The sequence below is a fragment of the Trichogramma pretiosum genome, unplaced genomic scaffold (genome assembly GCF_000599845.2).
Source record: "Trichogramma pretiosum strain Unisexual culture from Peru unplaced genomic scaffold, Tpre_2.0 scaffold49, whole genome shotgun sequence".
In the NCBI taxonomy this organism is placed as follows: Eukaryota; Metazoa; Arthropoda; class Insecta; order Hymenoptera; family Trichogrammatidae; genus Trichogramma; species Trichogramma pretiosum.
Genome location: NW_019640811.1, coordinates 422,893 through 493,879, shown reverse-complemented (window position 1 = coordinate 493,879; position 70,987 = coordinate 422,893). Strand labels below are relative to the sequence as shown.

Sequence of the window (70,987 nt, the reverse complement as noted above, 5' to 3'; positions counted from 1 at the left end):
GATACCGGGGTAAGCTCTACATAAGGAATGCATTAACGGTATTATTACCGGCTCCGAAAGGGAGGGTCGCACCGACGCACTGTGTGTGTGTGTGGGAAGCATATCTCGGGCGCTGGACTAAGTATTACTACTTGCTGATACACGTTTCGTGTGGCACGAGCATTTCTTAGTTTTCTTTATTTTGGGACATTTTTTCAATTGCATCGATTGTATTGGGGCAAGAAATCATAGTAAAAAAAGAATTCTATCATAAAACTCAAATAGAGCATACTCATATAGAATTATTTTTAATACGTCACTTGTAGATTTACATGTAATGGTAATCGCCATCTAGGGGGAAAAAAATTTACAGCGTTTAAGTACGGTATTAAACATCAAGCCAATCTTCAATCAAAATGTTTAAATTTGAGTTAAGGATCAAATTAAAGAAGAAATATTTTTAAACTAAATCTTTGCAAAAAGATCAATAAAAACAGATATACTTGCACCAATGTATACAATTTCTTCTACTTTGCCACTTTGCAGATTTACAGAGTAAGACACTCGCCATCTGGCGGTGAAGGATTAAAGTGGTATCGTATTTACATTGATTAAGAACTGGTATATAATAATTATTATGTCATTTTCTGGTTATTTAAGAGTTGTTTAACATTTGTGACATAACCGAAATAAAAAATTGTAGAAAACAATCCAATTAATATTCATGTATTTTAAAATTTTTTAATTGTTTGGTCATTAAAAAGTCTGTAAGGTTTATTTGCAATGACTGTCGAATTTAATTGACTGAAGTTTGTTCCTGATGTTAGTAGCTACAACACGGAATGCTTTAAATCCTGCTCTGTAAAATTTTTACTGAATATTTTACTTTACTCGTAATTTTTTGTGGCGGGTTACAGAACATCAACATCAATTTTAAAAAAATATTGAGTAAAAATTTCTAAAAACCGAATGAAAATTTTGATTTTTGAATGGATTTTGCTGTCCTCTTATAAATTGCTGATATTGTTTGCGCTGTTTATTCTAACCTGGATCTTTATATACTTTATATACATGCAACGTTAAGGAAATACTGTCGAGAAATCAACCCAGCGGAAAATTAAACGCTCGCATACCAGTTCGTAGATAATATGTATACACGCGATATACAAGCGCAACGGCCACCAGCTCGCAGTATTTATACACGAAAACGGTGTCAAGCTACTACGTCGTCGTCGTCATCGTTGCAAAACTGATCCGCTACGTATCTTTTTTTTTGCATCGCAACTGCGTAATAATCATCAATGGCCACAACGAACTCGAACTGTCGGTATGTATAGGCAGCGCTGGTATTGCAAGTGGCGTCTGCGCAGCGAGATCGGCCCGATTGACTATAATATATACCGCGACAGTTTTGCGCGGCAAGGTATCGTTCCGACACATTGTAATTGTGCATTTTCTTTTGAATAATAATACATGTAATAAAAAAATAATTTACTTAAAATTATAGTTTGATTTTGTGCGCTTACAAATTAAAGTACACAAGTACGCGCAGAGACGATCGATGATTCAATGATGGATATTAGAATTTACTTTAATACGGTGTATAAATATTTATACTTTACCTGTTTGGTGACTGAATCAATGAGTCTAACAAATATGTCCTGTTCCTGTCTGACACCTGTAAAAGAACAAATAATTATTCAATTTAACGATCGTTCAACCATTATTCAATAAAATAAGTTAAATATCAACGTATGAAATAAAACTCCTAGCGAACGTTATACATGTAACACCTGAAGTGCAAAGTTTATATAATATAATACGTGCAGAGCAGCAACAGGCGCCGCGTAAGAGAAAGAGAGCGCCGAGCGATCCGTACAATGCGGGGCAAGTGCGTCTTTTTCTCTCTTTCGCTCGGTTTTTTTTTTGGGTTGCAATTGGCACGTGCGCGGCACTTAATAACGAACAACGCAGCTCCTCCTGCTGCTGCTGGAGCTTAAATATATAAACGCGCCGCGTTAATTTATCGCCTCTCCTAATTGTCCGTATCCACACGGCACAAACTGCGAGCGCCGCGCGAGATACCGAACGTTCTCTCCTCTTCTGTCGCCGAGTATATATAGCTCTCGAGGTGCTTCGCTTTTGTTTTTTGTCTCTCGCGGCGTACTTGTCACCAGCGCGCGCGTTTCATAAGTATACGCAAGACGATAAACGCATCGCGGCAGCTTGATTAATAGCTTCGGCGCGGGGGTTTTTCACGCGCGGGATCGGAATTATTTTTTAATTTTTTTTTCTTTTTGGGTTCGTTCACATAATAATTCGTGAAATTAGCGCGCGATTCTTGGTACTTGATGAATTTCATAACGATGGTGCGATATTTCATACCTATATAACGGCTAATAATTACATCTCCATAGTAAATCAAAGAACTCGCGCGCGCGGCCATGATGCAGGTGAATTTCAATTGTCTCGCAGCCTCGAGCTTTCTATGCGTACGCGTCCATATACAATATATGTATATATGTAACATGACTTTGGGAAATAATCCCGCAAGGCAAAGGGGTGAGCGTTATTATATACGCGGTCCATAGCAGCGCTGTCCGAGGCGAAAGTCGACTTCAAGACTTTCTCGCTCCCCCTCGGACCGAACTAATAATATCCCATGGTCGAAGAAAACCACCACTGGTAGCTTTCAACTTCGTGTACATGTGTACGGGCATTTGCTGCTGCCCGTCGTAAGCTAGCCACTCTCTAGCTAGAAATTCTCAAGTTCAACTATTCCAAACGTTGCCGAGTGGAGTTGCGCATCTCCACCTCGGTGCGGTATATATATACAGAGCTTAAGGGTGCGGGATTATGATACGCTCGGTCGCGCAAATTACCCGTCCGAGCTACTACCGCTGCTGCTGCCGGACTTTGGCTATTTCGGAAGTTGCAGGCTGGCTTTCACCGGTATGCTGGTGTATACGTGTAAGGGGCGCGTCGGGCGCACGACCGCGAACTTATATTATTAAATTGAATTTTATATCGTATCGTCTGCGGCGCGTGTATGGTGATGGTAACGGTGTAAAATTTCGCGCCAATATTTTTCCTATACATGTCGATGTACGTGCCTATGTCTGCACTTGTATAATAATAAATATATATAGACGAGAGAGATAGCTAAATCTAGACGAAAAAAAAATTGCACCCAGTGCATTAACCTCTTTCTTTCTCTTCTCTCTCATTTTTATCGGGAGACGGACTTCCTTGATGCGCCTGCAGCATGCGTACATATACTGTATATATATAAATGCGTTATTCGCGCTCCGCGACTATCTCAAAGGCCTCGCCGACGACGGAGCCTACATACAAGAGGAGCTGCGCCTGCTGCTTGTAGGTATATGACAAAAAGCGCACACGCCGATGCGCGCAACGCAAGGACAGAAAATGTTTTTGTATGCGTGCTCGGTGAAGAAAGAGATGAAAAGAGAGGCGCAGACACACATTTATCGAGAGATATTCCCCCGAATATGGCATCGAACTTTGATGTACATTACGAGCTGGCTGCAAGCGCGCGGTATTATACACAGACGCGCGCGCACGTGCCCTGCTTCGCTTATTATATTCGGGGAGGGCTTATTTATTATTGCGTATATTATTATGTATCGCGGACGGCGTCTTTCTCGTTGGTTCGATTCGTTAAATTTCAGCAAAAATGATAATATTCAATTATGGGATAAAAAAAGTCGACTCGAAAGTCGGTGTGGCAAAAGTTGATCATTTTTATGATATTTGTGCCGCATAGTGTAATAATATGGGATACGCCGTCGTCGTCGCGCGCGCGCGCAATTTAATTAGTTCGGAGATGGTCAATTGTCGCTGCCGTACTGCAGCTGGATTTGCAATAACCGTCGATTACGCTCGCTATATAACTCTAATGCTTATTAAAGGCTTTAAAGGACTTTTACAGTCGCGCGTCGCGAATGCGTAATGGCAAAAAATCGAGGACGGTGTCTGCCGTGCCGTATAGACTGTCTACACGTATACATTATTATACTGCACACACACACACATGGCTGTTTATACGTCGTCGTCTCAAAGCCACCGGTCGAGTTTTAACGAAGATTCGAGGCGTATTTTCGATCGCCGAGTAAGTATTGCCTTATACGTACAACGCGTTTGTTAATCGGTCGCCAATGCGAGCACTCGAGAATTTGAATAAAGACACGCCTAAAGCTCACCGCGCCACAATAGCGCCGAAGGTGCGAATTCCGCAAAGTACAATTGCATTAAGTCGTCAGTCGTCGTCGGGAATTTTTTTACATACGAAATAAATCAAATCACTTCTCGCTCGTCGTCGTCATCGTCAACGTGAATATCTCTTGCTCTCGTTCGCGCGTTAAGCGTCACATATTAATGAAATCCCATCTCGCGCGAGCTCACGTATTATTATGCTACGTATGTATATGTGATATATATAATCCCTCGAGAGACATGTAGGCGCGCGTACACACACACATATGCAGCATGATCTATCATTTAACTCGAGCTCTCGAGGCCGCTCGAATGTCACACGGCATAAATTACGACACGTAGAGCTGCTGCAACTGCTCAAGAAATCTTTCTCTCGTTTTTCGGCTTCGTGGCCGCGCGAAATATGTTTTTCATATAAACGCGCGGTGTATGACAAAAACGCGAATTCAGTTAGGTGCTCTTTCCGCGGCTGTTTGGGTGTATATAATACGAAGAAGAATTCGCCGCGCGTCGGTCGTCGTTGTCTCTCAGCCGTCGCCGAAAAATTTCATATATACGCGCGGTGCAAAATGTTTGTTCTCCTCTTCTCCGGCTCGGCTGCTGCTCTACCACTGGCAAGCCATGGAATGTTGATGGCCCGTCATCGTACGCGTGACGAAGACGACGACGACGACGACGAAGACGACGATTGGAGTAAGATAGAAGTGTGTAAGAAGCGTGCGACATTCCGATCGATTCCATCCACGACGACGAAGACGACGACGAAGTTGCAGCAGTGTAGCGAGCGGAAAAGAGAAGAAGACGAAGAAGAGGCTGTTGATGCCTACTTACTTGGCCTTTTTTTCTCCCTCTCTCGTACTCTCTTTCTCGGGCTCACGAGGTTATGCGCTAGTTTTTTTTCTCTCCATTTTATTTACCCCTCGCGCACCGCGAGCTATATCAATACACGAGACACGTATATAAGGCAGCGCCTAAGAAAGTGAGTTTCTTTTGAAACGGCGCGCGCGAGAGGTTTTGAGGACAGGGCTATGTTATAGAATGCGTGCGCGAGTCAACGCGAGACGAGGAGGAGGAGGAGGATGGGTGGCAGTTCTCTCGTGCCGCGAGACGCGCATGGCATTTACGCGCCTCTGCGCTGCACAGTGCACACACGTATACGTACACACGCGCGCGAGATTTTTGCTCCGTAATAAGCAGAGCACGGAGCGAATCGACGTGCTGTGTACGTTGTACAAAGGTATATGGCGCTAAAGTCCGAGAGCGATGTTTAAAGTGTCACACGCACACGTTGGATAAAAGTTTAGATGTTGTTGATAACGATGAAAATAATACGTACCGTTTGAGTAAAGAAGCTGCAGCCTGTATTGTATCCCATTGTTGGTCTTTTGGCCATCTGTTTCCTGCAAAGATCAATCGCGTGCATTAGTTAAAATTGTAAAATTCAAAACGATTATCATTTAAGCAAACTTTTGTAGGTAGTTGTTATCAATTTTTTACATTTGAAAAGTGCAACGTTGATTAAGGAGGCTCGAGAGCAATATTATTAAAAATAACAAATTTGTTAAATTTTTTTCAATACTCAGTACAACTTTACATTATCCATATAAATAATTTGATAAATTCAAGAATTAAAAAACTATTTGCCTATCTATTGGCACCATTTTGCGTGCAGCGTCCGCAATGCGCAAACATTGTAGAGGCCAAGTTTCACTCTTTACATTACAATAACTTTTTAAATGGGTCGTTTACCTAAATTTTTAAATTTACCATTCGAAAGCTTATAATTTTTTCTTTTCAATTAAATGATAATATTTCGAAATTCTTACGATTCATGATCGTGAGGGATTAAAATGTGATTAAAATTTAGAAGTTCCAATAACAGCTTATGTTAAATTAACCAATTTTACATTAATATATCTTTTAAATAAGGTCGTTAACATGGATTTTTTTTCGCAATCAATTTGTATGATTGTAAGGAATCATTTCCCGAAGTTTCAGTCCGGTGTCTTACAATCGCATTTTCGCTCGATCCTCGATTCGTCTTAAGTTATGTAGAATTTATTCATGCATTGTAATGACCCGAAATTCCAATTCAACTGTTTTATAAAATTGAGACCAGTTCTCAACCACTTTAAATGCAATAATATCACTTTCAGCCTCCACCGCTAGATGGCAAGTACCTTTACCTATAAATCTACAAGTGGAAAAGTAAAAATAACAGTATAAGTCGGAGCAAAGTTTTAAAAATCAACCGGTAAAACAAAAAAATTTTTAATGATGCGATAATATCACTTCAAGTCTGTACCGCTAAATGGCGAATACCTTGATCTGTAAATCTGCAAGTGTCAAAGCAAAGTGGTTGTATCAAAAGTGCTGGATCCTTTCGATTTTCAAATATCACTTTTTGATCGATATCTCTTTATTTCTACGGCCATCTTGAAGGCTCATATTACTTTCAAAATTTAGTGATATACTGTAGCAAACTGCCTTATTGGGAATAGTCACCATTTCCCACGCCCAATTTTACATAGCGGTAGAGAGTGGGGCACTGCAGGCAATGAACAAGCGTTTTTTAACTTGATTCATCTCCTAAGCCAGTAACTAACTGCTCAGTACGTAGACTCCGCTCTCGTCTAGTAAACCGTTTGCCAGAAGCGCGTGGTATTTCCTCGTAAGAAAAATTGGTCGAAAAATTGCATTTAGTAGTTTTCGTGTGTCTCGTGAACAAGATCAAAGTAGTTGAAGATTAACGCTAATTTTATAACGTTAATTAGAAATCATGGTTTTTGAAAGGAAAAGTTACGCTGAAGTAAAACTTCTACAGAGCCAATTCGTGTGGACAGTAGAAAATTTTAGCGAGCAGAATCCAGATCTGATTTTAAGCTCTCAGAAATTTAAATTGGATGATAGTGAAAAATTATTCCGAATCAAATTTGTGCCAAGTGGAGATGTGAAGGACCCAATCAAGAAATTCACAACTGTAACGTTGGTGAGTCAAGATAATCACAATGATGACTTTGTATGCAGTTGCAAACTTTCCTTCGTGGTTGAAAACACGACTGTTCTAATTGTGGCAAGAAATAGATGTTCGCTTGAACATGGATCTACTGATCTACTTCCAGTTTTTAAAATACTTAATCCAAAGGACGAATTATTTCGTGAGGATATCGTGACTATTCGTTGTGATATCGTAGTAGAGCAATGCCAATGGCGTAGTAAAGCAATGCCAGTGCAAGATCTACCTTGGATGGCATCTGATTACTTTGGGGACGACGATTTTAGCGATGTGAAGCTGCTCACAGAGCGTGGAGAAACCATTCCAGGTCACAAAATCTTGCTAGCCAGAGCGAGTCCAGTTTTCGCTTTAATGTTCAAAGTGAACATGAAAGAAAATAATGAAAATTTGATAAAAATACTTAATATAAGTCACGAAGTTCTGATGGAAATGTTGCGGTACATATATTGTGGAATAATAGAAATAATAAACGTAAAGGAAGTGACACAGATTTGTGAACTTTGTGGTGCTGCTGATCTATATCAAATTCAAGGATTAAAAAATAAATGTGAACAACTTTTACGTTCTTGCTTGCAAAGTTCTTGCATGTCCATGGAAAATGCCTTAAACATTTATCAAACAGCTGCCAAATATAAACTTCACGATTTATTAGAAGAAGTTTTAAAATTTCTCGTGGCAAATGGCCATTTAACTTCGATTCAAGTGATGTTCTTATAAATAAAAAAAATGTATTTGTTTACATTGTTCAATAAATGAGTGTTATTTAAAACAAACTATAATTTTATTACTGAAATAATTTTTTCCCCCTTCAACCAATCATCAACTGATGCAGATATGGTTATTTAAAAAATTTTTTTAAATGTATATTAAAACACTAGGCCATTATCAATGTTGAGCATTTCTCGTGTCATATCGATTCCAAATCTAAAACACTCCTATATCCTTCTCAACCCTTACCAGTTCAACTTTTCATTGTTAATAAATCAATTGATCAACTCATCAACGGAAATCTTTGGTAAATGAATTGTTATTATTTTTCCCTATTCACTATCCGTGGGCCGCCTTTCCTTTTACCGTGTCGGCGGTAATTAATTTCGTTGTGCTTCACATACGTATACGACAACGTCGCGTGCATAATCACTCAGTCACACACGACTACAGCGATATGTTCCTTAATTACGAGCTCGATACGGTTATACGACAACTTTTATATACGCACTCTATAACATTGTAAAATAATTTGGATTTTCGAATCATAGCTCAAACGCGCATTATGGACTGGAATAATAAAAAGAAAAAAACAGAAAAAGTCTAAACGAGATCATATAAGATGTAAAACCGGAAAGATATAGGCAGCTCAGTTATATATAGTAAACTCGGCACACAGTGAGTTTACGCGTTTTTAAATAATTGACGAGGGATCGCGTTGCGAGCTCGAGCGGGAAGCTAGAGCAGCTCTCTATAGCATAGCATAGCATAGCGTCAGCGAGCAGCTCGTGCTCGGCTCGTTGAAACGTGAAAATGTGCTGCGCGCGCGAGCGTCAGTGGTTGGGTTTTAACGTATAACTACCTTTATAACTCCGAGAGAGGCTTGGCTGCCGTTAATTAATAGAGCGGCCAGGCGTGCGATGTTGTTATATATAATACACGGCTCGGCTGGCTGCGCGAGCGCGAGCCGAGTTAAATTTTATATACATTTAGCGCCGATGTTTTGATGTCGTTTGTATAAGACGCGGATAAAATTCAAAAGTGAAGAATATTTCGGGTTTTTGCGAAAGTACCCGAAGAGAAATGCTTTGCGATGGGTGGTACAATTGATCTGTGTAATTAGAGGGCCTAGCTGACTTTAATTGTTTTTTGCATACCTATATTCTACTGATTTTTAAATTGGATTTTCTGATATTGTAAAAAATATTATTCCTAGTAAAATTTAGTAATCTAATGACCAAACAATGACCATTTGATATTATTTAAAATACGTAACTTTTTATTGGTTTGTTTTTTGGTGGTTTTTCTGTTACAATTTAAAAATTTAATTGTTTGAAATATATTGGACTATTTAACAAGTAAACCAATCAAAGAATATGAATGCGATAATCCAACTTGAGATCTCCACCACTAGATGGCGAGTACTTCTATATCTGCAAATCTTCAAGTGACAAAGTCAAAATATTTGTTAAAGTAAAACATGGTGTCTACAAAATTTTAATTGTCTTCAATTGTTTTTTTACGATTTTTTACGAGAATACTTAAGCTAAAGCGACAGACAGTTGTCAGACATAAATTGTATCTTCAATTTTTTGTTTATTATTGACAATTTTGGATTATAATTCTATGACTCTTAATAATTTCTGTGCAATAACAAAACAAAGTATGTATGAGTCAAGCAAATGGCCTTTGAATGACGAAAAAAAGTTTTTATGACAAGGTTTGAACGTGAGAAAAACCACTGTCAACTCATTGGCGAGTAGCTTCCTCCTCAAAATAAATATCTCAATTGGACAAAAATAAGCATTACTCGAATTTTTCCAAAATAACTCAAACCTCGCAAAGGATATAAAAAATAGGATTGGCCTATTATATTCAGGCTGAAGTGAATAGCCAATGAATAAACAGCCGTTTATTTACAACAAAAATACGCATTCTTACCTGATCTTTTTCTACAAATCCAATGAACGCCGTCCTCTCGATCTCAATTGGTTGACCCAAGCGATCGTACAGGGCAATGACGAAGTGAAAAAAATTGCTCTTTCTCAAATTGCTCGGTGGCTGCTTTTCAAAGTGCGCCCTGCCAAGCACCGTTCTGTTAAAAACAAAGAAGAGGCAAAAAATTACATTTTTTACATCGACATCCATCACAGCTACTAGAAGAAATATGAAGATATGTGATACGAAATTGATACGGCTTGACTCAGGTGCGCGATTATGCCAAATCCGTCCCCGCGTTATCGGCGTCGGAGTCGCGCGTACATTACAAGAGACAGAGAGAGAGAGAGAGAGAGACCTCATGTGTCGCGAGATTATCATGGGGCCGATGGTCATTTCGCTGTTTTGAGTAATGGCCCATAAGTGTGGCAAAACTTCACCCCTCGAAGTATATGGCGCTGGACCCTGTGTAAACACGCGCACACACAAAACTCACGCGGGCAGCTATCTCGCGACGCTGGCTCAAGTTTTCGGGGCCTATAATACGAGCATCCGATATATAATATGCGACCCACGTGCACATGTGTATATCGTAGATATTATTATATATATTGTATACAATAGCCGATAAACGATGATTATGCAGCACGAATCGATCATCGCGGTAATAAAAGAACACACAAGCGACCATTACAACTTTTCACTGCTGAATCATCGTTCACGCTACTAGTCGGTTTTCCATCATTTGAAACAAAAAACGAAACAAAAGGAGACATCGAAAAGGGGGGACAGAAAATATGGTAAGAAAAAACAAACCGACAATTTAACTCGAGAATAAAAATCCGTGCCTCTTCGATCCACGCTCGTGAGAGGCGATACATCTTAAAAATGATTTTGCTGAATCACAGCTCGACATTCGAATCTCCTCTCGTTGCACATTAGGTGGAGAATCACGAACAAATTGAAACTTAATATTCTGGACAGATTTTAACAAACGGACGATGACCGACATGACTGTCGAGATTTTTGTTTTCTTTTCGTTATGTCCATATGCGACCCATACCGGGACTGAAGATGCGCTACGACTGCGCGTCAAATTTTCGATCTTCGATCGTGGATGCAATCGATCATTATGGGGTGATCATCATCTTCATTTTGGTAAACACGGACAAGAGGATCGTTTGTCTTTGCGTGGACAGAAGAAACCGTTAGAGAGGTCTGTACGATACGATGCCCGGCTATTTAGATTATGCTAATTAGGAGGCGAAATTGGAGTTTCGGCCACAGTTGGATCTTTTGTACGCTACGTACGCTACATGGGTTGCATCTAAACATCGTAATAGAGAACGTCGATATATTTTCTCTTTTCTCGATACAATAATTGTCCGTCGTAAGTCAAATAATCTCTCGTTAAATAGGTAAACAAATTAACGCGTTATTTATTTATATACACGTGCGTACGTCGACGAGCATACGCATGTGTTTATAATTTTCAGGTCAAATCACAATTCGTTAAAAAAAAGAGAGATGAAAAAAAACAGATTCGAGCGAGAGACAGAGAGACCGAGAAGTGGTTGTATGGAGCGCGCTCGGAGCGGGGGAGTAAAAACGATGGCTCGGCGCGATTCGATGCATGTGCGTATAGTGTATATACAGCATAAACGGGCGGTGCTAAAAATCGGATTATCACCCGTGCGCGTCTATATATACATTCAACGTGCCTTCTGGCTGACCCGATGCTGCTGCTGCTGCTGTTGTTGTTGCCTATATGCACAGAGAGGAGGAGGAGGATGAGTATATATTCGGTGTATACACATAGAGGCGCAAAAAAGAGCAGCATGTGTGTTGGTGCCTTGTATGTGAAAGCTGGCGCCGCTGCTGGCAAAATGAATAGCAGGCAGTTTTGCAGCGCATTTGTGCGAAATAAACGATGCTATCGGCGTGGCATTTGTCACGCGCGCGCGCGCGAGCGGCCCTCTATATATAACAGCCGCACAGCCACGGCAGCGACGGCACTCGAATTCGCTGCTACTGCTGCTGCTGCTCGCAGCTCGAGGTTGTGCGAGCGGAGTTACACACACACACACACGTATAACACGTGTATTCACACGCCGAGGCAGCCGCATAGGCACATCGATTATTGCGACGTCGATATGTTTCTCTTAACGGGTGATTAATCTGAGATTGGAACATTTATAGCGCGACGCCCTCCCCTGCGCCTCGCTTATATTTATATCTACGCAGTCCTCCGCTTTCTGCGTCGCGCGCACATTATTATCATTATGTATTCGTGAATGTGTGGGTAATGATAGATTTATCGTACGAAGAGAGAGAGTCAAATATAGCGGCAATCGGCTCTTTAAATATTTGGGAAAGGATGTGATTCTCTGGCGCGCGAAGATTCAATCTGATATTGTATCTATACGGGGAAGCTCGCGCTATTATATCGACAAATTCATCGTCGCTTCGCGCGCGAGTGATATATAACGTTATATAGCCTCTTTTCTTCCAACGAGTTTGACATAAAAAACGAACAAAAATAAAAAAAAAACGAGAAATATGAACATAAAAAATATATATATTTCAGCATATATTTCTCGGCGTTTTGTGACTCGGGTGGCGCGCAAGCTCCTTTTATAAAACGAGCGTATTGTTTTCTCGGTAAAGTATAAAAAGCCTATGGTGCTTTGGAGCCGCGGTCGAGTGCATATATCGAGCTTCCACGCAGTTTACGATATGATACGCTGCACAGCTCGAAAGCGGGGAGTGAGTATTTGTGTTTGCAGGCACGTGTCGCGAAACGCATTATTTACAATCGATTCTTCGTCGAAGCGTGGTTCTTTCGAAGAAAAACTCATGCACCACGCGAAAAAAGTAGGATATAAGTCAAATTATAAATCCATTTCGTGTATATATTTATCGAAATTTACTCGCGCTTACGAGATAGAGATAGCCGCTGCTGCACAGTGCAGCGCGCGCATTGATATACGAGACTCGAACGCGTCGATAATTATCCTCCTCGTTGGCTGATTAACCGAGGCTCGGGCCGCGCGCGCATCTCTCGCTCTTCGCGCCCCATAACTCTTGCCAACGTCCGATTATTTCGTTCCTCTCTCTGGTTTATGTGCATACGTGGGCGCAAGCTCGCTACTCTTGCGCCAGAGAGAGAACGAGAGCTACTACCCTCTCGCATGCAAAGCACAGACACGAGCTTTGCGATATAACGAGTATCCGAGCCTATGTGTATACGCAGCGGCAAAGCGTCACGCATAAGCGAGATTTCGCGTTCGTTACGCACGATCGGCGCTCGGCTCTTCGCTCGTATAGTTTACGCATGCAGAGTACGTGTGCGCGGTAGTCTAGTATAGTCTATAGTCTCTCTATATACCCAGCCTATGTACAGCTTTGATTAATTACCGCGATTAGATCATTAATTCCGCGGTAATTGAGCGAACTCGCGCGCCGCTGACTGTATCGGCCGTGTGTTTACATGTACATAAGCGATTATCATACACACGCGTATCGTTCGATATAGGAAACGGAATAAAATGAAAAAAAAAAAGAAGTAAAAACACAAACAAATTGCGCGTACGAGAATTTCCCGCTATACACGACGCCCGAAAACCACCGAATTTTCATCGCAATTATACGGCAGTTCAGGAACGCGCGCGGCCACAATTAAACGAGCTCTTGTTAGCGCGCGGAGGCATTGCAGCGACGCTTATAAGCGAGAGAGATCGCAGTATATAGTTTATGTGTGTGCGCGTGTAACTGTAATAACGCGCGCGGCCAACACGACCGGCTGCAAATTGCTACATGACCACCGTCGCACGTACGTACGTTTCGGAGCTGCGTGTATACGTGCCCCAGCTGATACAGGTAAAGGGTGCGAAGGCGAGCTTTCTGCTTTTTATAATACGAACGATTGTAATACGTCATTTTTTAATGAAAGTGTGCATCGTCGTAAAGTAAGCACGTAGAATGAGGAAAAAAGAGGCAAAGCAAGAAATATTAAACGCGTTTAACTCGCGTATACGGATGCATACGTTCTATATAGATTTGAACAAAGCGTCGGTGGCGGCAGCCCGCTGGCACTGTCACAGTATATAGCAGAGTACGGGGGACATAACGAACATATTTGACGCGCGACAACAAACCAAGAGAGAGCGAGAGATATGACACTGTACTGAACGACGAGGCGGTCAGCAGCAACGACGTGTCTAACGCCATTTGCAAATTGTCGCTCGCAGTTTGTGTGTTTGCCGAAGCCTCTCTCGAATGCAGTGTATATAGATTGTGCATGTGTGCGTGTGTGTGTTTGTGCACGGCCGGCGGGTGGGTGTGTATGCAATATCGACAGCGACAGGCGGACATACAGGCGCGCGTCGTGTCGATAATTACGCCCACGCTTTCGATCGTATCCTCGCGCCGCGTTTGCCTGCGGATCTGCATACGCACTGTATCGCCCCCTCCCTTACCCGCGAACATCGCAGTCGCACACGTGCATGTTTATTAATGAACGCGTTTGTGTCATTGTACATAGTTATGCGCGAGTTTTCTGTGAAAAGTGTACGATGCATATAATAAGCTTGGCACTTGCAACTTGCATCTTGGTAAACTCGCGAGCTTTTCATTGAAGAGTCGACTACGTTCGATTCTTTCGCGTGATCAGGGTTGCATTAAAAAATCAAGCTCGCCTCGGCTTGTTATATATTCAATACGCAACAGCGATATTCGATACAGAGCGACTCGCTCTCTTGGCATGTGCACCGTAATGCCCGATATATAACTGCGCGTGAACGCGCGTTACAAATAGCTCATTATCTCTCGCGATACTCTCTCGTCCGTGCGCGTACGAGCACGCGGGTGAATTGCAGCGTGTGCATTATTATGAATCATGCTGCTGGGCGCCAACGAGCGAGAGCTTTTGGCTCTTCGACGCTATAGAATACAGCACTCCAGGCATAAATATTATCCAGAAAGCTCCGTATCTCTCTCTCTCTCAATTCGCTCTCGTGTGTGCGCGTATATCGAGCGATTTATTGCGATTCTACGGAGCCGATTGCTTTGTCTCTCTCTCTCGCTCTCTCTCTTCGTCGTCGTCGACGTGTTTGTGCTCGTGCGCGTTCCTGCCTGCCATCGCGCGCCCGTGCGTTGTGCCCTCTCGCGCAAAAGGTTTACGTATATAGGGGGATCCGAAAAGCTCGCACATTATGTACAGTTTTATATCTATATACTATACGCTTTTTGGGAATGAAAATGTGGGATAGAAATCGTACGTGGCAGCGATGTACAATTTTTTTTTTCTCTTTGCACCGCTTCGCATTTTATACATTCGATACAAAGTACACGCATATATACATCTATAAAATCGTGAGCGCTCTATCGACGCGATACGTGATTACGCGTAACGCACGCGCGAAATTAGTCTTGACCACAGAGTTCAGTGGTACACTAGTAGCCGTTTAAATACGAGCTAACAGCTCGTAAATCCGGCGGTTAATTTAATGAAAGCCCGTAAGCGCGCGAATTTAAGTCGAGTGTGTCACTGTACTCTCTCTCTCCATGCTGTGTGTACGGTAAGCGAGAGGCGTCCGACGCTTTGAGAGTCGTACCCGTACGTACGTGCCCCGCGCTCGTACACGTACGCACGGCCAAAAGCACACATAAACCGCAAGCTTTAACACGGCCAGCTAGAGCTACCTTCGAGCTTTAAAGCGTGCCTGGCGTTAAACGAGGCCAGGTAACGTTTTAGTTTTATACACACACTCACACACATACACGGTATCATCCTCTCGTCGTTCTCTCTTTCTCTCGTATAAACTCTTTCGCTCGTCGTCCTCTCATGGCCTATTATGCGGGTGAGATCGGGAGGCGTAACTGTTTTTTTGCTTCGTTTTCTTCCTTCCTTCGTTTTTTTTTTTTTTTGCCCACGAACTTTTGAAAAACAAGGACTTTATCGTGGCGGCCCTTCGTAATGGCGTGTGTGTAGGCACCCGCGCGCGCGTCTATATTTACCATAGGCAAAGGTTATAACCGCGTAGTGTGTACCGCTTGTGTATTATGCACGCCGCAAGCAAAAGCGAGTCAAGGCAAAGCTTGAGCTCAGATAAGGCGCGCAGCTTCTCTCTCTCTCTCTCTCTCTCTCTCTCTCTCTCTCTCTCTCTAAACGCGCCTGTATATACACGGGGAAGGTACAGGGGGAAAAGTTGCGAAACAACGACGTGAGAGAGAGAGAGAGTAAGGAAGAGAGGAGTGCAGTTCTTTGAGACTTTTACTCTCTCGCACGCCTTGTTTAGCGGTTTTGTAGACGCGCGCGTGCACGCTCGACTTTACACGCTGTTAAAGTTGATTGCTTATTTTATTATTCCGACTTTCTAGCGCTAGCGCAGCTGTGTATGTACGTATCAAAGCCCTCCCCCGAAAAACTCGCGCGTGCTCACGTTCGCAAGCTCCAGGCGTAAGTTGAATTTTCGCTCGTCGCTTTAATTGATCGATTTAATATACAGCGCGTTGTTGTCTATCATCCCTACCTGCGAAGGTCGCGCGCATCGAATTGGCGTTAAATAGCTGCGAGAACAGCTTCGGCGATTACTCGCTCCGATATATATAGCATTAGCTTTGACGCTTAATGAATACAGATTACGATAGCTCGTGCACGAGGGCAGCTGAGAGATGGATAGAGAGAGAGAGGATGAGAATTCTAGCGAAACTTCAGCCGCTAAAGGACCGTACGCGCGCGTCTCTTTACTCTATATATCCCGCGCCATCGTGTATTATATACTATACACATAGGACGGAGCTTCTAGCTCCTACTGTCTTCCTCTCTCGTTCTCATTCTCTTCTCCGGGCAAATCTGAAAGAGGAGCCTCGACAGAGGGATGAAACCTCAATGAGTTTCCGCGCGTACGGGGTATATAGAGCTACCGTAATACATCTCTACCGCGCGTATACACGAGCTATACCAGCGTAACTCAGCCGAAACGCCCATTGATCGATGAGCTTTAATACTTCACGACGTTTGCTTTATATATAAAAGCTGAGTGGCCTACTACTGAATATACAGACACACATAGACACACACGGGCGTATCACGTGCCTCGGCTGCCATGCTGTGTGGTTTTGCCCGTACCGCTATATATGATATAAATTCTTTTTCGCTCTCTTTTTTCTCTCGCGCGACATATGTCGAGCGAATTTTTATACGCGACAAGTTCCTGAATTCGTGATTTATCTAATTTTTTTTTTTTAGCGAAATTAATGTGCCTTTGTTCGAAACTATTACTTCTCGAATTGGAAATGTCATCCTGTGGTATTTGTATTTAGTCCGTACGATAAACGCGTCGCTCCAAAGTAAATATAATAATCCGTAAACACCGATAGCGACAACGTGAAATTTAATCCCTAATCGCGCACCCCATACACACGCGTTCGTATCACAAAAATCCAAATTGCAACTGTACTAACCCGTTATTGTCGGCGAGCGTCGGCTGTGGCCAGGCCCTGGGTACGGGCTCCTCCTTCAGGATCTGCCTCATGTCCTGGGGCGCGAACACCAGTGGCGTGCGCGGATGATGGTGGTGCGTGGCGGGCGGGGGCGGCGCCACGCTGGCCCCGTAGAGCTTGCGGCCCCAGTGGCCCTCGAGCTCGACGGGGCTGCCCGCGCCCGCGCTGGTCCCCGTGCCTCCGGCACCCGCCGCCGCTGCGCCGAGGCCGAGCCATGGCGTGCCCCCAGCGCCCACCAACGTGGAGCTGGGCAGCAGACTGTTCCACTCGTCGGAACGCGTCGTGAGGCCGTTCGCTTACGCACTCGAGAAAACCAACAGCAACGGACACAACAATAACAAAAAATTCGAGCGCGTCTCGTATTACGCGATGAACGATCAACACTGTTTTTCTTTTCGATCTCACTCTCGCGTCTCACGCGAACAGTTTTATATCGTGTGTATATTTTATTATTATAGTCCTCGCAGCTTCGCGCACTGTTTTTTCATTTATTTCCTCAATGGACACGACACTTTAGCGACAAACAACGATCGGCATTTAAACCGTTCGGATTGGTATAGTATTACGCGCACTGGGTATATAGGTTGTCAATGGGTACAGAGACAGGGATCCTCTTGCAACGTCTCGAGCAGTCGAGAGTCTCACAACGCACTGTTTATATGTAAAGAGGCTCCCGGGACGGTAGTCTCACACCTGAGTGTCGTTCGAAGCGAGAATAGATGGCCGCCCATGCCATGGAGAGAGAGAGGAAGAGAGAGTAGGAGAGGAGAATAAGGAGGCCCCGAGAAATGGCAAAAAGTTCACCGGGCACGCGAGAGAGAAGCAGCGCACAGCAGACGCTTGCGTCCGTGCGAGAGATATAGATAGAGCGAACTGCTGCTGGGTATAACAGGAGAGAGCGTCGCAAGGCTCGAGTCTCCGTCTGCTGTGGTAGTGGTAGAGGGGTGACTGTATCTGCCGCAGCACTGCCTACTACTACTGCCTACTACTGCTGCTGCTGCTGTGCCATCAGCGCAAGTCCCTAGCCGCGCGTCGTTGCTTCCCGTTACGGCGCCGCTTGTCGAATGTGTCACGGACGGCCACGCAATTGTCCCGAGGGTAGTTCGGCGTTGGGCGCGCGCGCAACAGCAGCGGCAGCGGCAGCGACTTTTGCACAAGGAGAGAAACTGGCTAGCTAGCGAGCCCCGCTTGTGCGAATACCAGGGAAGGTGGAGTCGACGGCGCAGCGCGAAGATACTGCCTCGCGCTCGTGGGATTCCCCCCCTCCTACCCCACGTAGCGCTCCGCTCGTGGCGCCCGCCAATGCCGACGAGCGGTGGGGGCAGCGCCAATCGACGCTCCAACCGGGCCACGCCCACGACCAATAGCCGCCGCCACCGAGACCGCCGCGAGCTTATCAGCGACGGGGGCGGGTGGAGTTTCGCGCTCGCGCGCCTTTGTGTGTTGAGTTCGTGCGTGGGCCAATTTTCGCGCGGAGATCGTGGCGCCACAGCGCTGCGAAGCCGCGAGGCTGATTGTGCGCCAATTCGATCATTGCGCCGACTGCCGTCGGTGTGTTAGGACGACGTGGGAACGTAGGAAGAATTTTTTTTTTTTTTGGTCCACGAGTGCGAGGAGATGACGAGGTGGTTATTCGGAAGCTGTTTATTGAACTAATTATTTAGGATTTAGGATCAAATTACACGAAGGAAAGTTTTGTTATTTTTAGCCATTGTCTCATTGTCTATATAGACGTTCTCTTATGAGCTCTAATTGTTCTCATTATGACATCTAATGAGATGCAGTCAAATGCACTGTTTCAATATACAGCTGTGCCTTATAAATCTCTTCATGCATTAATCCATACGGACGTATTAGAACCATGACCGCTTGCATTTGGTTTTTCATTCCTATATTCATCCATCATCGTGCACTGCGCTTCTCGACAGCTCGAAACATCTGTGATTGAATTAATTATCTACGTAAAACACAAGTATCGTTCTATATAGTCACTTGTTCGAGCTTGTCTGAGATTTTTCCTCCGTTTTGAATACGTCAACGATTTAAAACTCTTAATACATCATTTCCTTTAGCTTTTTTGAATGAAAATCACGTCTTTTTACATTCCTTTCTATGCGTACGATAAAAACTCCTAATACTTCATTTACTTTGGTTTTTTTTTTAATGAAAATCACGTCTTTTTCCTTTCCTTTCTATGCGTACGTCAGGCTTCGAGGCACGCGTAACTCGTATCTAATTACGATATGTTTTTTTAAGGTGTTAAGAATGCGGTTCACTTCTATGTATAAAAGTGTGGTAGCTATGGATACCACGCGTTTAAAATATATGAATGTACGAGTCGTAGCGTCAAGCGAATGATAAATCGATGTTTTTGTCTCTCGACTCGCAGATGGACTACCGTACCATATGCGTGAATGTAAGGTCGGCGTTTCTTTATACATCATGATACGCGTGTTTAGGGAGCTCATAAGCCCTCGAAAAGCTTTCCACGACGACACGGGCCGGCACTCATTATGTATATGGGAGCCAAGGAGGATACTACGTCTTAGGCAGCATCTCGCGAGCGCGCGCGAATAAAGGCGACCCAGCGCGCGTTTACGACGGCCTTTTATGACCGCTGCATGGGCATAAACTGCTCTGCATTATGACGTTAAAGTCTGCGGAAAATACCGCGTGTCCCGCTCGCGCGCCCGGCTGTATATCCAAGCCATGATATAAGCAAGATATAGTTCATCGCCCAGCTATACAGCAAGAGGCCGTCGCATATTATAGGCGTATATGGAGCCTCGTGAAATATTTATCGCGGGGAGGGGTGGCCACGAGACATTACTTTTTACTTACAAATTAGATGTTTTTTTAAAAGCTGCTAGTGCGCGAGCACACGCCCAGCAGCTCTCCAGCCATTGTGCAGCGTCGGTGGCGATGCGTTGAAAGACGCAGCGAAATTCGCCGCGCCGTAAAAACATTTACGTACTTTTTTGAACGTTGGTGGTGAGATACAAAAGAACAATTTTACACGAGGATATTAAAATCGTGTTGTGTACGCATTTAATTTGATTTGTTTCGATTGTTCGTTCGTGTTATTGGTATAGCAGTCAAAGAAAATGTAAAATCATCATTGATTAAACCTATTTTGAAGAAATAAATTAGGCGTTTTATACATTGGTTGTCGATTTTGAACACTTCGTTTATATTCAATAGCTATAATTCAATAGAAATATGTTTTATAACGTTATGTGGCATAAATGCAGCATATATTAGTCACGTTGAAATGTTGTATCATTGTTACAAAACTAATTGTTGAATTGTAAGATGATGAAATTTTCATATTTCATATTTTGATTATATGAAAACTAATAAAGTCTAATTAATATTTCATTTATACCCCAGTTTGTATTAATTTCGATGAATGAATCACACCTGTTAAAAGGAACTTTAATATATAATGTAAAATTAGGTTTTAAAAATGCATGTATCAACACTTATTGACTTTGCGCGTTAATTAATCATATGAAAATTCAATCAAAATTAGAGCCAGTCTCTACCGCTAGATGGCGAGTATCTTTTTCTGTAAATCTGCAAGTGGCAAAGTAAAAATTAATGTATATAAGTCAAAGCATGAAAATTTCGAGTAGATTTCTGTCAATCGTTGATGCGTACTTGTTCCCATACTGCGTCGCACAAATAAATATATGCCGCACATTCGGATAAATGTAAACGGTTCCTTAAACGTCTCGTTCATACATACGTTAGCACGAGCATGTGCACAGCAGTTAGCAGTTAGCATAATATAATCCAATCGTACCCGTCACACAGCTCGTCCAGCAGCAGCAGCAATAGCAATAGCAACGCGAAAGCAGCAGCAGCCTCTCTATTCACTGCCTCGTGTGTGTCCACGCGCACGCAATGTCAAATGAACATCGGAGCTTGCGCGAGAACGTTAAATCCAATTATCTGTAAAGACCCTGCACTCTGCAGAATGAATGCGTATACGTATATAAATGTACGTCTGTATATGCGTGTGTGTGTGTGCGTATGTATTCAGGAAAAGGGACGCGCACGCGAGCGGCAAAGGCGAACGAGAGCATACGTCTATGCGTATTTACATTTTCGGGTCAATGCGAGAAAAGCGAGAGACTAAGCGCCCGTAAGCTCATTACTCAGCTATGATAATATTTTTCTGGGCAATTTTGCATGGATTGTTATGCGTGTAACTTTTCGTGCGTTACGTGTTCCTGACGCGGATCAACGCGGGTCCACGTACTCTTTTTTGGTCGCCTGTACACAGTATGACGCTCTTCGTACTTTTCCGCTGCATGTTTACTATCCTGACTTGCCCATAAAGCAACGATGGATACTTATCGCCTCTTGCGCGTATGTTTTTTCCTGTACTTAATCCTCTCGTATAGTTGACAACGATTGATGAGCAACAATTTCGAGTTTTATTAAAGAATCTCATTTTATCAAGTCATTTTAATCTGTCCAATAGTCCACGGCACTAACCATGTTATTTTTTTAGATTAATTCTGAGCTACCACTTTATTGACAGGTGTCGTGTGTCTTAGCCACTCCCCGGATTCTTAATTCATTCGTCTTTCATTATCTTCAACTGACCAATCAAAGGTGTTTTTTTTTTAAATACTTCGTGCTCAGGCCTACGAAAAAAAGTAACGTACAATCTCTTTTTTAGCGTACATCGAAGAAAATAATAAAATAATACTTATACATAGTAAAATCTTAATATTCATTAGACACGAAATTAATATAATTTCTTCAATAATATAACAATAATACTTTAGCCTCTTTCAGCTTACTTATAACAGTTCAAACGGTTTTCAAAACATAACTTGTAAATATTATGAAATTCAATCTACCTTGTTCGATGTATAGTAGTACTATAGATAGATTAATCGCTGCCGAAGTTTAAACTAAGCAAGATGGAATCGAGCGATACATTCAGCTGTGCTGTTAGGTAATTTTTACTTTGTTAGAAATAAAACAGAATAAAATATCATAGCGTAATACTTGATCTTATTGTATTTATTTTAGAGTAAAACAGGAACCAATTGATATGTCGCTAGATGATAATGAAGATAATCAAACAATTGACAAGGCCCCTGAAGTTCAAAATGTTGAATTTTCCCAATTGATGCATGGAAATACAGTAAGAGTTGATAATTTTGTGGTACTGTTATGGTAAATATCTGCTTTTACAATTTCATCATATCATTTCGATTTTATTTCAGATCCAAAGGCTTAAACAAGAGTATGATGAAACAGCTGATCCTCATGACGACATGGAAATAATTTTCGAGTGTAAAGATGTAAAGCCCGACACGGGTTTATTACTACTTAAGAAAATGGAGGATTCTTCTGAAAATTATTTGCAGAATATGATATTCAACGATCAAACTCAAAAAACAATAAAAGTAGAAAATGCTGGGGTAGTAAAAGAAGAATTTGTTAATGAAGAAGCAGAAAAATTGATTATGAATTCCGATTGCGAACTCAGTAAGCAAAATGATAAGAGAAGAGTTGAAGAAACATCAATCTTTAAACATAGACTCAAAACATCCATCGATAAAGTGAATAGTAGAATCATTTGTGATACATGTGGATTGAAATTTAAAACAAAACTTGGTCTCAAACGCCACAACGACGGGAAACATAAGGGTATAAGACATGCATGTAATGAGTGCAAAAAGTCATTTATCCAAAAAAGTTCCCTCAAAATCCATATCGAAAGTGTGCACACTGATAAAGTGAATAGTAGTATCATTTGTGATACATGTGGATTGAAATTTAAAACAAAATTTGGTCTCAAACGCCACAACGACGCGAAACATAAGGGTATAAGACATGCATGTAATGAGTGTGGAAACTCATTCTCACAGAGATTTCATCTTAAAATCCACATTGAAACGGTGCACACTGATAAAGTGAATAGTAGTATCATTTGTGATACATGTGGATTGAAATTTAAAACAAAACTTGGTCTCAAACGCCACAACGACGCGAAACATAATGGTATAAGACATGCATGTAATGAGTGTGAAAAATCATTCACTCGCAAATTTCATCTTAAAATCCACATTGAAACAGTGCACAATGGTTTTAGATATGCATGTGATATTTGCGGGAAGAACTTCACAACGAAAAGTATTCTCAGAACCCATATCGACTCGGTGCATAATGGTATATCTCATGCATGTAATGAGTGCGAAAAATCATTTACCCATAAAAGGCCCCTCACAATCCACATGGAAAATGTGCACAATGGTATCAGATATGCATGTGATATTTGCGGGAAGAACTTCACAACGAAAGGTATTCTCAGAACCCATATCGAGTCGGTGCATAATGGTGTATCTCATGCATGTAATGAGTGTGAAAAATCATTCACACAGAGATCTCATCTTAAAACCCACATTGAAAAGGTGCACAATGGTGTTACACATGCATGTAATCAATGCAGAAGATCATATTCACAAAAAAGTAATCTCAAAATTCACATCGATAATGTGCATAATGGTATATCTCATGCATGTAATGAGTGCAAAAAGTCATTTAGCCGTAAAAGGACCCTAAAAATGCACATGGAAAATGTGCACAATGGTGTCAAATATGCATCTAGTGAGTGCGAAAAGTCATTTACCAAAAAAAGAATCCTCAAAATCCACATAGATAAGGACAAGACACAATAGTGTCCGATATGCTTGTGATATACGCGAGAAGAAATTTTCAGAGAAGAGTTCAATTAAAAGACACGTTTATTCGGCCCACAATAGTGTTTCATATGCATCCGACATTTGTAAAGAGAAATTCTTACGTGACAGTAAACTCAAAAAACACATCGATTCGTTACACAATGGTGTTATATATGAATGTAATTAATGCGGAAGATCATAATCACAAAACAATCGTATTAAAATCCATATAGATGAAGTGCAAAATAAAATTACGCATGTGTGGGATATTTACGGAAAGAAATTCTAAACAAAGAGTAATTTCAACAGACATATCAATTCAGTGTATAAAGATTGAGCTTTCCTCATTAGGTATGACAAATTTTTGTATTTATGATATTGTGTATTAGCCGCGCATGTACATGCAGTCAGACATATTTGTAAAATTATCATCTTGAAACCCACATCAAGACTCTTGAAGTAATGATTGATATGACGCACGACTCACCCGCTATGACTAAATAAATGTATAAAATGTACGTTCAATTATGCCAATAATAGCAATGCACGATGTAGTGCATTGGGTCAGAAGACTTACTCAAATATTTTCATTCGTTATGGTACCATGTGTTCCTACAATTTTAGAATAATCTTACTACGTAACTTACTACAACGTATCTATGTAAATACAATGTATTAGTATTTATCAATAAATTTTTCCTAGAGAAATACCAAACTGCTCATTTTGAATCAATCTAAAATATTAGAATACTATATGTAACACGATTTTGTAAGTTCTAACAATCCAAAATTTACGAAAAATTTTTTTTACCGCTAATCTACCGACAGGCTTGCAAAAGCAATTTTTATTGGCAGCATCGACACAAATCCCATTCATACGTTTCGAGCTATACGAAAACATAATTTGTCGAAATCGTATTTATTCAAGCGTTCTTGGCTCACTGCTCGCGTACAAGCAGCAATGCCCTTGTAAAAGGGATACACACGTATATATAGGAAAAGGAACTCCCATCCCGTTCGACGTTACGTACATGTATGTATAAAAGAGCCGCAATAATCTCCCCGGGAGCACAAAGTGAATCCAAAACTAACACGTTAGCCCGGGCGCGCGCTTGATCCTTTGTGCGTTGTCAAAACAGGTTGAGACTATCTTATACGGCTTGGATATATTCGGTGACTGCTTTTGTGTGTAAATACGCGGTTAAAAGTACTTGTCTCGACTCCTTGAGCCATTTGACATAAATTTCAATGGTTCGCTGTTACGAGGTAACACCCAATTACGCAAAAATCACACTGAAAAGAAAATAATTCGAAGGTATTACCATAGAATAGATTTGATTAAATAAATTGCTTGTAAATATAACAATTTGATTCATTCAATAGTATATCAATGCATTTAATTAATAATATAGCATGATTATATAACAGGTGTCAAATAATTTAAAACCAATGACACTTTTAAACTTATTGAGTAAAAACCTTAAATCAAGTCAAATTTATTGATGTAAAATCAAACATTCAAATAAAAAAATAAAAAATTCAAGTGTCTGAAAATTCAAATTAATGTTTTAATAACGATTAAGTGGTTGAATAAAAATTGTACGTAAACTCAATCATAATTAAAACCAGCGTCCACCGCTAGATGGCGAGTACCTGTAGCTGTAAATCTGCATGTGGCAAAGTCAAAATAATCGTTTAAATCCACGTTTAAGTTAGCTAGGTTTTACCTTATTCATTACTTTCAATAGTAAAATGAAATACTAACTCTGCAAGTGGCAGAGTAAAAATAATTGTACAAGTAATATGCATCAAATCAAGGTATTTCTAATATTATGTATTCCAATTTCAATACATCAGTATGGTGTTTACATTACGAATAGAATAGAACAATGCGACTCTTCGTTGAGTTCGCCGCCGTAATTACACATTGTAAACTTGAAATTTGAAACTACTTAATCCATCATTTTTTCGACCAATTTTACAAAATCATCCTTCCCAAAAAACAACACGTCGCTACCGAACGTAAAGAATACAAATCGAGATGTTCTCTCGTTAAAAATGTCTCGTCCTCGATATCATCGTGAATCAGCACATATATACACGTGCATCGAAACTCGACTTTTTGTACATTATAATATCATCGCTCTAGACCAGGGCATAGGAAATTTTTTACTTAGTTTTGAACTTATATATAATACGTATACGTATAGAGCGACTGCCCCGATACATTGGCCATTATCGTTCGCGTTATTTTTTAGCACTGGCATCCACCCTGTTTCCTTCTTACCAACTATCTTACTCCCCTTTCGCGATACACGGTGTATATGTATAGAACTCCTCGATCACGCAGTCGCACATCTCTCTCTTAGCCCATAATACATCCCTTTTTCGCGCGTCTGTACGAGTACACCGAATATCCATAAATGTGTTTGTGCGCGTATGTGTGTGCGTGTGCATCTATTCTCCCTCATACACGAAGCAATAGATGGTCGTCGTCGTCGTCGTCGACCCTGACAACTTCTACAGCGAAGCTTATGTCTGTGTATATATGTGTCTGTGTGCGTATACGCTATAGGGCGAGCCCTGACATATGCGATACTTATGGGGAAGACTATCCTCTCTCTCTCTTTTGCTCGCGTCTATATATACAGGCATACACGCTACAACAAACGCGAATTTGCTCTTTGTCTCATCTCTTCTATTCCGCTTGGCTTTATGCACAGTAGACACACATAGAGAGTAAGTCGTCCCTGCCTCAGAAGTATATGCCCGCGTGCTCCTGTCTTGAATTTGATGGTCTCTAGCTTGTTTGCTATCAAATACCGCCTCTGCACGGCCGCACACGCGCACACATATACGTAATGGTCCCCGCGAGAAGCTAGTAGCAGCAGAGAGTTGAATTATCTTGGCGCGTGTACTTTAAAACTCGGCGAATGCGACCGACGATGTATAAAGAGCTCGATAGATTTTTTTCCTTCTTTCGACTCTGCGTACTTTCTTCTTGATATAATCGTTTCGAACGACATTGAACTCATCCTGTTTCCTTGCGATACATCAATAAAACAATTGTTGATATTTTGCTTTTGCCTCTCGCTGCGTAAATATTTTCCATAACGAGTTGAATAATTGCATGTTGGAGCGCGGGCGATTGCGAAATTGATACGCGCGCGCGCGAGTGCATCGGCCGGACACCGAATTGTAAATATTTAACAAGGAAGTCGATCATCGGTAGAGAGAGAGAGACACAGTGGAAAATGATGAAATATTTCGCGTATAAAAAGCGAAGCGTCGGAGCGTCGTTTCACATTCAGTCGCGTTGTTTTTGTGCATCGTGTCGTGTCGCGCAGTTGCATTTCCGAAAAAACAGGATCAAATTGAAAATGTCATTACCGCTGAAATTGGTCGCAATTTTGCTGCTCGTCGCGTTCATCGGAATGGCAATGAGCTGTAAGAATAATCGTAAGTGGAACGGCGCATATCAGTTAATTAATTAACATTCGCATTATCGATTCGAACGTTGGTTAGTAGCGGCAATAAATTAAATTAAATTTTATCTTGTACAGCCACCACCTGCAGCAAGCTGAAGTGCAACATCAAGTGCAAACGCTTGGGCTATCCCAGCGGTGGCTTCTGCGACGGCAACGGCGGCTGCTTCTGCTACACGGTGTACTAATTGGCAGCGCGACACACACGTGTCATATATTTTTGTATAATGTATTTTTTCATCGAATAAAGTCGAAAAAAGTGAAATGAACGAGCGAGCGAAATCTTCATTCCACCTTATACCAGCTCTCGTCAGCATTCGTCGGGCAATCGGGCGATCTGATTGCCGGAAGAATTGGGTATACAGCATTGTATATTGTAAAAGGTGTAATTGATCGTATAAAATGCCGCCGAAGCGCTTCTAATCCAATTGATCCAATTGACATAGCGAAGCGTGTACGAGAATCGAGAGACGCGCGGAGACCCCCTGCCACCAACGGTAGTCGGCGAATCATCCCCCGCAATCGTATAATCAAATGAGCCGCTTGCGATCGTTAATACGCGTTCAGTCCCGCAGCGCAGCGCACTTCGCTCTCTCTCTCTCTCTCTATTAAAAGTTCGAAACGCGTGATCTCTTTTATAATCCTATCTAGGAAATTTTCGCAGTCGTTCGTTTAACTGTAAACTTTGCGAGCGCGTCGTAGTTGAAAATTCTTATCTCTCTCTCTTCGGGTTGTGTACCACCACTACTAGCTATCCCCTCGCGCACCTGTCGTTGATACGTGATATAAAATTGCGGGCTAAGCGACGCGTAACCGATCTCTGCGGACATTTGGTGGCTAGACGACAATCGAGTGTATAGAGATCGCGTGGCGCGTCGTTTAGCTGCAGTCGCGCTATGATATAGGGCCGTGCGGGTCGCGTACGCATTGAGAATTGCCACCCGCCGAGGCAGCAGCAGCGGCAACATACATCTACTTCTTTTTTTAGACGCCGACTGCCGTACATAATAAAGATGCGCTCGAGTTTATCTCTTTCGATGGCCTACGGTGTACACAATATACCCAGTGTGCAGCACCACAGACAACAGGTTGCGCTCGTTAAAAGAGGCAAACATATGACGATGACCCTTGTATGTGTACATAGAGCGCACACGAAAGGGGATGAGGCTCTTTTTCGCGAGAGATGCGATTCTCTCCGTATCTCTCCTGTACTTGCAACAGACGCGATGCGTAATTGTGTGCTTATATACGCGTGTTAAAAGTATACACTAGCTACTGTGCGCCGATATGCTGTATACACACATAATACGCCGAGCTGGTGGTGGTGGTTTTTTTGTGCTACTGCTACTTCTGTTGACCAAGAAAAGCGTCGCTCAGGCAATTTCTGACAGATGCACGTAGTACAACGCGGTGCACACTCGAAGCTGATACGTCTGCATTATAATATACGCTCTCAATGCAACGCGTATCGATGACTCGTTTTTGGAGTTTTTGTCGGGTAGTTGCGTTACATGGGCGCGGGCTGATCCGTGTGTGTTTGCCGATTCACTTGTTTAAGCCACAGTCGAGCGCGGGGGTAAGATTTTTTTTTCTCTGTAGTATCGAATTTTACTCTCAATATATACGATACGTCGGGACCGAAAGTTCGGGTCTACGCGCGCATTATTTAACCGCGAAAATATCACTTGCACTCGAAAACTATAGCCGAGTGTATCGTATGAATATTTCAATATGCACGATCCCCAGCGGCCATCGTGGGGCGTATAATAAATAATATACGTATACGTCGGACCACGCGCGCCTTTCCAAACTTGCGCGTCCTACGAATTGGTCGCGATATCGTAAGAGAGAAAAATTGTGTCGTGCGTACGAATACATCCGTAATGTCATTAGATCCGCAAGCTCGAGTATTGTACACGAGCTGTAGTTGCTCGTTGCCGGTGGCCAGGCTGGCAAACGAGACTTTGGAAAAGTCTCTTTTTCATTCGGGCATATAGTGGCCGACCGCACGCGTCCTCGAGGAAAGCTGGGCGCGTGTCGTGTAAGCAAAACAGAAAAACTCTTTTCCGCGCGCTCGCCGTATTATACAACTGCTCTGCGGCCACGCACAACAGAAAAGAGGAGGAGTGAGTGTTTTCTCTCTCTCTCTCTCTCTCTTTTCTCGTGATTTATTCGCGGTAATTCCCGGAAGGTCCGAACGATGACGATATTTTCCGTATACGTATATACGCGGGGCAGGGACGCGTCTGTTTCCATAAAGCAAATTATTTTTATATCCCTGGGATCAGCGAATACACAAACACCCACACACACACCGTGTGAATTAATGATAAGCTCAAGCCGAGAGAGAAAGAGAAAAGCGAGTATGTGCTCGAGATTATATGGATAGGGGTCAGTTCGATACTGACCCGGGGCTTTATGATAAATGCGTGGCTTTCGATTTTCCCGCTTCTGGTATACATACGTGCTCGGCTCTCGCTCGGACCGACCCTCTTTTTTCCTCTCTTTCTCTCGCTTTCGGAAATATGCTTGTTTCGCCGCGGCGTGCGCAGTGTGTGCGTGTGGATATTACTCTCAAGATTTGTATTGAGATTTATTTTTATCATCGTCATCATCGTCGTCGCCGTTGCTGTAGCCTCGTAAAGGCGCGTATTGTATATTTTTCAATCGTACGCAACGCGATAACGGAGATTGATTTTTTCTTGCTTTTCATTACATTTCTTCGCCATAAAAGAGCAATTTGCAATTAGTTATTTTCCCAATCTACTTACATGATAATCTTTATTTTGCCACTTGCAGATTTATAACTAAAGGTTCTTGCCATCTAGTAGTGATTATTTGAAGTGAAGTTTGACTACTTTAAAGAAATAATTGAAAAATGCACTGAATTTTTTGAAACAGTCAAATTGTCATTTTCAGCTCATTTAATTTCCCTTTCATATGTTTAACATAAATGTATAATAATTTCGCCAAGCACAATCCAATTAATAATGGTGATGTATTTTAAAAATTGTTATATGGTCAATTTTGCTAATCAGGCATTTCTAGCGGGGCAATAGTTCAAACTAATATCACCAATTGATTTGTTTTTGGCCAATTTTTTATTACAACTGTTCGGAAAAATATTAAACGAATTTAAAATGATCTTTTAATGACCATACAATTATTTGAAAAAATTACGAACCGATTTCAACTACTTTAAATACAATAATAATACTATATGCGTTCACCGCTAGATGGCGACTACCTTTATCTCAAAATCTGCAAGTGATAAAGTAAACATAGATGTATAAGGCGAAGTGTGGATTCAACGGGTTTCCGGATCTGAGTTTTACAATTCTATTCATAACCTTAAAATAATAACGACAAATGTTAATAAATTCGAAAACTAGCCACAGCAAGGTTAAAGCAAATATACATTAACAATTACGGCTAGTGGTAACATGGGCGCCACTACACTACCTACAAAAATTTTGTACATTGCTTCAAGTCGTGCTGAGCATGCAAATGTATTACACCATCATAATAAAAACATAAATAAAAACTGAAAAAAAAACGGATTATGTCTGGTCGGTACATGTAGTTCTATGGCACTTTTAAGTCCAAGAAACTTTTTCGATGGCCAAAAACTATCCAAGAAACAGTGGGAATTTTCACTGAAGATACGCGTGTATTTTTTTAGTTCTCTTCGAATATACTGACAACTAAACGAAACAAAACAAAAAGATTTTCTCTCAAAGTAGCCTCGTTCCTCTTCTCAAAGCGAGCCTCGTTTAAACGAGATGAAATAAATTATGCGCGAGTTCAACGCCGCGCGCCCTCCGTGAGTCAAACGACGCGTATCCGTAAACCGTATCCGTACATATAATACAGTTCACGCTTACTTAAATCTCGCCTCGTGCACTTGCGTGCCCCGCGAAATTTCGTTACGGCCTGAAAATTTATATAAAGGCGCATAAAACGCCGAGAGTGTAATACGTAGTGGTACGTATATACGCACGAAAATCGTTCGCTCAGTACTTCACTGCATTAAAATGTAAAGCGGGGGGGTGGCTCGAGCTCACGTATACGTACACGTATATGTATAGATCGTCGAAAGCACACGAAAAAAAACGGATGAGAGGAAAAGAAAAGGTATATAAAAACAAAATCGAGAACGACGCAGTGCGAATTGTAAATCTTTGCCGAGTCGATCGCCGTAGCAGCAGCTCACATAATTTCCGTCGACGTATAAACGTATAAACGTAGCAGCAGCAGCAGTAGCAGCGGTACGCGTAAGTAATCGGCCCTGGAGACTATTGCCAGGGTTATATCTAGTGTGTGTACCTTACTTATATACTGCAAAAGCATCGCAGGAGGAGTCGAGTATATCCTCCGCTCCTTTAGCCCTGGCCAAGAAGACGACGACGACGACGACTTATGCGAGGCATCGCTCACGTCGACGGGCAATGGTCAGCTCTTCGGCTCGGCTGCACTCGAACGTGTGCGGCTCGCCCTGTATGTGTACTGCTCTCGAGGGTGCTTTATATATACATACGTACACACGGAGTACTATACCCTTATACAGTGTGAATTCGGCGCATGAATCGGTTAAGACGCGCCCCCCGCTCGAGGATGTTTATACTATCGTAATTTTCCTCTATACATATAATTTTCGCACTCGAATATAAGTCAGAGCTATTGACAGGCCAAATGACACACGAATAAGACTTGCTTATTAACAATTTTTTTTCTCGCTCGGTAAAAGTCCGAGTATGGGTTATACATCCACTACTATTATTATATACCATGCGCGAAACGAAATTAACCGCGAAATCTAATCTCACAGCTAATCTTATAAGACTGTCTATAAATCGACTCATCCGCCCGTGTATATATGGCATCCCTTGTAGGATCTCTTATATTGGCTATCTCATCGGCGTAGCTCGGCGTGTAGTAGCAAATTAGCAGAAGCAGCAACATCGGTGTGTATGTGTGTGCATGCGGACAATCTCGTGGGGAGTTCATGCGATACATAGCGTACACATACATCTATATAACTGCGCGCGGCGATCAACATCCTCGTCCTCGTCGTAGCTTGTGCAGTCGAGCATGTAGAAGCTCTGGATAGTCTTCGATTATTCAATAGCTCCACTGCAGAGAGAGAGAGATATAAGCTAGCCTCGCGATGCATACTATATGTATACTATCTCTGTACGTACGTACGTAATTCGGGCGCAGAGAGAAGCTGCTAATTGCCGACGTGGATCCCCGAGACAGACGTCGTCGTCCAAGGCTCACACACATACGCACGTACATACATACATCTTGTCGTGTCCGAAGGGTTTGGCAGGCAAAGATCGCGTGTCCTTTTCTCGCGTGTGCATCTCCCGTTTCCTATTCCTCGCTCTCAAAGCTCCAACTAATGTAAACATGCTCACGCGTGTAGCGGCAGCAGCGGAGTATGGCGCACGCGAAGATGCCCAGGCAATGGAATTATAGATTGATCTTGTAACGTTGTACACTCGCTGGATCTCTCTTGCTCACTTCAAACGAGCGCCAAAAGCTCTGCCGTGCATGTGTACAACGCTGACTACTACGTATAGCACGTGTACTTTGACTAACTCTCAAGTATACAGCGAAGGATATATCGGAATCGGACCTTTCGTCGTCGTAGTACCCTACAAGTCCTTCGTGTGTTTTCTTCGGAACCAGTTAAAAGTTTAATGAAAGTTTATGTACCCGTACGACGACGAAGAAGAAGAGTTGGCGATGAGACGAGGCCAATCGGAAAGCAGTCCAGAGAAATACAAGTGGATATGTGTGTGCTGCATGCGTGTCGTTACGGAGGACGTTGTCGTCACGATCGCAGCACATGTGTTTGTGTGTATCTTACTCGAGTTCGAATACCTAAGGCATGGTCGAGAGTCTGCGATTGCGGCCTCGTTCGACAACGACGAGACCCCGAATCTCTTGGGATGTGAACGTACATCGCCATCTTGGCCACCGGCTAGCTCGAGAGCTATACGTACGCTTTGCCGGTTATATACCCGATACGTAATACCGTCGCTTATATAGCATTTTTTATATAAATTTTGAAATTTAACTCCTTTGGCTTAGCCGTATCATAACAGCACAATGTGCTTGCGTGCGAGATTTTTCAGGCGTGATACGGACAAGCCGCGAGACGAAAATTATAACGAGCGCTAATGGCAAACTTGTTTTCGACAAGTGATCGACTCCCATATAACGTAGAGGCAGAGAAAAAGCGTTTGATCAGCTGCGATGACCCACTTTTTTGACACTCGAGTTTCATCGAGAAACGAGAAGTACTTTCTAGTCTCAACAACAAAATGTCACCGCACAATTCGATATTACACGACGAGTCCAGGCTTGCCAAGTCCATGTGGCAGCGCAGCAGCTTTTTTGCATATGTTCGAATCTCGGACTGGCATCGGAACCGTCACGCTTGCTTTTCTTCGACTTATATTATCCGTCGAGTAAACACGTCGTTCGTCGGTTGACTTACACACACATACGAAGGAAATAAAACTCCGTTCGCCGCGCGTGTGTGCATGTGCACGGTGACAAGTGAAAAATGGTTCGGTTCGAGTCTTCTATATGTACACACAGCAAGCATATGTGCATCTACGTTATTTTCCAGATTCGATTTTCCGCCGCTGTAAATGTAAATCCATTTTTCTCTTTCTCTCACTCTCGCTTGACACTCACTCGCTCGTATACACGTAATATCACCCACAATATAATATGCTTTATGCACGCCAAAATGCGAATAAACTAAAATTTACCAACAGAGAGCGAGAGAGTGAGATAACGACGCTGTAATACATCGTTCGTCCCGTATATAAAAGCCACTCGTAAACACGCGGTGACTTTATTAGGATTAACGGATCGTAAAGTGACAATAAAGTATACATGTGGAGCCCGCGAAAGATATAATAATAATATAAACACGTGGTGGCAAACTGCACCCGCGCACCGCGTAGAGGTGCATATTTCGGATTTTGTGTGTACATAGTGCGCCTAACTGCGCGAGTCGTATTACTTTCGGTGCGCTCGCAGTCATCGGGGAAAGATTTCCTTGCCCGGTTATTAAGCTCCGTAACGATCGGTTATTCATTTGAAAATGTGCACTCGCGGATAATAATAACCCACTCTCCGTACGTATAATTATTTTCTCTCTCGTGCGCGCGCCCCCAAACTGAGCTATTGAATTGCCAATGACGTCGTTCGGCGCGAGTGGATAAATCTATTAATCGACTGTGTAATGCGCGTCTGTGCAAACACACAGAGTTTTATGTACGAGAATATTCACCGTATACAACGCTCGATGATGATTTATTCAAATGACCCTCGAAAAGAAGAAAAAAATATTATCTGTAACGAGTGGGCAAATTGAGTGCCTCTGCGTGAACGCAAACGTCCGCGTAACAATATGTATGTTTAACTAATGCGAGACATACACGGGGCTCGATGCAAGTCGGAGAACTGGTGGCGGCGAATATTTTCACATAGCAAACACACACAAACTGTCGTTGCTCCGAAAGAGAGAGAGAGAGAGAGAGAGAGAGAGAGAGAGAGAAAGAGAGCAGAGGGTGAATGTCAAATACGCTGTAGTCAGACGTCTTGATGAGACGATTTGTCTCGGAGAATGAAGACATTACGATGCTCGCACGAATGAAATACGCCGCGTTACGTTTGTTGGCACATCCATATAATACATATGTATGCCGAAGGTATATATATATATGTACACATGCAGCAGCAAAGTACACGCCTACGCGTTAGGGAGATTTATGGACTGTACTTTCGATTTTGCTTTGCTTTGGCTGTTCGCTGCTACTGTTGCTACTACTGCTTCTACGGATGCAAGAAAAAAAGAGTCAAAGGGGGTCCTCTCCTCGCGTGCAAATGTATACGTACGCGCGAAACGTTCGATTATTTCACTTGTTTTGCATCGGTGTTTACCAGCGCAAGAGCACACGAGTGCTTAATTTAGAAAACGATATTCTCGGATCGGGACAGGCTCGGCAATTATTCGCCTCGAGTGCGTATGATAAATCACGCGCGACTCAGTGTATAGCGGGCAATTTACAACCGCTATATATAGGCGCGAGATCTTTTCGTCGCCGCTTATACACTCGCGTACACGCATTCGTATATAAACAAGCAGACGTAGACCGACGGACAACTTGGAAAAGTCTCCCCCAAGTGATAATAAAAGCTGGACCCAGCAATCAAGAGCTTTTGATGCATCTGCCAGTACTGCGAAGAGAGACGGAGATATATGTGTCGGTGCTACACGGCGGTCATTCCTGGCCCCGTGCGCAGCTCTGGGTGTATATACGTCTGTGTGCCTGTATATAAAGGCGATAAAAGAAGCTCCTTTTTTATGGAGCACGTCAGTCGAGGAGAATCACCGTCATACTGCGGTGAGCAAGTTTGTATTCGCGCGCTAGTCCATCTCTTTCTTCCTCTCTATTCACTGTCTTTTCTCTCTCTCTCTCGCTTGCTCTTTCGTATTTTACTTGCTGCTTGGTCGCTAGCTGTAGCTGCCTCTCGAATTTTCTTCTCGCGCGCGCAGGACGACTATTGCGCATACATGAAACTGCCTGTCCAACGAGCATGAAATTGCTCGGCAGGTAATAAAATTGTTTCAATCCGACTTTTTTTTCTTCTTTTTCCTCGGGCTTTTCTCCCATTTCGCTTCCGTAGAAAGTTTCATATTATGGTTGTTATGAATTTAATTTTTTACCAAAAATAACAACGTTTCTTTGACATTATGAACGTTTTGAGTTACGTCATGTAAAGTTCAAATTGAAAGAAGAATGAACTACTATAACTTGTTTTGAAAATGTGGCTTCATCAAATTATAAATTCTTTTCAAAAAAATTTCAAAGACGATTTGAGATTAAACTTTTTGTTAAAACAATAAAAATAATGTCACGGCTCGTTACTGAGCTTATTCTTTTCGAATGTGCATTTTTAGATGCACTTGTATTTTTCAAATTATTTCACGTAATTTTTTTAGACTGGCGAAGATTTTATTAATTTTTACAATTTTTACTACGAGGTTTAATGACAATCTTTTATACAAATTGATTTATTTTTCTTTTATTAATTTTGGTCATCCTTCGCGAAGTGCATTGTCAAGTTCAACGTCAAGGAGCATATGTTTTCTTACGAATCTATTTATTTTTCTTTGATTAATTTTATGATCTTTTTGAAATTTACGATGTGAACGTAAAAGTTGCAATTCGTAAATTTCAAAAAGTAAAGAAAGTATGACGAAGATTGTAATTACATAAATGAAGAAAATGTTTTTCTCTTGCGCGAATGAAGTCGTTTTAGAAAAGAGCCACGTAGCGGTGATTGTTATGAATCAGCTTTAAATGTTCCCTCGGATATTTCTTTTATAAATACGATCATCCGGTTTGTTTACAAATACAAACAATTATCAAAATTTCCGATGCAAAATCAGAATCAAAATTTTGAACTGACAATAGTATAGGTAGATGAATAATAAAATACTTCTGCCTTTTGTTAGAGAAAAAACTTTTTTTTATCAATGTAATTACAAACTTCGATACATGGTCAACTGTGACACATTCACTACTCTGTTTTCTTATCGTGTTTATGGATACGTAGGTGTGACTGCATGTAAATACAGAAAAGGGGCAAAAACGATAGTATCAATAATATTTATAATATGGTTAAAGACTAGTTTAAATTTTTTCGGAGAAAATAAAATGTCATTTTCATTTGAAAGGCACGGCAAGTAGAAATTATCAATGCGCAAAATTGCGTCTGATCCAAAAATAAAGCACGACCATGAAGAACCATATACAAAGAACAAAGGTGCAATGATAGTTGATATCACGAGATTCAGGTTAAACATAAACTTGGAACAATTTTTCCTTTTTCATAACACGAATATCAAAAATAAAATAACTAAAAACCATTGGTCTTCATCACGTCATTGATATTAAATCCCAAAATTATTTATGCGCAGATGTCGGAAAAATGTTGTACGATTCTGAAAAAAAACTTTTTGGGTTTTCTATCAATCACGAGGTTTAGTGACAAGGTTTAGGTTTCTTACGAATGTATTTATTTTTTTTTTATTAATATTATGATCTATTTCAAGTGTACGACGTGAACGTAAAAATTGCAATTCGTAAATTTCAAATAGCAAAGAAAGTATCACGAAGAGTGTAATTATGAAAATGAAGAAAATATTTTTCTCTTGCGCGTATGTAGTCTTGTCACGAGAGAGCCTCGTAATAGTGATTGTTATGAACCAGCTTTACATGTTAATTCGGTAATTTAATTTATAAACGCGATTATATGGTTTGTTTACAAACGATTTTCATAATTTCCGATACAAAATCAGACTCAAATTTTTTAACTGAGAATAGTATAGGCAGATGAATAAGAAAATAATTTTTTGTCTTTTGTTAAGGTAAAAACTTTTTTTCAACTTTAATACATAGTAAACTGTGACATGCTTTGACGAGATTTTTTTAATAACATAAAAATTCACAGGCAAGTTATTGATAATTATAAGTAAGATTATCATGCAGGCAAAACTAAAAATTGAGACGTGAGGAATCATACATTATACGTGCGATTTGTCACGTTCGGAAATTCTTTAAACAATAATGCTGCGTTCATAGTGGTCCCATTCGTTGGTTTAAAATCGGGATTGTCCGAATTCGCCATTCCTTCGAAAATGCAACACTCCAACGATAAAATCAAAATTTGTAGGAAAATGTGTTAGTTATCGACTAACAATTTTACAACCGTGCATCATCGCGATTGCTGGTGTTTAAAAAAGTTAAATTCGAAGCAATCGCGGACACGCGTAAAACTTTTGAAACTTTTCATACAGCACAACCGCTCAAGTTAATAAGTTATTTAAAAGCATAAGTTGCATCTTGAGTAAAACTTTACATGATCCAACGGGTACTTACATTGCTGCAATAGTTCTATATAAGAATTCGCCTTAAGTCTACAAGCCGTACTTCAACGGCCATTATGGATATTTTAAGCACGTGTGAAACTCACCGAGATATCCACCAATGGAGTACGCGCAGTGCTACCCAACTGTGGCACACAGATTTATTTCAAACTGCAAAAACGTCCACGCCATCTTTTCTCGGTCACTCGTGGGCCCTGGTGTCGACAGCAACGTACATCGTAAGTACTGGAACTACGTGAACAGCATCGTCGACAACGGATCCGCAAAACTTGAGCAGTACCGAAGCTTTATCAACTCCATCGAGGACTACCCCGATCTACAGATGGAGTTCATGGTGGAGCAGACACTGCTCGAGGATCAGCCGGCTGACTCGGAGCTTAATATACAGTGCGCGAGAAACTTCCTTGACACTGTATTAGCAGACATGGTCATACGGAGGGCGATCTATGTGCGTCAGGATTGGCAAGAACACATCGAGCATGATGTGGAGCCAACAAGCAGCAATGGCTGACGAGCGCGATCAAGCAGCGGCCGCCCAAGCAGGGAGAATGGCGCCTGAAGGCGAGGGTAAGTAACCCAAGTAACCCCAAGTAACGCAAGTAATCCAAGCAGGTTCAGCGGAGGCGGCCTTTCAATTTATGAACAACGTCCTGCAAGACCACCCAGCTGAAGGCATTCATGCCTTCGACGATAATGGGTGGACAATACAGGACGACCATTTCATTCTTGAAACGGCCGGCACGCATCTCGGCCAAATTCGAGACATCGAGTTCTGGCGGCAAAGCATCGAGGGACATGCGTTCAACATGGAACGCAACGAAGAGCAAGTGAGGGCGCGCCTCGAAGCGCTCGTCCGAGTTGGCCGGACGATGCGCCTTTACTGCGCCAACGGCCATTTCAGGGCCAACAACCTCCTCACTTCGATGATCCGCAGGCGGAGGCGGCCTTTCAGTTTATGAACAACGTCCTGCAAGACCACCCAGCTGAAGGCATTCATGCCTTCGTCGATAATGGGTGGACAATACAGGACGACCATTTCATTCTTGAAACGGCCGGCACGCATCTCGGCCAAGTTCGAGACATCGAGTTCTGGCGGTAAAGCATCGAGGGACATGCGTTCAACATAGAACGCAACGAAGAGCAAGTGAGGGCGCGCCTCGAAGCGCTCGTTCGAGTTGGCCGGACGATGCGCCTTTACTGCGCCACCGGCCATTTCAGGGCCCACAGGCTCCCCAGCGACCCGATCGTGTATCGAACGTTCCTGCGATTCCGTCAGCGTTTGATCAACTTTTGCGGCCGTATTGACGAGAATGCTTAGCGGAGTGGCACGGACGTCGAGGAGAGTGAGGTAAGGCGCCCAAAACCAGCGGCAAAGTTGCGATTTTTATATTACAGTGCTCGAAATATTTGTACCGCTGTGAACTAAAAATCGCAACTTTGCGTGTGAATAAGCTTTTTCAACAAAATTTCAACTTATTATACTTTTTTCTTTCAGCCAGAGGAGGTCCGAGCACGGCCTTGACGAGCCGTGAGGGGGCGGGGACGGGGACGACGAAACGAGCGGGGAAACGGGCGGGCAAGGCAACCGGAACGAGTAAACCCGTACTTGCGGATCCGGGTCGTCGACGACTCCTCGTCGGAGTGAAATTTTTTTTTTTTATCTAATTTAAGTTTTTTTTAATTGTAAGTTACTTTTTTTTATGTATTTTGTTTGTAAATAAATGTGTTCGGAGGGGTCATTTTGACGTGGAGGACCCCACGGGTAGAGGCGTTGGTTGGGGCCTCTACCACTTTTTTGTACTAAAAGTACTTCCCCCTCGTGGTCACTCACCTTGTCGAAGTCCGATTCATCGGGCGGGTGAGGGGGCTCAAGCCGCGAGCAAGCCAGCTCGTGGTGAACCAAGCAGTGACCAAAAATATTCCGAGGATGCAGTTTCTGCAACGGGCGTGGCGAACCCGGTCTAACCTCAGCTGCGATGGAGAAGAGGAGCGGTCCACAATCCAGTGGCTCGTTTCTCGGCGCACTCCATTCGGACGTGGGTCGATGAGGGGCGGAACGATGTTTCAGAAAGGCGCAGCTGATTCAGGGCCGTCCCTCATTTAACTGACCGCCCCAATCTCAAGCTTCGGTTGACGGTGAGGAGATGCATGGTCGTATGGGAGATACGGCAGTTAGTCAACCACCCCCCGTTGGCTGTGGCGGCAACGGGGTGTATTCGCCTTCCCGGCAAAGAGCCCGCTGGGTGACCTTTTTGGGCCGTTATTACTCGTGGGACCAAATATGAAGAACCTAAAACTACAACAATTTTTTGGAGGCAGGAAGGGGAGTATTGTGAGGAGGAGATTTCGAGTCAGGCTCAGGCGCGCAGGAGACCAGCTTCAGCGACAACAACAACAACAACAACAGCAACAACAACAACAGCAACAACAACAACAACAAGGGCCGCCACAACAACACCTGGCCATCCAAGGACTGAACGACATCGAACTCTTGTACGACGTTAACTCGGTGGCGTACGTGTCGACGTCCTTGGATTTTTATCGTCCGTGCGTGGTGTTCGACATCTGCATGCTGGAAACGGCATTGAAGCCGATGAAGAACACCAAAATCGCCCGGGCGATAGAGGCCAGGAGAGGGCGTCCCGGACCGGACGACCACGTTTGGGTGGAATGTGTCCTGGGAGGCCCAACTCTTAAGCCTGTGGCCTGCTTCCTCGTTCCACCCGAATTCCTGGGAAACAAGAAGAAGAAGAAGAAGAGGAAGAGCTTGCGAGGCATGATTCTCAAGGTGGCCAAGCGTGCCGTGCTGCAGCTTCCGCGCGACCGGAAGACGCGCTTGTACGGTGGTGACGTGGCGCAGATTGGGGCTTGCGTGTCGCTGCGTGTTTTCAAGGAGGACTGGCCCATCTTCGCGCCTCTCTGGGGGCGCGAAATACGCGACACGCCAGCCCTAACGGAAAACAGCATTCCCGTTTTCTTTTATATCTGCGGCCATGGCCTGCTGATGCCGCTGCCCATCGTCAACGAAACTGTGCGCGCGGAAGTGGACGTCCAGAACCCAGATGTGTTTGTTCGCCAAATACATCTGGGCGCTTCGATCAGGTCGCCAGATCAAAACATCATGCTTTTCAAGCTCGATGCGATCAACGACGTGTTCGGGGCGGATCTGGGCCGGCGATACCAGGACCCCACCACGTACAGGCCGTACTTCAATGGACATTACGGATATTTCGCGCACGTCTGGAACTCGCCGAGATATCCGTCCATGGAGTACGCCCAGTGCTACCCTACCGCCGCGCACAAGTTCATTTCCAACCGCAAGAACGCGCACGCCGTATTTTCGCGGTCGCTCGTGGGCCCAGGTGTCGACGATGGCGTTAATCATCGGTACCGCAAGTACGTCAACACCATCGTCGACAATGGATCCGCGAAACTCGAGCAGTACCGCAGCTTCCTCGACTCCATCAAGAACTTCCCCGATCTACGGATGGAGTTCGTGGTGGAGCAGGAACTGTTCGAGGGTCAGCAGCCCAACACGGAGCTCGATATACAGTGCGCGAGAAACTTTCTGGACACTGCATTAGCGGACATGGTGGTACGGGGTGCGCTCTACGTGCGTCAAAATTGGCAGAAACACATCGAGCGTGATGTGGAGCCAACAAGCAGCAATGGCTGACGAGCGCGATCAAGCAGCGGCCGCCCAAGCCGGGGGAATGGCGCCTGAAGGCGAGGGTAAGTAACCCAAGTAACCCCAAGTAACGCAAGTAATCCAAGCAGGTGCAGCTCATCAAGGCGAGGGGGCAGGAGGAGGCCAACAAGCTCCTCGCTTCGATGATCCGCAGGCGGAGGCGGCCTTTCAATTTATGAACAACGTCCTGCAAGACCACCCAGCTGAAGGCATTCATGCCTTCGTCGATAATGCGTGGACAATACAGGACGACCATTTCATTCTTGAAACGGCCGGCACGCATCTCGGCCAAGTTCGAGACATCGAGTTCTGGCCGATGCTGAAGCTTTTGGAACAATCTATCCTCAACACCGTTCCAGGCTCGGGTAGCAATGCATTGACCATTCGGCACGCCTAACAATTCGAATAATTTTAATGCATAGAATTTATCGACAAAAAATATTCCTATACGTTGTCTCCGAGCGAGTCGCGTTTCTGCACACACACACGCGCGGCTCGCTACTAAATCATCAACAAAACTCGTACTCGCGATTATTCAAGCTCGTAAACAATAACGATCGGCTCGAGTTTGCCAGTCGTATATATTATTCTGTTTCGCGAAAGCTCGCGCGACTCGAAACGCATATCGGCACTGGTACGCGCGAGTCGCGCCCGGGAAAAGCTCTAAATGAAATTAAACGCTCGGCAATGCACGTTACGCGTAAGGGTATATTTTTACCGGTGCCGTATTAATAATACTCGCGTCCCGGTATGAGTATAATGCAACCCTTGGGGAGGCTAGAAAATGATACATTTGTTTTGCGCGCTCGAGCCTCGGACGTCGGCCGATTGGTCTATATATTTATCGGCACACGCGTATGCGTTATACCTCTCGGAACGAATCGCGACAAAATTTGTCAAAGATATACGCGCTCGATCGGCCGTGCACGACGACGTATTTTTCAAATTTCAGTTTGAAGTTCGAATTTATGCTGTGGACAATCGCAATACGTTTTACATTTCGTTTTTTTTTTACTTTACGAACATAGCTTACGAGCAAGAGTAATTGTCAGAAATATTTACATTAAATTTAACACAATAATATGAGTAGTTTTTTCCTCATCATTTAGATCACATTAATGGGTCCGCATTTATGTATTGTATCGGGGAATATCTTGACGATGAGCCGGCTGGCTCATGCCACAGGAGAAAATAGTCACACACCCACGTTACACAATACAAGTTACTTTTTGCTAAATTTTAACTCAGGATATATAACTCATTTTTTCAAAATTTTGCTTTGACTTATACAACTATTTTGATTTTGCTACTTGCAGATTTACAATTGATGCTACTTGCCATCTAGCGGTGGATGCTGGAATTAATTATTATTGGGTTTTCATACATTTTTGAGCAACCGACGTGATAATAAATCATTATTAAAACGTTCGTTTTCAATCAACATTTTTAACTGTGTGTTTAGTCTTAAAAAAATTTTGTTCATTTTTGCTTGAAAAGTAAGTTAATTAAGTAAATTAATTCTTGTTTATTTTTATGCATTTTGTACAAAATAAAACATTACTTTAATATTGATTTTCAACGAAGATTTCAAGTAAAAGTACCTCAAGTAAAATTTAGTAAGATTAATTTAATTTTGATGTTTAATTTTACATCAGATCTGCAATAAATTTAGGGTTGTTTTGAGCGTACACGCTTAAAAAAGCTGAAAATTACGAATACTGACTTTTAAAAAATTGTATTCAATTGCACGATCCAGGCAAAAAGGCTTTTGCCAATCCTACAATGCACACGGCTCTCGCGTTTATTATGACTCTTCCATTAAAAATCAATCAACATAATGGACATTAACGCGCGCGCGCGCGAATCGTCAAGCGTGAAAAATCACTAGCTCTCTCTCTCTCTCTCTCTCTCTCTCTCTCTCTCTGTCGGAGCCTCGTAAAAATTAAGAAACAAAAGCCGCATTACTTTGTGCGTATGCATACGCGAAGGCTCTCCGATGTCGATGCACACACAAGTAGGCGTGTTATATAATTTATCGTCGCGAACAATTGTAATGCAGTCGAGTGACTCGGAGATGGATGGTTAGATATCGTACATGGATACACGGGGCGACGAGTCACTCGTTCGTTGGTTTTTTTTTTCGAGTGGATGCCGCGTGTATGTGCACGACATTATACGTAACAATGCGAGCACAAACTGGGCGAGCTACTTGTCGTTATGCAGACGCATACACTGAATAAAAAAGAGGGGAATCACAATGTACGTGGCGCGCTCGATTCGGGACGGGTATATCCTAAGTACATCAAGTGTAATTTCATCTACATCTTGTTCGATGTAATTTTCGTCCTGAATATTGTACATACAACGCGAAATGATATCCTCGTAAATTGAATTGTCTTATCGCAGCATACGTAGTTTAACGTTGAAAAAAAAAAATTGGAATCTAGTCCCTCTTCCCGTGCACTTCGTAATATTCTCGATACTGCTGCTTCCCATGATAGGCTGTATCATCAGATTTTCCGACGCCAGAGATGAATTTCTCCAATTTACGAGAGACCTGCTGCTCTGCTGCCGCTCCGTCGTAACTTCGTTAGAAGCGAGTGCGCAAAAAAAAAAAAAATAAACTATCAATGTTGCGCACGAGTCGAAACATGCGCGCACACATACACACACACACCCCACTCGATCAAAATCCAACGTCGAGTCGAGTCGAGGGTGTGAAAGTACGCGGGTTTGTGTCTGATCGAGAGAAAGAGAGAAAAAAAGGGGTTAGGTGCAGAAGCGAGCAAAAGAGAGAGAGAGAGAGAGAGAGAGAGAAAATGAACACCCAGCCAGGGAGACAAATGTCATCGACTAAGCTGGAAAAATCCTCTCTCTTTTTTCCCTTTTACTCCAGTATCCAATCCTATATATATGTAGCAAAAACGGATAAAGTAATGGTTCGTGCGCCCGTCTTATACATGTAATACCGAAGGGCCAAATATGGTTTGCGAAAATTTGAGATTTACGCTCGCGCGTTTGCTTACACGTTATATTCTTCAGTTTGGCAATGCGGGTACTGCAATATTACGCGCTCCCAGTAGGCCAAGCGGGAGTCTGTGTATCTCTTGGCTCGAGAATGATGAACCTGCCCATCTGCGATATGTTTGTTGCACGATGGACTTCTGGGCTAATTATCGTTGGATTGTGTTGCAGCGGCAGTAGCAGCAGTGGATTATCTGTCTATTTGCGCGTCGACGTGAGCTATTGTGCAACAACATTCGCTTTTTCTCGAGGGTCGCGTTATGCGCTACTCACGCTTCGATTGGCGGTATTAATAAGATTTTGAATATTCAAAAGATAAGCAGCGTAAAGATTATGATTTAAACATAGCGCGATACGTATAAAAACTGATCATTGAAAAATAATTAGTATATGTTCTTTTCAAATAAGAAATAACGTGGTCTGACGCTTTCGCTATATATAAATGCACACATGCGGCGGCAACAAAGGCCGATCATGCGCCTAGTCGTCTTCGTCGTCGTCGTCGTCACGCCGCGAAGCTAAAGGCAAAACACCCATGGGGGATGATGGCAGCGAGGCCTGCGCTGTATACACACACATAGCCGAGCGACGAAATGAAGATGTACGGTGGAAAAGTTGAAAGTCCGTGTACGTACGTACGCAGAGTTGGGGTAAGTGTGTAAGCCGGCGTCGTGTTGGGCTTGCGGTCGCCGCCATCGAGCGTACATATAGGATATAGGATACAAATACGTATAGGAGCGAGAGAGAGAAAGGCGTTCGCATCTTTTCGTAGTCAACGAAGCGTCGGGTGCGCTTCAGTGGACTCTTTTTTCTCTGATTTACAATACCCCAATACTACAAAGTACATACACATTATAAATGTATATTTTTCATATTGTCTACTTTTTTCTCTTTCTGCGTCTTTTACCGTCTGCAGTACAGCAGCTTGCTGTATAGTGTGGCACGCGTATGGTGTCACCGATCCATTTTAATTCTTGCGTTTACTCAGAAAACCATAAGTAATAATCATAATTCGGATGATCGATTCGTTGATTGACAGGCGCGCGCGCGCGTTCGTGTGTCACAGATCAAAAAAAATTTTGACACGTTTGAGTGGGAAGTATCATCGCTGCCTTCGATTCTCGAGTATCGTACGTAGCATCGAGGTGCGATGATCGTGTAAAAGTCGTTAGTATATGTGCGCGTTTGTTTCATCTTCACCTGCGTCGTGATATATAATGTTAATTCGAGTGCGCAAAAGCTGGTACTCTTCGAAAGAGAGAGAGAGAGAGAGAGAGAGAGAGAGAGAGAGAGAGAGAAAGCTGCGGTAGTTGCACGAGAAATTATAATCCATGTTGAAAGATAGCTCGAATACCTGCACGGGACTGCGATTCGATAGGATTACTCGACGCTCTAGAAGCTATGAGCAAGTTTTTTTGGCATGCTGAAAGAATTTTTCTTGATTAGTAAAGGGTAAAAACGACAAAAAAATTCTTTTTGTATTCTTCTTTCTACAATTATTAATTCAAAAACCGCTGCCAATGTATTGGCAAGTAGCTTCCTCATACTTTTTTTTTAACTTAAAAATAATTTGAAAATATTAATATCATCTTTCTAATTACGAAAGCGAAACGAAAGCGCCTCTCAGCTTTATCGGGTATCTCAAACAAACAATGCAAAAAAAAAAAATTTTTTTTTAAATAGAAAAAAAAACGTTACGTTTATCGATAAATGAATTTTTCTGGCTTCGTCCCTATGTCATAACGAAAAAAATAAGCCCTCCCCCGTCACGATACGTGCTACCGTTATCAAGGAATCACTCTACACAGCCATACAGCCGCATACACCCACATACATTCCAAAATGTGTCAAAAATTCGATCTAGTATATAGAAATATCATTAAATATATCCTACGATAATTATATACGAAAGCCTAAATGTATCCCATCACAAAACTTCCTATATGAGGGAGCAAAAGGAAGAAAACGACAATTTCCCGCAAAAAAAATTTTTCCCGTAAAAAAAAATTTTTAAAAATCGAAAAAAAAATTTTTTTTCTTCGTTTATCGCTAAATACAATTTTCTGGCTTCATCCTTACATCATAACGAACAAAAAAAGCCCTCCCCCGTCACGATACGTGCTACCGTTATCGAGGAATCACTCTACACAGACATAAAAAAATTTCCAAAAATTTTTAAAAATCGAAAAAAAATTTTTTTTTCTTCCTTTATCGCTAAATACAATTTTCTGGCTTCATCCTTACATAATAACGAACAAAATAAGCCAAACCCCGTCACGATACGTGCTACCGTTATCGAGGAATCACTCTACACAGACATACAGACACACACACACACACACACACACACACACACACACACACACACACATACATACCAACATGTGTCAGAAATTCGATCTAGTATATAGAAATATCATTACATATACCCTACGATTACTCTATAAAAAAGCCGAAATGGAGCCCATCACAAAGCTTCCTCTATGAGGAAGCAATACATAAACTTACTTTATATAATCAACGATTCATATCAACGATTTTAACTCTAGGTTGGACCGGTTAAAACTGTCAAACACCAATATCAGGAAAATGTTGCACATTGCCAAAAAGGTCCTAATCACGTAATTTAATTGATTGAATTGATAGAATTGATTGATTTCGGAAAAAAGTCGTATGAATCTGAAGAGAATTTTCGGATTAACTATCAATGACGAGGTTTAATGACAATGTTTCCTTACGAATCTATTTATTTTTCTTTGATTAATTTTCCGAGCTGTTCAAAAATTACAATGAGTACAAAGATTCATTATGTAAATTTTGAAGAGTTCAGAAAGTATGACGAATAGTGCAATTATATAAACAAAGAAAATGTTTTTCTCTTGCGCGAATGAAGTCGTTTTAGAAAAGAGCCACGTAGCGGTGATTGTTATGAACCAGCTTTAAATGTTCCCTCGGATATTTGATTTATAAACACTATCATCTGGTTTGTTTACAAACGACTTTCATAATTCCCGGTACAAAATCAGACTCATAATTCTGAACTGAGACTAGTTCGGACAGATGAATAAGAAAATAATTTTCTTCGTCTTTTGTCAGAAAAACCTTTTTTTTATCAATGTAATAATTATAAACTTCGATACATGGTAAATTGTGACACATTTATTACTCTGTTTTCTTCTCGTGTTTATGGATACGGACGCGTACTTGCTTGAAAATGAAGATAAGGAGCAAAAACGATTCTATCATAATATTTTTTGGAGAAAGGCTGAGATAGGCAGTTAAACATTATGGAGCTCGATCTGCGTGGCGCAATCGACTGCTGCTTATAGATACTCGAAAAATTATAATATGCATTTAAAGGGCGTTAAAACGAGCCGCTTGTTATCGTAAACTAATTCTAGCGCGACGCAGCGTACATAAGATACTTCTGTTGTGCCCAAAGTACACGTTAGTGGTTGCGCGGGCGGTGCGCTCGTTCATTGAAACGTTCCTCGCTCGCAAGATACACATTCTCAGACGCGCCTCCAGCGCTTACGGCATCTGAACATTATATCGAAGTTCTTTGCCGTATTATGTCGCGTCGCGCAAATCTATATAAATAATCGCCAGTCGCAGCGACTCGTCAATGGTGTCTTCGCTCTCTGTACAGAAGTAATTCGTGATACGAGTGCTCAACAAACAAGACACTGTATAGAAATCTCGAATGCCGATCTCGAGCCACACACGTGTTTATACCATTTGTATATAATCGTGCACTTGCTGCTGTCGCCGCACTGATCGCAATACACGATTTTCAAGTGCGAGCGAGCTAGCTGACCGCAATTCAATGAAAGGGATCCTCGACTAGCACACGATTCGCGATATAAATGACGCAAAGATTCGTTTCTCTCTGTATATGTACATCTCTCCCTCCGCAGCGTTGATAGTATTTTCGAGTAGTAGTCATTCATCGCCGTTGGCACGGGTGTATACACAAAACGATGCCGTATCGTCGCGTGTCTATTATATATCACGCAGCAGCATAAATATACGCGACGTGTGTCGCGCGTTTAACTGCGCGCCAAGCCGCATAATGTATAAAATCGAATCGGAGCCACTCTCGGTTTCAATTGCAAACAGATGTGAGCAGCTTAGATATATGTACTCACGCTTCCTATGTGTGTGTATGTGTGTGCCTGCGTATACATGTTTACACGTGACACGTTTTATACATGGAGTAATAATAGTTTCTCCAGCGATTGCTGCAGGTTGTTGTCGTGCTGCTACTGCACTTCCCCGCTCGAGCGATTAGTTCGATTTTTCGTCCGTCGATCAAATGGTGTCTTTTAATAATCACGTTTATGCGAAGAATCTGCGAGAGATATGCGATTTTTCATTGTCGTCTGGAAAGCTCTCGTGTTTTACACGGTTTCTCGTGATTATAAGGAAAAAAAAATAATTAAATTGTATCTCTACACGTGAGCGAGTTGGAGGTCTATCAATCAAGAAAACCATTGAGAAACGTCGACATTCCAGCGATACGCATTAGATTGAGTGAATAGATTTCGCTATTTTCCGATTATCGTTGATATGAGTCGAATCATCGGCAATGATAATCTATACAAAACAAAGATTGCGTCATTTTCGTCGATCAGTATGCAAGTATATAAAGTCACACATAAAATTAATTCAGTCCATTTGTTCATTTTATGCTTTTCTACCAATGAACAATGATTTTTAACGCATTGATATTCGTCGCGAGTATTGTTTGTTGTTCTTGCGAGTTTCTTCCGTCCTTTGAGGAATATGTGAAAACCATCAAATCCGATCCACTGTTCGTTAATAATGTCTTGCCCCCGGGACTCAATTGGACAGAAACATTTGCTAATAGGCCACTTCGCAGCTACGAGAAGGTGACGGTAGTAAGTGCAAATCATTTGTTTAATATTTTCAACAAAAAATTACACGAAAATTAATTTTTGTTTCATCTCTAAAAATATTTTCGATTCAACAATCTCTGTAACTTTTATTTAGCCTAAATTAATCGAGTACCACGGATACAAAGCTGAAATTCATCATGTCACGACCAAGGATGGCTATATTCTCGAAATCCACAGAATATGTGGCAATCGTAAATTCAATTCGAGTCGAAACCAGAAGCCAGTAGTCTTCCTTCAGCATGGCATATTAACCTCGTCGATAGATTGGGTCTTAGCGGGACCAAGGAAAGCCCTTGGTAAACCTTGTATAGTTTAAAACTCTCGATGGGTATTCACTGCTATTCTGTGTAATTTTCAGGATTTCTCCTTGCCGATGCCGGCTACGACGTCTGGATGGGAAACAGTCGAGGCAATGTTTACTCTCGAAAGCACGTAAAGCTGTCAACGGATGATCATGATTTTTGGACATTTGAGTGAGACATTATATCGAAGCTTTGGAGTAATTAATTCAATAAGCAATACTTAAATGACTTTGATTGACTATTTATTTAGTTGGCACGAAATGGGAATGTACGACTTACCGGCGTCGATCGATTTCGTTTTAAAGCAAACAAGAAGAAAAAAGCTTATGTACGTCGGTTTCAGCCAAGGCACCACTTCGTACTTCGTGATGACCAGTAGTCGGCCAAAGTACAACGACAAAATCGAGGCGATGTTTGCCCTCGCGCCGGTTGCTTATTGCGAGAACATGCCCAGCCCAATATTGCAGTTCCTCGCTATATTCAGATATATTGTAAAAGTAATCATTGCTATTTTTATTCAATTTTTTGTACAAATCTAAACTTCATGATTATGTGAATGTTTTCAATTTTATTTCTTGTTCGCAGTTTGAACTTTACTTATTGATGGGCTTTACTGGAGAATTCAAACCAACCAATAGATTTTTCGAGAAATTTAGTTCACTACTCTGTAGCGATGAATCGATATTACATCCCGTATGCGTAAATGCTCTTTTCCTCATTGTAGGTATCGATTGGAATGGATTCGATAGGGTACAGTAAAGATTTTTCTTTGAAAACTTTGAAATATTGCTCGATACCGAATATTTACTCTTATGATCATATTCGAAATTAGGATCTGCTACCACAAATCTTGCACCATGTTCCAGCAGGGGCGAGCATTCGGCAATTTATGCATTATGCGCGTCTGATAAGGAAAGGTAAATCTTCTTAGTTGTGTGAAAAAAATTGTTGTTAACAATTAACGGGAGAAATTTTCCGCAGGTGGTTTTCAATCCCCCGACCGTATTGAGTACAATTTATATAAAATCAGAAGCAAGGTATTTTTGTACCACAGTAAAAACGATTGGATTTCCAGTGTATCGGTACGTGTAAAAACGTGCAAGAAAAATATTTTTTATAGATTGTGAATTACTAATTATTTTATGTATACATTGCAGGACGTTAAAGAATTATCCGATAATCTACCAAACCTACAAAAAAGGTTCCTCTTGCCTAACAAATTTTTCAATCATATTGACTTCTTGTGGTCAAAAAACGTGAAAAGAGAATTGTACGACCAAGTTATGAATGATATGTCACGATTTGTAAGTGCTTAGCAAAAAAAAGATTGTATATTAGTAAATTGAAATAACTTGACTACTTGTCATTATACTCTCTTTCATAGGAATAATCAACATTAATAAGGGCGTAATGATATGACATTTTTAAAAATAAATTACCATGAATTGGCTTTTTTGGCAATTTTTATAATATGTTTATGTTAAAAATATCGAGCATTAATAGTACTTAACTTAATACTACAAGTTCCATAAAACTAATTAATTAGTTGGTGTTGAACAAAAAGAGATTTAGACTTCAATTTCTTTGGGAGCCGAAGTTGCCACACGTGAGACTTTTCCCGTGAGTAAACAATAGAATCTGCATCAAAAGATGCAAGCCTGTCCAGCCCTTCTCTCACCTGCTCGATTGTCGCACTGTCTTCACGCTGCTAACGTCTGCAGGTGTTCTGTGGGAGGTCTAACCAACGTCGGGAGCGACGTTTCTCGCTTTGTGGAGTTGAATGCGCCACATATTTATTTTTCTTTGATTAATTTTATGATCTATTCAAGATATACAGAGTGAACGTAAAAGTTGCACTTTATAAATCTTGAATAGTAAAGAAAGTATGATGAGGATTGTAATTGTATAAACGAAGAAAATGTTTTTCTCTAGCGCGAATGAAGTCGTTTTAGAAAAGAGCCACGTAGCGGTGATTGTTATGAATCAGCTTTAAATGTTCCCTCGGATATTTGATTTATAAACACGATCATCTGGTTTGTTTACAAACGACTTTCATAATTCCCGGTACAAAATCAAACTCATAATTCTGAACTGAGACTAGTTCGGACAGATGAATAAGAAAATAATTCTTCGTCTTTTGTCAGAAAAAAACTTTTTTTTATCAATGTAATAATTATAAACTTCGATACATAGTGAATTGTGACTCGATTGCTACTCTGTTTTCTTCTCGTGTTTAGGGATACATTCGGCGTAACTGCATGTAAAATATAGATAAGGGGCCAAAACGAAAGTGTCATTATATTTTTTCGAGGGAGCTGCACTATCCATCTAGTAGTGGAGGCTTACATGATATATTGTAATTTTTAATGGATTTGAAGACTAGTCTAAATTTTTTCGGAGAAAATAAAATTTCATTTTTATTTGAAAGGCACTGCGATTAGTAATTAGCAATGTGCGCAATTTCTTTTGGTTCAAAAATGAAGTACGGCCATGACGGTGAACAAAGTTTTTATGAATGTCGATATCATCACAAGGTTCAGGTAAAACAAAATCACATTTTCAACATTTTTATTCAAATTCTAAAAAAACTTATGCCTGAAAATACAAGTTTCAAAAAAATCAACGCTTTCTATTATATCGCTGATAAGATATTATACCCTGAAGCAAAAAAGCATCACAATAAACAAGTCTAAAATTTTCTATGTTGCTCTATCTTATAACTATAACTATAAGACTATACCATTCTGTAAGGAACTTTTCGATATGACTTAAACATTCGTATGATCCATCCATTATTTATAAAATTATAATAGTTTAACTATCTTACATGAGATTTACTTTTGATGACAGAGCAAAATCGATTTTGATACAAATTTTCTTTCGCACTTGTCGCATGGGTAACCAAATAGCTTTAATCTCTAAATTTCTTCTTGCACTTGTCGCATTCGTAATCTTTTCGAGCTTCATGTACAGTCTTGTGGTGAATGCGCAAATAAGATTTTGATCCATATTTTCTTTCGCACTTGTCGCATGCGAAATATTTCCGGCCCTCGTGGACTGTCTTTTGGTGTACAAACAAACTCGATTTTAGTCCAAATTTTTCCCCGCACTTATCGCATACATGATCTTTATGACCCTCATGGACTGTTTTTACGTGCATGAGCAAAAAAGATTTTTTTCCAAATTTTCTCTCGCACTTGACGCACACCAAATCGTTCCGATCTTTGTGAACTAATTTTTGGTGCGTAAGCAAACTCGATTTTTTCACAAATTTTTTCTCACACTGGTCACATCCAAAATCTTAGTGGGCTTTGTGTACTGATATTTGGTGTCTACTCAAATGACTTTCAAACTCGAATTTTTTTTTTGCACTTGTCGCAGGTATAATTTTTTTGTTAATTGTGAATTGCGTCTCGGGTTTAAACTCTATTCCAGGGCAAATATCTCTGGACAAATATCGTAAACGTATATTTTGTCGTCCAAAACAACGATGTTATGTTCACTTCAATTATCTGTAAAGACAGCTTTCTCGGATTTTTTCTAATTTTTATCCACATTGGTATGTGAATTAAACATATGGTTCAATCTATTTAGTAAAACTGAAGTTAAATTGCTTGTATCATCAGAAAATACAGCATACAAATTAATTTATTTTTACTGTAAACATAATCATTGATATGTCAATTTATGATCATTTTGTTTACAACTAAATTACCGATTTTAACTTTGAACCAGTTTAAAATTCTTCTAATTTAAAAAATATCAACATATAACTGAAGCAGAAGGGGACGCTGTTTGCTAATTAGTTTCAACTTAAAGCACAAAAATGGGGGTTGAGCTTTCTTGTTTCCTAATTATTAGAATGTGCACAATGAATAAGGATATGTTACAGCTTAAAATAGTAATATTAATGAAAATATGATTGCACTGAGAATTCTCGTTTTTTTATGAGCTGGTACTCGTTGAATTAATGAAAATAAAACTATTTTTACAAATTGATTTTTCGATTCTTCGGTTCGGTGTTTTGCCAATGGTAGAGAAAATTTTTCAGTAAAGTTTTTGGTGTATTTTCAAGTCGTATTCTCTGAGGGCGTATCGTCTTCCTAAAAAGTGATAAAGTAATCGTAACGATTACTTCTTTTATTTTGCGGACCACTTTTCCAAATCTCATTCTAGCGTATCATATGTACAACTATATAACGCTGTCTAAAAACATCGTTCGAAGATGCTGTTTTGACGAAAATTTCCAAAAAATCTCATTGCCATTTGGCCACTAAACGTTAGTCAGTTGGAGGTCTGTCGAGAATACCTTTGCGAAACGACGACATTCCAGCGATAGGTAGATTAAAATAATAGATTCCAGCTATTGCCCGATTAACATTAATAAGCGATCGAATCATCGGAGATAAGAATGTATACAAAACAAAGAGTGTATCATTTAAATCGATTGATATCCAAGTATATAAGGTCAAACACAATTTATTCGATCGATTTATTCAGTCTCTGATTTTCTACCGGCAAACAATGATTTTCAGTGCTTTAATATTCGTCGCCGGTATTGCCTTTTGTTCGTGCGAGTTGTTTCCTCCGTCTTTCGAGGAATACGTGAAACCCATCCGATCGGATCCGCTGTTCGTTAATAATGTCGTGCCTCCGGGACTGAATTTGACCGATAGCTCAACTAATTATGGGCCATTTCGCAGCTACTTGAAATTGACAGTGGTAAGTACAGATCGATTTTATTATTTTTGCGAAAAAATTACTTCCAGTGGTACGATCGAATGAATAGATCTAATCTGACAAAATAACAATCGAATTCTTATCTCCGCATCTCTGTAAATATTTTTTAATTCATCGATGCGCACAACTTTTAGCCCAAATTAATCGAGTACCACGGATACAAAGCTGAAATTCATCATGTCACGACCAAGGATGGCTACATTCTGGAAATCCACAGAATATGTGGCAATCAGAAATTTAATTCTAGTCAAAAGAACAAGCCGGTGGTCTACCTTCAACACGGCATATTGACCTCGTCGATGGAGTGGGTCTTATCTGGACCTGGAAAAGGACTTGGTAAGCCGAAAGTTCGTGGTTTTGACGCGCGATGCATATTTAATACTTTTCGATGTGGTTTTCAGGATTTCTCCTTGCCGACGCAGGCTATGACGTCTGGATGGGGAATAGTCGAGGAAATACTTACTCCCGGAATCACAAGAGTTTGTCCCCGAATTATAGCGATTTTTGGAAATTCGAGTGAGTCGTAATCAAAGCTCTGTTATAATTGTCTCAACTCAGCAATGATTCATTTTTTCAATCCGATGTTTTTACTTAGTTGGCACGAAATGGGAATGTACGACTTACCGGCGTCGATCGATTACATTTTGAGCCAAACTAAACGAAAAAAGCTCATTTACGTAGGTTTCAGTCAAGGCACCACTTCGTACTTCGTGATGACCAGTAGCCGGCCAGAGTATAACGACAAAATCGAGGCGATGTTTGCCCTCGCGCCGGTCGCTTACTGCTCACACATGTATAGCCCGATTCTGAAGTATCTCGCCGATTATGAATTTTTCTTGAAAGTAAAAATTGTTTTACACATAAAAAATTGTTTAACATAGACTTCGAGATAAAGTTCATGTTTTTAATTTTATTTCTTCTTGACAGCCACTAATTTACCTGTTTCTGGGTTTCAAAGGTGAATTCCAACCGAGTAATGACTTTTTCCGGTTATTTGGTTCGCTGCTCTGCCACGGCGCATCAATCTTTCAACCTGTGTGTCTAAATACGTTCTTCCTCATTGTCGGCTACGATTGGACTGAATTCGATGCGGTAAATTGGGGATTTACGATGAGAAAACATTTAAAATACTCAATATTTGATATTCATTTTTGTGACTTTATTTAAAATTAGACACTGATGCCGCACATCTTGAATCACATCCCGGCAGGGGCGAGCATTCATCAGTTGACTCACTTCGCGCAGCTGATAAGTAAAGGTAAATCTTTTGCATTATTTTAAATATATTTCGTCGATCGATAACGGGAAAAAATTGCTTGCAGGAGACTTTCGGCAAATAGATAGTGGTCCAAAGTACGATTTGCAAAAAATCAGCAGCAAGATATTTTTGTACCACAGCAAAAACGATTGGATATCTAGCGTATCGGTACGTATAAAGATACACGATCGAATGCATGAAATATAAATTATTTTTTCATTTTCAGGACGTGGAGAAATTATCCGCTAATCTACCGAATCTTCAGCAAAGATTCCTCGTGTCTTACGATCATTTCAATCACATTGACTTTCTGTGGTCGAAACACGTGAAGGAACTACTTTACGACAAAGTCATGAAAGATATGTCACAGTTTGTAAGCGGATAGTACAAAAAAAAAAAATTGTAAATAATCTTTATACATTTGGTGTGCGTGATTTATATACGGATCTTAACCCTTCGCGTGTGTGTATATGTTGTACGTGTGTATGAGCAACGTCGAGCAACACTTTTCTAATTCAATAATTACTGCCATATTTCACTCTATACTATATGCGCTCTCGCATGTGCTCGCTTGTGTATATACGATGCACTGCACTTGAGCGATATAGTCGGCTACTCGAAATGAAAAAAAAAAAAAAAATAAATATATAACAGCCCATCCATCAAATCGTCTCAGATTTCAAAAAGGAAAACAATAGCCTCTATATCTTTCTCTCTCTATATATACGTATACCCTTGGCGCAGCGAAACCACTGACAGTTTGTCGGCCACAAGAGCAGCAGGTCCATCTCATTGTAAAAGCAAGTCCCCGGGCCTATATATAACACACACACACACGCGCAGTACGGTGCATGGCACGCGCTGCTCTCTCGCCCTGCCCGCCCGCGTTCAATGGACTCTCTCGATTTCGCTCTCTCTCTCTCTCCATTATCCACCTTATAGACTCGGGAGCTCTTCACAATGCACAAGCCGTGTACATTATAGCTCCGCTTCATCGCGGGCCAACGAGCCGTGAAGTGAGTGTGTGTGTATGTGTGTGGATGGATCGTCATATGCGCGCGTCCAAGTGCGGTATTATTGTCGCGCGCGCGCGGCAGATGACTTGGACTATTACTGGCGTTAGCCTTTCACCGCGTGCCGTCGAGCGGGGGCTGCGCTGCGAAATTCGGCAGCGATAAAAAAAGTTTATTTTAAAAAAGTACCGCATTGTTTATGAGTGTACATATTTATTATAGGCTGATTTTCATTTACCGTAGTCAGACTTAATGACCATCGTTTGAATATAAATTATTGGATTTTAATGAATCCGTGCCTTGACTTATACAATTATTTTGACTTTGCCACTTGCAGATTCGCAGATAAAGGTACTCGCCATCTAGTGGCAAAATCTCAAAGCGATCTTATTGCATTCAAAGTGTTTGAAATCTAGTCTGAATCTTTTTCAAACAATTGAATTAAAAATTTTCAGGTCTTTAAAATGCTTTTACTATTGTAACAGAAACCTGGCTAAAAATGGTACTTTAATTTAAAACATTTTACGTGGTCATATTTCGGTCATTAGGCCATTATTAATATAGAGCGTTTCTACCAGGGTCATTGTGTCTTTTCAAGAAAGAAAAAAGCGAATAAACGTACGAATATTCCTCGTTTACAAAAGAAAGTCGCTATCTATTATTTCAAGTATTTCTCATATATTTTTCAATGAAATAGTTGAATCACGCTGGGTTTTATTAAAATTATGTAAATATATTTTTCTCACTTTTGAAGATGCGTCGCTGTGTCAAATCATCAATCGACGATGATGCTGTGATTCATAACGTTTTTGAAAGCAGCAGCAGCAGCGATTAATCAATCAAAAACAACATTTTGACCGCCCTTGTGTACATATATTTGCTTTCTTCCGCGATGCTCGTTATATATTGCATGCGGTACATTGTACGACCTACATATTAAAAAGAAGAAGAGAAAAAACCGCCGCATCCGTCGTGTTATGCGCGCCGCGAGAAATAATTTTCCAATCGCGTTTTCATTGAGTGCGCGCAAGCCGACGATCGTATCATTGTACTAGTGAAAATCCGCGATATCCGCCGACCTTGTTTTATTTCGATCTTCGTGAATCGCTCGCTGCGAATTTCCGTACTGGTAAAAATCACGAGCGGGTTATCGCGTTCGAGTGCCTGTCTAATTTCATCGTACTTGTTTTTTTATTTTTGTTGCGTGAGCTTTTTTTTAAATCCGTCGATCGATGCAAATAGCGCGCGTCATGTGCGAAGCTGCTATTATTGTATAATAAGTGCGTCACACTCCGATTTATTTCAATGCTCGCGCAAAAAGAGAGCGAGCGAGAGAGTCGAGGCTAAAAAGAAAAAAACAGCGTCGAAGCGAGCGAGAGAGAGAGATAAAGCTTGCAAGCGTATTAACTCTCAGCAACAGCAGCGGCCGCAGCTTATTTTACAAAGTACGCTCGATGAGAACCGAACGCGAGAGAGAGAGATTGATACGCGGCGCGCGGGGAGAGAAATGGAGTGACGAGTGATATTATATACGCGCGCGAGTCATTATCAGTCCATTTTGGGATTTCTGGTCTAGCTGATCGCTGCTACTCGCGTTGCTGCTGCTGCTGCTGTGTGACGGATAAATTTTTTTTCTCACGATCCCGTGTGTTTGTGCGTCTGTTGTTGGGCAGATTTTTCGCTCTGTTATCTCCCTCTCGTCTACTTGGTCCCATAACTCTCTGCCGTGCTGCTGGTGCTGTTACTACTGCTGCTGCTGCCGCTGGCTGAAGCTCCGCGCGATATGTATCCTCGGGCTCAGTTTTTACGAAAATCCAACACGTGCTACACGTCCGCGAAACTCGGCGCGGCGCCGACGATGCTCCTCTGATAGTGACCAAAAAAAAAAATAAATAAATAAATAAAGTTACAGTGTATAGTTGTTTCAATTTCAAACGCAAATATTTATTAAGAATTAATAATTTGTTTATACTGTGCGGAGTTATACAAGTTAATATAACACGCTACTATGTTTGGAACGAGATTGATAGTTTATCTTCTGTACACATGTCTGGGTGAGTCTTCCCTCGATTATCTCAATATTCTCTGCAGCGCGTCGACGTTACATCACTCACAATCGCGCGTACACTCCAACGAATTAATAACAAATGAATATAAATAAATAAAAAACACGAATAAATAACCACCGCAGCGACGCTCCTGGTGCATCGCACCACCGTGGCCAATCTGGACCTGCCCGACAACCACCGCAACCAGCACCACCGGCAGCCGGAGCAGAAGACATTGTCATCGTCGTCGTCGTCGTCGTCATGGTGCATCGACACTTTTCCCGCGCATCGAGCCGTCGCCCTCGTCAATCAGACCCAAACGATCCTCTGCAAGATCGCGGCCGAGATCAAGATCTGCCGTTTCGAGCTGCCGGGCAAGTCGGGCTCGCTGTATCTCGAGCCGGGCCAGGCCAAAGCCGAGGACGGCATCGAGTACTGGGGCGAGGGCTTCGAGCGCGGCGAGTGCGGCATCAAGATCGACCGGGTGCGCAAGCAGCACGAGGGCAATTACACGTGCCACTTGGTGCCGGTGGATAGCCGCTCGGAGATATCGGCGACCAAGAGGTTCACCCTCGCGAGTGAGTTTTATTTATTTACTTTTTTTTTCATAATTGTGACAGTTGATACGTAATGAATCCGTTGTAACGATGTTTTCTGATTATTATCTTAGAGCCTCCGCTGAAGCCTTATCTTCAATTCAATTACGGAATGGACACGTACGACAAGACGGTCTACGAGATCGGCGAGTCGATACTCATCAGCTGCACAGTCGAGGAAGCCGTGCCGACCGCCAACGTCTCTCTGTATTTAGGTACACACAATATCATCGTCGTTTTTATTTTTATTTAAATATATATAAAATACATATTTTACTTTTTTTTATCGCGCATCATCCATATATATGTATACATCCGAGTTATGACTTTCTCATTCAAGGCGATCAGCTTCTGCAGAAATTCGTGAACCCTTCGAAAGGTCAGATGATTTTCGAAGAAATCACGGTTATTAATGCCTCTCGCGCGCTGACTTACGACGATAACGAGAAATTCGTGAGCTGCGTCGTGGATCATGTGGCGCTCAACAAGACTTATGAAACCAAGCGACAGATCACCGTTTTGGGTAAGAGATAAACGCGAGCTCTGTCTGTGTATGTGTTTCTACGAAAAAAAAAAGAAGAGACTTGTACACTATCTACCTCTGTGCGCGAATCAATTGATTGAATTACGCGATTGATATCATTTTCGTGAAAATAGCGCTTGCACCCGTTGTTGCAGAGCCCCAGATGCCGAAGATGAACGTCGAGCTCGAGCTCGGCGAGTCCGTGAGCGTCGACGAGGGCCAGACCCAGACGATACTCTGCAAAATGGACATACCGCTGAGGCTCTGCCGCTTCATGATCCCGGGCGAGGGCAGCCTCGTGCTGGACCCCGACGAGGAGTCCGTGGCCGACGGGCCCGAGTACTTCGGCGCCGGCTTCGACAAGGGCGAGTGCGGCGTCAAGCTGTCGCCCGTCAAGTCTCAGCACGCCGGCGACATAACGTGCTTCCTGCTGCCCAAGATCTCCAAGGCGCGCAAGGAGGAGTCGAGGACCATACACCTGGTCGTGAACAGTTTGAGCAAAGACACGTCGTCGTCGTCGTCCACGTCTCGATGATCGATTACATATTTTTAATTTATATGAATTACAAAATAACACAACGATAAATACAGTGTACATCGTGGGTAGGTTTTAGCTTGTATTATTGCGTATATCGCACGCGTAAATGTTATTGAAAAATATTACACATATTAGTATATAAAATATGCGTGTGTGAGTTGTATGCAGAGATATATATAAAATATGATGTATATGTTAGTGTATACGAGCTCCGACTGTTCTGATAACCTCGTATGACGTACTTAAATTAATGAGATCAGTATATTGTAATGAGTGTCTGAGCAAAAAGAGAATAGTTACTCGTATATAGGCGTATATATATGTAGGAAATGTATAATTTTAAAGCCGTGCATAACATTGACTCTATACCGAGAGCCGAATCGATCGACGTATGTCAACTAATCTTGTTATAAATATTAATATTATAGAAATTACTTACAACCAAAAAAAAAAAACAAACGACAAACAACAACAATTGATGGTAATGAAAAAATCATGTAATTTTCGCGTACTTTATTTTCATTTCTCGTTCTCTCACAAAAATATGCTTACCATCCGCAATTCTCCGTCGACGTGCAGTCTGCCGTCGCGCGTCTACTCTCTGATTCGATTAATTCGCAACTTTCGCGCGGATTTCATACATCTCATCTTGTTTCAATGTGTGTACTCGACACACTCGCGTCACACAGTCCACGCTTATAAAACACACGAGGGATTCTCCGTCTATTATATTTTCTCAAATTGATCTCGCGACGATCGTCTTCCTTCCTGTACAGTGGCAACAGTGGCAGCCTGCAAAGTCGGATATATATACAGATACAGCCGTCGGTGCGGCGCGCATAATTCGACAATTAAAATTCTCGCTCGCAACTGCTCCATAAACAAACAACGACGAGCGAAGCGCAGCGCGGCATTGGCACGGAATAATGAATTCGCGCGCGCGCGCAACTTCTCGTCGCGATGTCCCACGAGGTACTGTCCTATATATGTATGTATGTATCTCTGTGCGCGAGTGTATGCGTCTGCGTCTGTATATTTTGCAATGCACCGCCTCGCTCGATATAATGTAAAAGGAAAGTTTGGAGTCTTTCAGTTTCTCGAGCGCGCGCAATTGTGCGTATGTATGTATATCTTCTGCGTCTGTGCGCGGAGTTAAGAGACTTCTGGGACTTATTTCGCCCGTATTGTCGCTGCCGTTTATAATTGAACGCCAGCCTCGCGCATGTATTATCATTATTATTATTATATACATGGCAAAAGTTGAATTGGCCTACGCGTACGGAGCGCAAAGAAGTCACGTTGACATGCGAAACGAGATAAGAAGTCTTGATGAAAGAGTGTACGAGAACGAGTCGCGATGCTGCTGCACGACTACGACGACGACTACGACGACGTGCTTGTCACTTATGATTATTTAAATCCGTTTTACTACTTCGGGCAAATACCTCGTCGAGAAAGCTCTGCGATTGGTCTGAAATCCAAAATTTTTAATTTCCATATCTCTTCAATTTTGACGATACATTAGTAAAAAAGATCGAACTTTTTGTTTTTTTTTAAAGGTTTTAGTGTTGTCTAGAAATATTTGTACAATGATTGAGAATCAAGAGAAGTTAAGTTTTAAAAAAACAATTTGGAAGAAATTTTTATTTAGAATTCCAAAAAACATACTAGCAAAATTTTCCTAAACATTGATAATGATAGTTCATTTGCACGGAACGAAGCAACGAATATTCGTTAAAAAGGATTTTAGTACCCATAAGAATAATTAGAAATTTTAGAGGTGGAGATTCGTAAGTTTGGATTTGTGTACTTGTACTAGGATACATCCAAAAATTGGAAAGAATAAAATCGAAAAAATAAGTTCATGACTTTATTTAAATTCAATTCTGTCTTGAAAATAAGATATATTGCTTTCTTTTCGGTATTCTTACATTTTTAATTTCAGATACTGGTTATTCCATAAATATTTTCAGTACCGTTAAAAATAACATCTGCATGATTGGAACTATTTTTTTGTACACGCCAAATAATATGGCTGTCAGCTACGTATAAATTTTTTTCATAAATAAAACCCTTTTTGACATCGGATAATATTGATGGTAATGTTACAGTTGATTCTATTGTCAAGTTGTCATCAAATATTGATCCACAGACCCATGTTACATTATTTATTTCAAAATTCAACCAATTAATATTACATGAATTTAGATCGGGAGGATTTGTTTGCAGAAGTGTTATATTGTTACTTTTTTCTATAATGAAATTGTTCTGCAATTTATTAGTCAAAATATTAAATGGTGTTATTTCCCCCATTCTTCCATAACTCAATAAAAGAAGGTTGTTATAAGTTAGTATTACCATTGAGTGTACATAACCGTAGGCATTTGAGAGTTCAACATTAGAAGTAAACTTCAAGTCTTTATCATGTATTGTTAAAAAATTATAATTAGAAAAATATTTCGCTAAAAAGTATAAACGTTTCATTTCAGAATCATAAATGAACGTTGTCAGTTCCCAATTCGGATTCATTCGGAAAATTGATTCTTGTTCAGTAGTTCTTAAATTTAAGATGTAAAAATTTTTAGAATCAGAAAAGAAAATTTCAAAATCTTTTGATCCTTTGCCAAACACTATTTTGTCATGGTATTGTTTAACTTCATAATTAAAATACACTGGTAAAAAAGGAATTAAATCATTGGAAGAGGAGGAAAAATTATCGATGAACTTGCCTCGAAAGGAGTTTTTGTAAAAATAAATAAGATAGTGCACTGTTAGCTTACAAGTTTTCCTATCGTCCTCGAGGTGGTGGAATTGATCACAGGCGCAAGTATACGTATTATTAGCACCCAAAATACAGATGTGATCGCAAACACTTGGTACTTGTTGGCAAGGATTAGCAACTGTAGTAAGTTCTGATTTATTTGGAAAAGCTATAACTTTACTTACGAGTTTTTCAAAAACTAGAGTGATCTTAGAAGGCGTTTGACATAGTTTATTGACTTCGCAATACATGATATGTTGTAATGATTGCTCATCTTGTTGCATCCAAAATAATTTATCATTTTGATATGTCAAACTCGTTACGTGATTGAATGTTTCTAATTTGTAAAAAAAATGTCGAGCTTTTCCCTCGTAATTGGAATATTCGATAATGGTTTTACCAAGCACGTATATCTTTTTTGACTTGTAATCGAGTGCAAAAGAATTGATATCATTTCTTAAGGATAACGTTTTCAATGATTTACCATCCATGTTACATCGTAAGATTTCACCATTAGCTAATATAAAAACTAACCTAGCAAAAGGATCAATTTTTAGATCGGTTGCGTTCTTGAGATCTGAAACTATAACTGATGAATAATGATAATTTTGGTCGAAAATAAGTAAATGTTCTCCTTCTTCATCTAAAGCATACGAGTCTCCCGTGGAAAAATCATCAGCAATTGCCTTAATTTTTAAGTTTGGTGGAAGGGATAATCCGTTATACTCATCTGCCAATGAATGAGTCGTTTTCGATTGGTCTTCAAACCATATTAGTTCACCTTTGAAGTTAAAGTAAAACGCACTAATATAATTACTTACTTCGTGCAAATTATGATGATATTCGGTTTCTAAGTCCAGCAACCATATCGACTTTCCTTCCAGAAATAAGAGTAAATTATAAAAGTCAGTTTTTTGGGGATATCTATCAAATTCAGTCGATGTACTTTGATGCGTTGTAATCGTACTCGTTTCGGTAGTAAAAAATTCAAACTTCAATTCCTTTTTGTCAGGTGCTGTTTCACATTCTGTCTTGTTTCTACAATCTTAAAGATGAGCATATACCAATATTAATTTTCATACAATAATTTTGTAGAATTGGATAAATTTAATTACTGATTGTATATTAATATGTACCTTTATTTATCAAGTCGACTTGATTTGTAGCATCCAAAGAATTTGATTTTGTAGGATTTATTTTCAAGGATACGTTGATAATATCCATAATCACTAACATCACAATTATAAAACCAATGAAGAAATATTTCCTGTTTGTCTTGTACAACATTTTGATTTGCGTGAATTTCGAGTGTAAAAAATTGCGATAAGTTTGGTTTTCATTTTCATTCTGAAATTCTACATCTACTTCAAATTCTGATGCTGTAGAAATAAATTTATCCAGTATAATAAACAGATTTAGTGATTCATTGAAAATAACAAACCGTCTTGATTCTGTGAGAATTGCATGATTTGACTCTGCACTACTTTACAGGAACAATTTCGCATTAAGTATAACTTCACCGTAGTGTATCAGTCAGAATTGTCGAGCAACTGAGCAAAATCACATAGTGCTAATGAGAGTTTTTGTTGTTTTCGTGATAACTTCACAGTGATAAGGATGTGATTCCCACTTTAAAGTATGAATGAAACAAAATTAAAATGACGTTATATTATTACTATTTCTTTCAAGTTTTCATATTATACAGTTCATATCAAAAAGTGAGCATTCATAAATATTAATAATTTAGTTTAAATCTTGAGCAAGTGAAAGCTTAACTTATACAAATTTAGTAACGATTAAACTAATTATACTTATTTACTGTTTCATTAAAACAAAGGTTTTATCATTTTGAGTTGGAAAAAACATTAAGCCTGTCATATATGAATACCGACTGTATGGTGACACATGACAGCCGAACAACGGAGTCGCGCGTGCACGGATCAGCATTCATGTCGGCCGTGTTGCAGTGCAACAGGAATAGGACGAAGATCAGGCCTCCACTCCTGCACGAATGCGGTAAAACTGTTGTAAACGAGAGGCATCCGGGGGAAGTCGAGCGATGATCATTACACTACACGAGCATAATTGTTATCGAGCGCAATGACTGGAACCTTTTTGGCCCTCGTCTACGGCCAATATAACGCCGGCAGAACGTGGCGCACGAATAGAATCGTTAGCACGTCTTATAGATTCAAGATAGTTTGGGGAATACGATCGCGGCACGAGTACATACTAGTACGTGTGCCCGAGATTGCGTTCGTCGATCTTTTTCCTGCCTCGCTTCTTTCTTTTTCTTCCTCTTCGTCTCATTGCCGCTTTGCCGTACATAGTATATAGCTTGTGCGCGAGAGCGCAGCGTGTAGCATATATAGCCGCGCCCGGTACTATCCGTGCGTAGTCGCTCCTGTGGGGGCGTAATGCGATTCTGCGAGCCGATTTCTTCTCCGCCTGTATGTATGTAACATACGTGTATATAGACTTTAGCAAACTGCGCGAGGCTCTATTTTCATACGCTTTTCGCAGTCCTCGCAAGCGGAATATAAGGAGACTCGAGTGCTCGGGTAAGTCGTGCTTGGCAATACGAATTTCATCGTTGCGAAATCGATTTACCCATGATGGATGTATAAGTTGTTATTGTGTGTGTGTGAATAATTTTCGTATGATTTTTTAAAAAAAGCTTTAAAATAATTATTGATAAAAAATTTAACAGGTAATGGTAGCTTATGTGGCATAAATTCAACATATGAAAAAATTTTGTGAATTTTTAAGATAAGAAGTTATTGCCGCGAAAAGGACGTTTGATAAGACTCGTACATGCGTGGTGACTGTGTTGAGGCTAGGCATTAGGAGAGGGAGCTATTGTTTTTGCAGATACAAAAACTCGATTGCATTTTAACGAAGAAATGACTCTTTGCATAGTTGTTAGTTACACACGAGTTCTTTATAGCCAGCTAATTTATGCGCGGTGGTTATACGGGGATGTAGTTGCGGAACGTACAGTTGATCGAAATCTTTTTTTATCAATCATCGATGCTGCTAATTAATTATATATAATACTGGAATCAGTTGTTGGAGTTATTTCGGCAATGTTAATGAATAACTATTGCTTTGAGGTTAGCATTTTTTAACACGTATACTACTAAAGAGTAAGTACTTGGGGAAAGGTTCAACTGATTGGTGGAAAGTGGAGGGTTGAAAAATCACTGCAACAACAATACTTTAAAGAACAAATTATATTTAGACCAACGAAAAATATTTTAATTTATATACAGCAATAGCTACGAAAAAAGTGAGTAGCATTTTTTCGCATGAGTACCATGCAAATTTCAAACCTTCTTAACAATAACATTTTTCAATATTATCTACAAATGTCTTTTTTCTTGCAGTAAGAAATTTGCCAAGAGAGTAATCTTAACTTTCAACGGTACCTTCTTCTTTAAATTCTTTGTTTTGAAATCTAGCGATTAAAAAATTCGTAAGCCTTTCAAAGATACAACGAAGAGTCCTCATAAGTTTTACAATTGTGCCATTCAAATTGGCTGACCCTGATCGCAGGTCCTCCGAATTTTAAAATTACACGAGAATCGCTCGTACATGCAGCAGGCAACTCGCAAGCTCGAGTCGGCATTATTCATCGTTTCGCGTTGGCCTCTTGATTACGGTCATTGACTGTACAGAAGGAGCATGGAACCACACACGCGCGCACGATGCATACGCTATACTGCTTGCGTTCGCACGTTGCGACGGCAGTTCGCTCGGGCCAACTTTTAATTAATAAATCCGCGAATCCATATTTATATGCCTGCGCGCGTGCAGGCTGCCTATGGCGAAAGTTCGCATTAGCGCCTCGCAAACCCCCTGTGGGCTGCGCACACCGTACTATATACTATACACCTGGCTGAACGTATGTACGCGTATGTATACGTAGTGCCACGGCGTCTCTCGCGCAACTTTATTAATATCCTTATCAAAAACAGCAGTGCAGCATCAATGGCATAACGTTCAACTCCGCATGTACATGAGCGAAGACTCATCCTGGAGAGTTGCTGTATGAAGGTGAGTCTCGAGCAAGAGTTTTGCATGTATATAACTCGAGGCCAAAACAGCAGCAGAAGTAGTGTCCAGTCTGGCGCACACTGCGGACGGTAAGAATTAATGTAGCAGACTCGCGAGTACAGCATAGCTCCTATCGTCTCTGCTGCAGTCATCCAGCTGAATCTGTTATTGGAATTAGTGGCTTTAGTTTGACCGCGAGAGAGCTTTAAACTCATATATACCTTGTGTAGCATCGTCGCACACACGAGAAGAAAAATACGTTCGTATCACCAATTCGATACTTTAGAAGCTTCGATGCCGCTCGCGTCGAGCTTGCGGCGACCTCGAGTTATGAAGCTCGTGACGCAGCTAATGAAGGAATTACGATTTTGGACTCGAGTTCCCGCGGGTGACCTAGCGCCCTCGCCAGTCCCCTGCAGCTGATTCCCTCCTTTTAGTGGTTTGCGAGCTTGCGGCGGCGCATCCTATGTATTGTAGCGAAACGAACGAGTCGAGCGCGTAAGATATGAGCGTGAGCCTCTTGTATATGCCCACGTACTTGCGTACGACGGTTCGTACGTGGGTAATTTCCTTGTTTTCGTATTCGTTGATGTTTTTGTGTATCGAGATTACGATAGGTTCAACAGAGCGATCGAATATCTTTTTTATTTGGTTGATTTTATTGTTGTGGCGTTCTAATTTGAAATTGAGAGGTGAAAAAGTACAGCAGATTTGATTTTGCCAATGATTTATCGAAATTTCAGAAATAAGTTTGATTACCATGCATTTTGAGAAAAATTAATCACTTTATTTGTTCAATTTAATCGCATAATTCATTGTTTTATCTTATTTAATAATTTAAACGTTTCAAAATTTAATAATCATACAGTTTAAAAACAAAGCGCCCTTCAAATGCATCTTTAAAGGCAATCCACGAATCGAATGCGTATGTTTGGGACACATACCACTTCAGAGCCGCCTTCTGGAAAATCATCGGCAGCGTGAAAAATATGTCCCTCACGTTCGTTTCAGGACTGACGCTGATGAAAAATGCCCTCAGTTGCATAAGAAACTCGTTGGTCTCGTCCTCGTTCTCGTCACCGCTGAAGCTCAAGTTCCACAGACGCAGCAGCTTGGCGATCTTCAGCTGCGTTGTAATATCGGATCTCCACGTTAGTACATGTACATTTGCCTGACTCTTATACTGCAAAGACATTGTGGAACGTTATTGATTCAGGCTTTATTCCACTGTAGATGAAATAAACGATGGTATCGCTTTCTCGTTGTTCGATGTCTGCCTGTCAGGAACCAACTAAATTGAACACATTGACAAAATTAACGAATCACGAGACATAGTTCAACGTATAGTTTATTCTCAATCAAAATTACTTGTTATTGTAAAATCAATCGTTTGTATACAAAGCTGGATGATCCAAATAAGATTAATCATCGCGTTACAATTAATATTTTATTAATATTAAAATATTAATATTAAAATATTGATAAAATACTGCAATGGTCTAAGAAATGCAATGAGTAAATAGGTCAATGATGCAACTAATCCTTCAATCAATCAACTAATCATTCAACTAATCAATAATAAAAAATAGAAATTTTTTCAATATACTCGGATTTTTTTACGTCGTACGATTTGAAGGCCAATAACAACATTTTGATAAATTAATAGCTGACACCCTGAGGAAGCTCTGTGAATTTTTCTAGAAATGAAAGTCCATATTGAACTCGATTTATTTGTGATTTTTTTATTTATTTCAATTGAAATAAACCTTTGGCTTGCTCAAATCTCTTCCAAGTATGTTTTTTCTAACAATTTGGAAAATTTTCAACAAAAAAGCTCTCGTGGTCATTTTTTCGTGTACGCCTCTCTACATTGAGCAAGGAATTTTTTAAATACTTACGATAATATTGAACCTCGGAAAAATGTAGACTTTCGGCCTCTGAAAAAGGGCGATAGACTGTCCCAAAATTTTAACGATATTTCTGCTATCGTAAACAAGTTTTTCATGTTATCTAAAAAAAAATTTATTGTGTCATCCGACTTCACAGAAAATCGGTCATGTATAAAGTAAAAAGAAAAGACGAAGAGTCGAGTATGTGAAAGATTAAGAGTCTCTTAAACGCACAAACGATAGCGTGTGACGCAAGCACTTCGTTTTGTAGGTGATTTTCTGGTTTTTGGCTTCATTGTCGATAGTACAGTGATCAAATGGTAAGAACTTTTTTTTGGTTATTGTTCTTATCATAGCATCTAATATATCAACGATGCTTTGGTCGTTCCTCGAAAACTGAAAGTAGCAGTGTATTGACTTGGTTGTGGACTTATCAAAAATACAGAAATAACTTTAAGTAACAGTATTTTATAACAAGATAATCACTTTTTTTATTCAATTTAATATTACATGCAGGTAAAAATTCATTTATTTCATTACTTTGTTTCATTCAACTAGTTCAATTTGTAAAATCAATAGATAAAATTATCTAAGAACAAGTTCGTTAGTTATACTTATAAAATACATCGCTCTCGGCATTTACAATCGAAGATCTCTTCGTCAAATTCATAATTGCTTTGTTTTATTCAATAATTTGATCAAAATTTTAAAGAAAGTATCAAAAAAGAAATTATTTGTTTCACTATTCAACCTTACGATTTTACAATCGATGATTGTGATTATCATCTTTTTGTTTCTTGGATCGTTGTAAGTTGACTTCGTCTATTCATGCCCATTCATTAGCCGCAATCCCTCGATGAAGTACGCCCGAAACAAGTCCTGGAATTGGCTCCAAGTATGTAACCTGGTTTTCCAGCGCACGTACCACTCGAGAGCCGATTTGGTGAAGACGATCGGCAGCGCGTAAAATACTTGCCTCTCGCTGATCTCGCTCCTGATGCTGGAGAAAAATTCCCCCAGCCGCAGAATGAACTCTTTGGTCTGGTCCTCGTTCTCGTCACCGCTGAAGCTCAAGT

General features: G+C 41.0%; 7 protein-coding genes across 14 annotated transcripts in view; 4 read left to right on the top strand and 3 right to left on the bottom strand.

Annotated features, from left to right (window-relative positions):
• Positions 1-18,422, bottom strand: part of LOC106655880 (transcription factor collier) — a 93,719-nt gene extending 75,297 nt beyond the window's left edge. For all 6 annotated transcript variants that reach the window (XR_002763569.1, XM_014376469.2, XM_023461142.1 and 3 more), the window contains exons 1-4: positions 17,345-18,422; positions 9,881-10,034; positions 5,552-5,615; positions 1,602-1,657 (exon numbers count right to left, since the gene is read on the bottom strand). Coding sequence is in view for 5 of the 6 variants with exons in the window: in XM_014376469.2 (XP_014231955.1) it covers positions 1,602-1,657; positions 5,552-5,615; positions 9,881-10,034; positions 17,345-17,415 (345 nt within the window). In the remaining variant the exon portion in view is untranslated. The remainder of the gene's footprint in view (positions 1-1,601; positions 1,658-5,551; positions 5,616-9,880; positions 10,035-17,344) is intronic.
• Positions 18,423-22,294: 3,872 nt separating this feature from the next.
• LOC106655806 (zinc finger protein OZF-like) lies at positions 22,295-24,672 on the top strand. Of its 2 annotated transcripts, none has more exons than XM_023461225.1 (3): positions 22,295-22,355; positions 22,433-22,547; positions 22,630-24,672. In XM_023461225.1, exons 1-3 carry the CDS (start codon positions 22,321-22,323, stop codon positions 24,085-24,087), a joined length of 1,608 nt encoding a protein of 535 aa, XP_023316993.1. In that variant the 5' UTR covers positions 22,295-22,320; the 3' UTR covers positions 24,088-24,672. The 2 variants fall into 2 exon arrangements, with proteins under 2 accessions (XP_023316993.1, XP_023316990.1); XM_023461222.1 differs by having other exon boundaries at positions 22,433-22,568.
• A 25,276-nt stretch (positions 24,673-49,948) lies between these two features.
• On the top strand, positions 49,949-51,839 carry LOC106655807 (lipase 3-like). Its single transcript, XM_023461368.1, has 8 exons — positions 49,949-50,169; positions 50,282-50,483; positions 50,546-50,660; positions 50,740-50,986; positions 51,075-51,239; positions 51,322-51,406; positions 51,471-51,571; positions 51,647-51,839. The coding sequence occupies exons 1-8, from the start codon at positions 49,978-49,980 to the stop codon at positions 51,803-51,805; spliced, it is 1,266 nt and encodes a 421-aa protein (XP_023317136.1). The 5' UTR covers positions 49,949-49,977; the 3' UTR covers positions 51,806-51,839.
• Positions 51,840-52,562: 723 nt separating this feature from the next.
• LOC106655851 (lipase 3-like) lies at positions 52,563-57,139 on the top strand. Its single transcript, XM_014376432.2, has 10 exons — positions 52,563-52,655; positions 52,727-53,029; positions 55,025-55,211; positions 55,364-55,565; positions 55,631-55,745; positions 55,825-56,071; positions 56,157-56,321; positions 56,403-56,487; positions 56,552-56,655; positions 56,714-57,139. The coding sequence occupies exons 2-10, from the start codon at positions 52,980-52,982 to the stop codon at positions 56,870-56,872; spliced, it is 1,314 nt and encodes a 437-aa protein (XP_014231918.1). The 5' UTR covers positions 52,563-52,655; positions 52,727-52,979; the 3' UTR covers positions 56,873-57,139.
• A 1,792-nt stretch (positions 57,140-58,931) lies between these two features.
• Positions 58,932-63,729, top strand: LOC106655823. Of its 2 annotated transcripts, none has more exons than XM_014376387.2 (5): positions 58,932-59,554; positions 59,692-60,126; positions 60,219-60,359; positions 60,485-60,667; positions 60,802-63,729. In XM_014376387.2, the coding sequence occupies exons 1-5, from the start codon at positions 59,509-59,511 to the stop codon at positions 61,200-61,202; spliced, it is 1,206 nt and encodes a 401-aa protein (XP_014231873.1). In that variant the 5' UTR covers positions 58,932-59,508; the 3' UTR covers positions 61,203-63,729. The 2 variants fall into 2 exon arrangements, with proteins under 2 accessions (XP_014231873.1, XP_014231874.1); XM_014376388.2 differs by having other exon boundaries at positions 58,934-59,554; positions 60,823-63,729.
• On the bottom strand, positions 63,604-65,485 carry LOC106655808 (low-density lipoprotein receptor-related protein 1B-like). The gene is made up of 4 exons (XM_023461276.1): positions 65,408-65,485; positions 65,103-65,345; positions 63,709-65,011; positions 63,604-63,622 (listed from the first exon to the last, which is right to left on the bottom strand). Exons 1-4 carry the CDS (start codon positions 65,469-65,471, stop codon positions 63,604-63,606), a joined length of 1,629 nt encoding a protein of 542 aa, XP_023317044.1. The 5' UTR covers positions 65,472-65,485.
• Positions 65,486-70,377: 4,892 nt separating this feature from the next.
• LOC111694181 overlaps positions 70,378-70,987 on the bottom strand; it is a 1,002-nt gene continuing 392 nt past the window's right edge. The window contains exon 2 of the mRNA XM_023461269.1: positions 70,378-70,987. This exon is cut by the window's right edge and continues 229 nt beyond it. Within this exon, the coding sequence (XP_023317037.1) occupies positions 70,734-70,987 (254 nt within the window). The 3' untranslated portion in view covers positions 70,378-70,733.

Excerpts from the sequence above, each read along its gene's own strand:
- LOC106655807 (XM_023461368.1), top strand. The coding sequence starts at position 49,978 with ATGATTTTTAACGCATTGATATTCGTCGCGAGTATTGTTTGTTGTTCT. Across the intron at positions 50,170-50,281 it reads GCTACGAGAAGGTGACGGTA|CCTAAATTAATCGAGTACCA; the intron begins GTAAGTGCAAAT and ends ACTTTTATTTAG. Across the intron at positions 51,407-51,470 it reads TGCGCGTCTGATAAGGAAAG|GTGGTTTTCAATCCCCCGAC; the intron begins GTAAATCTTCTT and ends AATTTTCCGCAG.
- LOC106655808 (XM_023461276.1), bottom strand. The coding sequence starts at position 65,471 with ATGCGAAATTGTTCCTGTAAAGTAGTGCAGAGTCAAATCATGCAATTC. Across the intron at positions 65,346-65,407 it reads ATTCTCACAGAATCAAGACG|CATCAGAATTTGAAGTAGAT; the intron begins GTTTGTTATTTT and ends TTATTTCTACAG. Across the intron at positions 65,012-65,102 it reads AGTCGACTTGATAAATAAAG|ATTGTAGAAACAAGACAGAA; the intron begins GTACATATTAAT and ends CTCATCTTTAAG.
- LOC106655823 (XM_014376387.2), top strand. The coding sequence starts at position 59,509 with ATGTTTGGAACGAGATTGATAGTTTATCTTCTGTACACATGTCTGG. Across the intron at positions 60,360-60,484 it reads CAACGTCTCTCTGTATTTAG|GCGATCAGCTTCTGCAGAAA; the intron begins GTACACACAATA and ends TTCTCATTCAAG. Across the intron at positions 60,668-60,801 it reads GCGACAGATCACCGTTTTGG|CGCTTGCACCCGTTGTTGCA; the intron begins GTAAGAGATAAA and ends TCGTGAAAATAG.
- LOC106655851 (XM_014376432.2), top strand. The coding sequence starts at position 52,980 with ATGACGGTGAACAAAGTTTTTATGAATGTCGATATCATCACAAGGTTC. Across the intron at positions 55,566-55,630 it reads TGGACCTGGAAAAGGACTTG|GATTTCTCCTTGCCGACGCA; the intron begins GTAAGCCGAAAG and ends TGTGGTTTTCAG. Across the intron at positions 56,488-56,551 it reads CGCGCAGCTGATAAGTAAAG|GAGACTTTCGGCAAATAGAT; the intron begins GTAAATCTTTTG and ends AATTGCTTGCAG.
- LOC106655806 (XM_023461222.1), top strand. The coding sequence starts at position 22,321 with ATGGAATCGAGCGATACATTCAGCTGTGCTGTTAG. Across the intron at positions 22,356-22,432 it reads ACATTCAGCTGTGCTGTTAG|AGTAAAACAGGAACCAATTG; the intron begins GTAATTTTTACT and ends TATTTATTTTAG. Across the intron at positions 22,569-22,629 it reads TAAGAGTTGATAATTTTGTG|ATCCAAAGGCTTAAACAAGA; the intron begins GTACTGTTATGG and ends ATTTTATTTCAG.